This window comes from Dermacentor variabilis, chromosome 11, assembly GCF_050947875.1.
Source record: "Dermacentor variabilis isolate Ectoservices chromosome 11, ASM5094787v1, whole genome shotgun sequence".
Lineage (NCBI taxonomy): Eukaryota > Metazoa > Arthropoda > Arachnida > Ixodida > Ixodidae > Dermacentor > Dermacentor variabilis.
This window is the reverse complement of record NC_134578.1, coordinates 119,922,954-119,995,042: the sequence shown is the minus strand read 5'-3', so window position 1 is coordinate 119,995,042 and position 72,089 is coordinate 119,922,954. Positions and strand designations below refer to the sequence as shown.

At 47.2% G+C, this 72,089-nt stretch overlaps 1 long non-coding RNA gene across 1 annotated transcript; it reads right to left on the bottom strand.

Annotated features, from left to right (window-relative positions):
• Window positions 1-27,516: 27,516 nt before the first annotated feature.
• On the bottom strand, window positions 27,517-43,169 carry LOC142563577 (uncharacterized). Its single transcript, XR_012824340.1, has 3 exons — window positions 43,067-43,169; window positions 30,104-30,184; window positions 27,517-27,731 (listed from the first exon to the last, which is right to left on the bottom strand). It is a non-coding gene; the product is annotated as an uncharacterized LOC142563577 (long non-coding RNA).
• Between the last annotated feature and the right edge of the window lie 28,920 nt (window positions 43,170-72,089).

Here is a 72,089-nt window from a genome sequence, read left to right as displayed (position 1 = left end):
TCACCAGTTTGTTAAAAAGGATTGCCCGAACCGACACGGCCTCAAGGGGCGTCTAGACAATCTGTTGACAAGCCACAGATTTATCCGCAAATATTGCAACACCGCCGGAGGCGTTAGCTTCGTTGCGGTCTTTGCGATAGATTATTTACTGACGTAAAAAGTTTTTCTGTCTGTGTTTCAGATGCATCTCTTGAACACACAGCAACCTTGGATTATGTTTGCGTAGCAGTTCTTTAATATCGTCGAGGTTACGTAAACATCCTCGTACATTCCACTGTAGTATTTGTGTTTCCATTATGATAATGTGTTGGGTGCTGTGTGTTTAAGAGACAACGATTGGCTCACGGGCCTTTTTCAGGCACCGTGACGGGAGTTTTGTCTCTTTTGGAGCGATAGAGAGCGCCTCGCCGCTCCTTAGGCGCTGGTGGCGCCGTCTTGCTGGTGGTTGTGTCCATCGCCTCTTGCGAGGCGCTGAATTCCGAGAGCTTTGTTTGGCGCGAAGGCCTCGGCACGCTGGACGAGGCCTTTGAGGCCACCTGCCCGGAGGTAGATGGCCCCTTCTGCTGGGTTGGCGTAGCAGCGCTAGCTGCAGGCGCCGGGGGGCCGGGTGGCGTCACTGCTGCCTAACTGGGTGCGAGTCGGACAGTCGCCAGAGAGCGTTGTGGCGCTGCCCTCTGACGCGCCACTTCGGCAAATCTGTTCTTGGGCAGGTAGGATACCCGCCTGCGTGCCTCCTTGAAACTAATATTTCCTTTTACTTTTATCTTCACAATTTATTTTTCTTTTTTCCAGGATGGCCACGACCGCGAGTATGCGGCGTGCTCCCCTTCACAATTTACACAATGAAGGGTGTTCTCGCAAGCTTCAGAAGTATGTTCACGGGCACTGCACTTCGCACAGGTTTGACGGCCTCGGCAGCTCTGCGAACTGTGGCCGAAACGTTGGCATTCAAAACATCTGAGCAGATTGGGCACATACACTCTAAGAAAAAATGGACTAAAATAGGTAGGGAGGTTATTCTTTTTGGGTACTAACTGATCTTCCAGGACCATTAGTGCTTTTGGGTACTAAATGAAATGGGATGCACTGTTACTCCCCATGCGCTTACTCCTTCGAGGACTAACAGTTACCCTTGTCTGATGCTCCTCAAGGGAGTAACGGTAATTCGTCCCGATGTTCCGGAAAGGTGGAATTAATGAAAGTAGGCATTCAACCCCTAAAAAAAATAATGAGCTGAAAAAAAAAACGTGCCCGGGAGCAGGATTCGAACTCGCGCCCTCTCGCTCACTAGTCAGGCACTCTCACCACTTCACCACCCCGCTAATTTTTTTTTCTTTCTTTCATGGTATTTATCATAGTTGCATTCAACCATTCAACCAGACGTTCACCAGTTCTGCATAGTCAGAGAATGGAGGGCACAATGAAAGTCACACACAGAAAAGGTAGCGTTCATACTGTGAGTAGAAACGTTCGTGTCACTTTAGAAGGGTGGCAAGGATAAGCACCTCAACAAAATAGGGTACCAGTCCGGTTGTACACCGAGTCCATCATAAACCTGCTTTAGGTGTAGTGTCATTTGGATGAAATTTGCCCTTGTAGGTACAACCGTTTCGGCTTTGCGGTCCATCATTCGCGTTTTCCACAAACTGTGCATTCCCATTACAAAAAACATATCGAAAGGCGCACTATTATCAGAGGTTGGTAGCTGGTATCGCACAGTATGAGCGTTAATCTCAAAGTATTTCTTCAAAGTCCGTTGGAGGACATCCCAAAATAGGATGGCGTCGGTGCAGCTAATAAAACAGTGTTCAATTGTCTCTGGTACATGACAAAGGCCACAGTTAACAGGAGAGACAAAGATACCCTTTTTTGTAGCCATGTTTTAACCGGTATGGTTTCACTATGAACTTTATAAAAGAATGTTTTGCAGCAAGGGGATAAATACATTTTGCGAACTCGCTTTAGCACATCGTGGCCTGGCAATTTAATGTATATTGATCGGTAAAGTGGAGGCGGAAATAGCATGGATAGTAAGTCTTTGTACAACGTTCTGCGCGACACAGAATACAAGTATTCAGTGGAAAACCGAACTCTCAGGAAACGAACCGCCAAGTAAACTTCTTGCATGAACCCCCACAAGCATAAGCGCGAAGAAAAACTTGAAGAAACAACTAAATCAGGTAACGCATTAACAAGTGCGACTTGCATGTATGAACGAATTACAGGATGGGAAGTATCGCGAAAATAGAAGAAACGAGACACTATTTGCCGCACATAAAGATGTACTAAGCCCAGCCCACCTTCACTAACAGGCCTAAAAATATTGTCGCGCCTCATGGGCTCAAAAGTTGAAGACCATACGAAGGTTGCAAAGATACGGTGAAAGCGTTGGATGTATAGCCTAGCACAATCGATAACTTGCAATACATAGAAAATTTTTGTTGCCAAGAGCTTATTGCAGGCTTCGGCTTTCCCAAAAATAGAAAGTCGTTGTGGAACGAATGTCTGGGCGTAACTTTGCAGTACCGAAACCCGTTCTTTCCAATAGTGTGCGCTTAATTTATATGCGTCTAGCGGCACGCCAAGATACTTTGGCGGGACATCAGTCCACTTAACGCCTGCAAACTGTTCTGTTGTATAGCACCATGAGCCAAACCATAAGCTTAAACTTTTTGAGGAGTTCATTCGCGCTCCTGATACGCTGCCAAATTCTTCTATTTTCGATACTACTTTTTCAACACTGGACTTATCCGTGCAGAAGAACGCTAGATCGTCTGCGTAAGCTAAGACTTTAACTTCATTACCCAGTATATTGAAGCCATGGATGTTACTCGACTGAATTACGCTTAAGCATAGCGGTTCCAGGTAAAGGGGGAATAGTAGTGGGGACATCGGGCAGCCTTGTTTTACTGATGAGCAAATAGAAATGGGCTCGGAGTGTTGGCCATTAATAACTAAACGAGTAGTACAACAGGTGTAGCAAAGCCTAACGCCTTTAAGCACAATGGAGCCAACATTGACATGCTCCAGAAGGGAAAATAAATAGGAGTGACTGACACGATCAAAAGCTTTAGCAAGGTCTACCTGGAGCATTGCAAGCTGCTCAGTGGAACCATAACAGTATTGAAGAAGGGTACGGGCGATATGTATGTTGGTTTGACTTGATCGGCCCCTGATTCCACATGTCTGATGGGAACCAATTAGAATTGACATCGCAAATTGCAATCTATTAGATAGAACTTTCGCAAAAATTTTGTAATCCACGTTTGACAATGTGATTGGTCGATAGCCTTCAACGGAACGCAGTTTCTCTTTATCTGAATTTTTGGGAATTAAAACTGTGTGGGTTTTGCAAAAAGACTGCGGAAGGGCGTCAATCTCTAAACTTGAAATAAAAATATTCAATAATATGGGGCTGATAATTGATTTGAAAGCTTTGTAAAATTCACTTGAAAGTCCATCGGGGCCGGGTGTTTTCGACAAAGGCAGCTGATCAATAGCGAGCTCAATTTCTTGAATCGTAAGGCTACCACTGATGACTGCACAGTCATCATCCTGTAATGGTTTGACAAGAGATACAAAACTCTCTAAAACTTTTGCATCGTGTTCGTCCGGAGGGGCACTAAACAACATAGTGTAGAAAGTTTCGAACTGAGAAATTATGTCATTAGTATTTGTTACAAGACTACCTTCGGAGTATATTTCCGGAATAACTTTGGAAATACCGTGACGTCGCTCGTCAAGTAAAGCTTGACGTGTTGGTTGCTCAGATTGCAGAGCACGCCTGTTTCGCGATCGAATTCGCGCACCTCTGTAACGTAGCGCGTCATACTTTTGTAACTCACATTTAATGTTTTCTATGTGAACAATGTAAGTGCCTGGCATTTCGCATTCAATCTCATAAAGGCTACATAGGCTCTTAAGATGCGTTTTTTCTTCATTTTTTCTATAGAATGATTTCACCGATCCGATTTCTATAGCCACTGTACGAACCTCTTGTTCAAAGAGTTCCCAAGCAGCAAATAATGGCAAGTCACTAGAAAGAGTATTGGTTAGAGCCATGCGCACGCGATTAATAAATTCCTGATCCTTTAGGAGCTCAGAGCTAAGCTTCCAGAGTGCCCACTGGGGTCGGAAATTAGTTACAAAATTTTCACCAATGTTTTTCACCCCGCTAAGATAACAGAATAGGATATTTAGACATGGTTAAGCATGGCAACGCAAGTGCGGCAATATAAAAGTGACGCCGCACCTTGTGCAAGCTATGCAATGAGAGTCTAACGTTGATGGTTGGTTAGTTGTGGTTTAATGGCACAAAGGCAACTAAGGCCATGCTGCGCCAGTCACAAGACGAAAGGAAAACGCAGGGTTAAAGCAGGCAAACCTGCATTGCATTATAGTTCCTGTAAATAACCAGTGGCACCGCTGCATAATTGCAGCGGTGGCGTAGAGGTAGAACACCCGCCTCGCGTGCAAGAGGTCCGTGGTTCGAATCCCGGTGCCGCCAATTTTCCACCGGATTTTAAAAAAAAATCCACGTGTTGATAAAATTGCACAAACAGGCCTGGAGTGTGGCCTGATCCCGGTGACCAGAACCGGTAACGCACTCCCTCACCAGAGCAGGATTGGCCACCCTGGTGCAGTACTTGGCCACAACCTCCTATAAAAGTATTTACTAAGGTAATTGCAAATAGAATCAGGAACACCTTAGACTTCTGTCAACCAAAGGACCAGGCAGGATTCCGTAAAGGCTACTCAACAATAGACCATATTCACACTATCAATCAAGTGCTAGAGAAATGTGCAGAATATAACCAACCCTTATATATAGCTTTCATTGATTACGAGAAAGCGTTTGATTCAGTCGAAACCTCAGCAGTCATGGAGGCATTACGGAATCAGGGTGTAGATGAGCCATATGTAAAAATACTGGAAGATATCTATAGCGGCTCCACAGCCACCGTAGTCCTCCATAAAGCAAGCAACAAAATCTCAATAAAGAAAGGCGTCAGGCAGGGAGATACGATATCTCCAATGCTATTCACAGCGTGTTTACAGGAGGTATTCAGAGACCTGGATTGGGAAGAATTGGGGATAAAAGTTAATGGAGAATACCTTAGTAACTTGCGATTCGCTGATGATATTGCCTTGCTTAGTAACTCAGGGGACCAATTGCAATGCATGCTCACTGACCTGGAGAGGCAAAGCAGAAGAGTGGGTCTAAAAATTAATATGCAGAAAACTAAAGTCATGCTTAACAGTCTCGGGAGAGAACAGCAATTTACAATAGGCAGCGAGGCACTGGAAGTCGTAAGGGAATACATCTACTTAGGGCAGGTAGTGACGGCGGATCCGGATCATGAGACGGAAATAATCAGAAGAATAAGAATGGGCTGGAGTGCGTTTGGCAGGCATTCCCAAATCATGAACAGCAGGTTGCCGTTATCCCTCAAGAGAAAAGTATATAATAGCTGTGTGTTACCAGTACTCACATATGGGGCAGAAACCTGCAGGCTTACGAAAAGGGTTCTACTCAAATTGAGGACGACACAACGAGCTATGGAAAGAAGAATGATAGGTGTAACGTTAAGGGATAAGAAAAGAGCAGATTGGGTGAGGGCACAAACGCGAGTTAATGACATCTTAGTTGAAATCAAGAAAAAGAAATGGGCATGGGCAGGACATGTAATGAGGAGGGAAGATAACCGATGGTCATTAAGGGTTACGGACTGGATCCCAAGGGAAGGGAAGCGTAGCAGGGGGCGGCAGAAAGTTAGGTGGGCGGATGAGATTACGAAGTTTGCAGGGACGGCATGGCCACAATTAGTACATGACCGGGGTTGTTGGAGAAGTATGAGAGAGGCCTTTGCCCTGCAGTGGGCGTAACCAGGCTGATGATGATGATGATGATGAAATAACCAGTTGTCCCTAAAGAGTGGAATGGTTTAGTAAGTGGCACTAGTGGGTCATCTGCCATTAATAGGGCAGGGTGTAAAGGTATATTTAAATTATATAGGTGTGTAAAAGCTTCCGTCGCTGCGTTTGAAACCGTGAACATGTTATAAGGATATGTATTACTGTAAGAGGTTGATTGCATTTTTCGCAAGTCGGCGGGTTTTCTTTACAGAGGAGAAAGTTGTGTGTTATATGTGTGTGTCCAATCCGAAGTCGACACAGGATAAGCTCATAGAACCGTTGCTGGTGAGTGCACGACTTCCACTCACCAATTACGGGTTTAGTGATGATGATGTGTGGTGTTTTGTGGCGCAAGGGCCAGGCTTGGCCAAAGAGCGCCATGACAAGTGGTGACGTTGACGATGTATTGTGGAAGATGCGATTTGGCCGTAAAGTGGCCTAAAAATAGTCACTGTAGAGTGCGTAAAATCTACTTGCTATAAAATTATGGCGATGACAAATGACGAATACTATGAACATTAAAATCCATCGTAAAAGAATGATGCAGAATAGAAAATATATGAGATAGTAAAAATGCCTGGAGCACTGTTGCCTCGCCAGAGCCCTTGAGGCACATGCTATACGAAAGAACTATCACAGTGCCATCCTCTGAAGAGAGGAGACGCTACGAACATGTGGGGCTAACAACATGCAACACAACATCTTTCAGATAACTTAGGACTGCGTTAGTGTCGGAAGAGCGGTTCTGGGCCGAGTAACATTACAGGATGAAGGGGAATATGCTGCCGGTATGCTAACGGAAAATGTTTCTTTCTATCAGATTCGGCTTTCCGACACTCCAGGAGGACGTGGAGGACGGTCAGCCTCTCCCCGCATCTACCACAGGTTGGAGGATCATTTTCAGTGAGTAAGAAGTTGTGTGTGCCAAATGTGTGTCCTATTCTGAGGCGACAGAATAGGACATCTGTTCGCCGTGATTTTGTTACGGAGGGCCAAGAACCTAACTGTGGCTTTATCACGTGTAGTTTGTTATTTACTTCTGCGTCCCACTTACGTTGCCAGTGGTTTCGCAGTTTCCTTCTTAAAAAAGGCTTCAGATCCGTGACAGGGACCGAAGCAGTAGGACTGACTGTATGCAATGAAATTGATGTGGCCATCTGGTCTGCTAGAACGTTACCCTCGATGCCCCTATGTCCAGGCACCCAGCATATAATGACATGCTGGTTAGACATATACGCTCTACAGAGGACGGAATAGAGCTCAGTAATTACGGGGTTTCTGTGTTTACAGTGTGACTTCAAGGCTTTTACGACGCTTAAGGAGTCTGTAAATAAAATTGTTTTTTGAATATTTGATTTTCTGATATGTTTCACAGCCGACAATAGTGCATGGGCCTCAGCCGTAAATATGCTTGTTTCAGGGTGCAGTACACCGGATTCCGAGAAGGATGGCCCAATGGCTGCGTAGGACACCCCGGCATGCGACTTAGAAGCGTCTGTATAAAACTCTGTGCACGAGTACTTGTACTGGAGCTCCAAGAAGTGCATTTTGATATGTGTCTCTGACGCATGTTTAGTGACCTGTAGAAAGGATGTGTCACACTCTATCAGCTGCCACTCCCAGGGTGGTACTATCTTAGCTGGAGGCATTAGGCGTTGGTCGAGAACTGGGACATCCATTCCCGTGCTAAGTTCTCTTGCACGCAGTGAGAAAGGAAGTCTCATAGAGGGTCTGTTATGAAAAAGTGTTTCACATGTCAAGTCGTTAACGGTTGTGAAACACGGATGTTCCTTATTAGAGCGCACTTTGAGAAAATAGTTGAAGCTGATGTAAGTTCTCCGAAAATGGAGTGACCACTCATCGGACTCAACATACAAACTTTCAACAGGGCTTGTTCTAAATGCGCCAGTGGCCAGACGGATTCCCAGATGGTGAACGGGGTCTAACATCGTAAGTGCGCTCGGTGCGGCAGAGTGATAAACTGCGGCTCCATAGTCTATTCGCGACCGAAATAGGCTCCTGTAAAGATTTAACAGGCACTTCCTGTCGCTACCCCATGTTGTGTGGGATTGGATTTTAAGTAGGTTCATTGTTTTTAGACATTTTTCTTTAAGATGTTTTATGTGAGGAATGAATGTGAGCCTAGAGTCAAGAATAACACCAAGGAATTTGTGTTCTTTGCTGACAGGAATTTGGTGTCCGCCCAGTTCTACACAAGGATCTGGGACCAGGCCTCTCTTTCTTGTGAAGAGAACACAAGAACTTTTGTGGGGGTTGACCTTAAATCCGTTTTCGTCTGCCCACTTGGAAACCTTGTTCAAGCCCTGCTGTACCTGTCTTTCGCATACTGTGAGGTTGCAGGATTTGAAGCCTATTTGTATATCATCTACGTATACGGAATAAAAAATGGCAGGTGGTAGTGAAGCACGTAGCGTGTTCATCTTGACGATAAAGAGAGTGCAGCTGAGCACGCCTCCCTGGGGTACACCAGTTTCCTGCATAAAGGGACGTGAGAGTTCATTGCCGACTTTTACTCGGAAGGTACGATTTGACAAATAGCTTTCAATTGTGTTCAGCATATTTCCACGGATGCCAATTTCCGACAGGTCTCGCAAGATCCCGTAACGCCATGCCGTGTCGTATGCCTTCTCCATATCGAGGAATATCGATAGAAAAAACTGTTTATGTATAAAGGCGTCGCGGATATTTCCTTCCATGCGCACAAGGTGATCGGTTGTGGACCGCCCGTCTCGGAATCCACACTGATAAGGATCGAGTATATTGTTGAGCTCAAGGAAATGTATAAGTCTGCGATTTATCATTTTTTCAAAAAGCTTACACAGACAATTAGTTAGAGCTATCGGACGGTAACTAGCCGCCAAGGAAGGGTCTTTTCCCTGCTTTAGGACAGGAACCACAATCGCTTCTTTCCATGTGGATGGGAGGTATCCCGAAGCCCAAATAGTATTGTATAGTGTAAGAAGTGTAACTTGTGCGTCAGTATGTAGGTGTCTGATCATGTCATACATGACTCTGTCTGGTCCCGGTGCAGTGCTTTTACATGTGTTCAAGGCAGCTCTCAACTCGGCAATCCCGAAAGGCCGGTTATACGGTTCATTCTGCCTGGATTTTCGTATGATTGGCTTACGTTCTATTATTTCTTTACGTTTAAGAAAGGACTGGGAATAATTGATTGAGCTTGACACACGCTCAAAGTGCTCCCCAAGTGAATCTGCCTGGTCTTGCAGGGTTTCGCCTTGTGTGTTTACTAAAGGGAGGGAGTATGTTTGTCGCCCTCTTATTCTACTAACCCTGTTCCAGACCTTGGCCTCATCTGTATACGAGTTGATACCTGTTAAAAAGTTCTGCCAGCTCTCTCTTCTGGCCTGTCGGCGGGTTCGCCTGCCTTGGGATTTTGCTTTTTTAAAATTGATAAGATTCTCCGCAGTGGGGGAGGCGCGTAGCAACCCCCACGCTTTATTTTGTTTCTTACGAGCGATCCTACAATCGTCGTTCCACCAGGGGACACGCCGTTTGCCTGCCAATCCATTTACTTGTGATATACATTTAGTTGCGGCATCTATGATGAAGGCTGTAAAGTACGCCACAGCTGCATCGATTTCTAAAGAAGACATATCAGCCAGCGAGATGTTAGTAAGAGTTCGAAATTTCTCCCAGTCGGCTGTATGTATCTTCCACCTAGGAGCTTGTGGAGGAAATTCATTTTCTTTAGATGTTCTTAGCAGTACGGGGAAGTGATCGCTCCCGTAAGGATTGCTCGTAACTTCCCATTCGAGTTCGGGCAGTATAGACGCGGAGACTATACTAAGATCTATTGACGAAAAGGTTCTGTTTGCAAGAGAGTAATATGTGGGTTCTTTCTTATTGAGAAGGCACGCTCCAGAAGAAAAAAGGAACTGCTCAACGAGACGACCTCGCGCATCAATACGAGAGTCTCCCCACAAGCTGCTGTGTGCATTGAAATCGCCAAGAACAAGATAAGGTTCTGGCAATTGATCTATCAAGGACTGAAATTCATGTTTGTTTAGTTGGTAATGCGGGGGTACGTAAATCGAACAAATAGTGATGAGTTTGTTCAGTAGGACAACTCGAACCGCTACTGCTTCGAGGGCCGTTCGTAGCTGTAAACATTGACACGCTATGCTTTTTTGAATTACAATGGCAACACCGCCAGATGATGCCATAGCATCATCGCGATCTTTGCGGAAAGTTATGTGCTGTCGAAGAAAATTTGTGTGTTTTGGTTTTAAGTGTGTTTCCTGTAGACACAGCACTTTTGGATTGTGTTTTTGAATGAGCTCTTGCACGTCATCAAGGTTCCTAAGCAGACCTCTGACGTTCCATTGAATAATTTGTGTATCCATATTGAAAGTAAATATGTGCTGTGTGTATGGAAATGGAGGTGATGCTTTAGGTTACAGGGCTCTTTCGAGGCCCTGTAACGGGAGTTCTGCCCTTTCTGGAGCGTTCGAGGGAGCCTCGCCGCTCCTTAGGCGCTTGGCGCGCCGTGAGGACAGGTGTAGTGTCCATTGCCTCTTGTGAGGCGCCGGACACGTGCTCTTGTGAGCGAGAAGTTACCAGGGAAGGTCCCGCCTTGGGGGGCAAGACCCTTGTGCCCACCAGCCCGGAGGTCGATGGGGCTCCCTGAGAGATTTGGCTGCGCCGGCTGTTGCTAGCGCTGGAAGAGGCCGGGGAGGTTGGGGCAGCCTCGGCTGCGCCCACCTTCGGGGTTGATGGTCCCTTCTGCTCGGGTGGTGGGGCAGCGCTAGCTGCGACCACCATGGGGGCAGATGGCGTAACTGCCGACTCACTGCTTGTGGGTCGGACAGCCGCCGGAGGCCGTTGTGGCGCTGCCCCCTGAGGCGCCACATCGGCAAAGCTTTTCCTTGGCGGGTTTGCTACCCGCCTTCGTGCCTCTTTGAACGATATATTCTCTTTTACTTTTATGGTTACAATTTCTTTTTCCTTCTTCCAGGAGGGGCACGACCGCGAGTACACGGCGTGATCCCCGTCACAGTTCACACAGTGGAGAGAGTTCTTACAAGCTTCAGTGACGTGTTCAAGGGCACTGCATTTCGCACATGTTTGGCGGCCCCGGCAGCTCTGCGAGCTGTGGCCGAAACGCTGGCATTTGAAACATCTTAGGGGATTCGGTACATACGGTCTGACACGGAGCTTGATGTACCCGGCCTCGATTGATTCGGGCAGGACACTTGAATTGAAGGTGAGGATTAGGTGCTTGGTCGCAATTTCTTTACCCTCGCGCCTTATCTTGATTCTTTTGACATTTATTACATTTTGTTCGCTGAAGCCCTCCAAGAGTTCAGCCTCAGTGAGCTCCAGCAAATCATCGTCCGAGACAACGCCGCGGGTGGTATTCATCGTGCGGTGCGGAGTTACTACTACTTGGGTCTCTCCAAATGATACTAGTTTAGGCAGTTTCTCAAATTGTTTCTGATCACGGAGCTCCAAGAGGAGGTCACCGCTGGCCATCCTCGACGCCTTATAACCTGGGCCAAAAACTTCGGTAAGGGTCTTAGATACAAGGAACGGGGTGATTGTTCGGACTTGTTGAGCTGGTTTTTCTGTGTGGATCACATGAAAACGAGGAAAATTGTGGACTTGGCGTCCGAAAAACTGAAATACTTCTTCGGTGCGCCCTCGTTTCTGAGGGCGATCAGGTAGTTTAGGAAACGCGTTTTCCATAGGTACAGTTGGGTTTTCGGCCGCGATGCCGACCACCCACCAGGGAGCCCAACAGGGGGACGTGACAGGAGTTCCTGCTAGAGAAACCCTGCCAACGCCAGCCGTACATCGCTGCTATAACCAAATACAGCATAACCAAGGCTGGCTAGCTACACAAGGTTAACCCTTGCCGCCGGGAAACTAGGAAGTGAGTAGAAGAGATGAGAAGACAGGAAAGATGAAAAAGGCGAGACAGAAGGACGAAGATTGGAGAGGAGGACAGGAAAAGGCGACTGCCGATTTCCCCCGGGTGGGTCAGTCCGGGGGTGCCGTCTACGTGAAGCAGAGGCCAAAGAGGCGTGTTGCCTCCGCCGGGGGGCCTTGAAGGTCCGAACACCCGGCATCGGCTCAACCCCCAGGATCCCCCTTTCCCCGGACACGGCTAGGCCGCGCACGGCTACACGCGGGAGGGTCCAACCCCCGTGTGCTCGGGTACGTGGTGTCGCAACACACCAAACGCCTGCTGACGCAGACGCCCCTGCGGGGAATTACGGATTTAGTAAGATGCAGCTTTTTGCTTAAGCAATGGTCCCATTTCTGTTGCCATTTGGACATCAAGGCCTTCCTAATAGCCGTGATACTATCCCGATATGGAAGCTCCGTGTTTGTTATGTATTTGTGCGCTGCCATTGATGCACACCTATCCGCTGCTTCATTACCCGGTATACCGACATTGCTTGGTACCCAGGAAAACCTAATTGACCGGCCGTATTTGTTTAACGTTACCATGTTTAAGATGTCGCCATCGGCGTCCCAGAAGGGTCGCAGACGGGGGCGGCATGGCTAGGAGGCGTGAGAATATGAGTTTCCAGGTTGGTCACGCGTTGGACAATACCAATGAAGGCTTGCTGGATGTAGTCCAGCGCATGTTAGAAAGTGCTAATAGTTGTTTGAAGGGAGATGAGCATGTCTTTAACTTCAGAGCGGACCTGGCCCGTGGCTCTATCTTGCAGGGCTCTCTTCTTGGGGGCGGGAGTCGAGGGGGCCTCCTGACTAGGGGCAGGGACGTTCTGTGCGATAGGTGTAGGGGCTGGTGTTTGGGATTGTTTGAGGTCTCTAACCTCCTGCGAGAGTTTAGTTAGGAGATCGCATAGGATGGCGTTCTCGCGCTTAAGCTGAGCTATTTCTGGGTTATCTGGTGAAAGAGGAGGGTAGGTGACTTGTGTGTTGGCGATCTTACGACCCTCTCGTGAGGTGCCCATGAGATCCTCTGCGAAGCTCACCTTGTTGTTGTTGGTAGATGTGATGCGTGAAGCCGATGCAGACCGGGATCTTGAGCGTTGTTGCCTGGATCGAGGGAGTTCTGGAGCGGGAACGGCTCCCCCTCGACGGTGTGCGGGAGCGTGGCGTGGTTCTGGTGTTGAGGGTGGAGGGGCCGGCTTGTTTAAAGGTGGCTTGGCTGGTTGTTCGTCGTTCCCCGATACCCTTGCGGATGACGTACGGGGTTTTATATCGAGTGGCACAGCTTTTGTCCGCGGTGAGATGGGGACCTCCACAGAGCGAGCACTTAGGGTTACAGTTATGGTCGGCGAGGGGGGTTGCGGACACCGCAGCCCCGGCATATCTTGTTATTTGGGTAGGGACAAACGTCCATACGGTGTCCGAGGCGACCAGACTGGTAACAAATGTCAATTTGCTTCCGATATAGCGAACATGGGAGTAATGTGGAGCCGTAGCGGACCTGATAAGGCACATCCAGTCCGTCAAAAGCGATGATCACTGTTGTAGTGGAAGCGATGCGCTTGTCTGCCAAGGCTGTCGGGTTTCGGGCAGTGACAATTTTGTTGTGGATCTGCTGGGGAGTCTGGAGACTGGAGTGGGATACCACGGATGACCCCCTTCGTCGTTTGCTCAGCTGCGGTTTCGTATGCATTGACCTCGTGGTTGACGCGGTTCACATGGATAGAGTGGATGCGAGCGTACCGGTCTGCATGGTCCGGGTGAGGTGTGCTGACGACACCGACGTTTTGTTGGGTATTCGGGCAGACAGTGTCTTCTGAGCTTTCTTCGTCCGTGAGGTTGGCTGCTTGGAGAATGGCTGCGGTTACCACGGGACTGCCGATCTTGGCTATATGAAGGGCACCCTTGGGGCGGATGACAATCTTCATATCCTCCGTCGGAAGCTGCGGCATGCGGCCCGCCTTTTAAATTAGATATATCAATTATATCGGCAAGTTCTGCTGCCCGCCGTGACGTATGCGTCGCCCGTGTGGTGGACGGAGCGGCCCGATTGTCGCCTAAAGGCCCGGGTGAATTCCGTGCAGCGCACGTTGCGCCTTGCACTGAGCGGGGCGTACCGCACGACACGCACAAAGGCGCTTCAGGTCTTGCTCGACCAGCCACCGATTGACTTAGAGTTCAATAGACTAAACGCCGAAATCGCTCTATTTCAAATGCGCCGCGCAGTAACGTTTGGAAAATTCTCGTTCTCGCCCGACGAAGTGCTGTATGCACACGACAGTTGGAATGAGCACCCATCGAGGGCGAGAAAACGAATTTTTTCGATTGAACGCGGCCGCCGCGTGTGAAGCGTCGGGACATCCGGGCACGCATATTAGACAGTTTTAGTTGCACGCACGTAAAGCTTTTGCGTACGTAGAGCTTCTATGTGTCAGCAGTGCGCATGCGTAGAACGTAGCGGCCGCGCGCTGGTCTCACGGACGTACGTGAGATTCAATTCTTTGCGTGCGCCTCTTGCGCACGTAGACAGCTTCGCGCGGGAGTTTCGCGAGATCACGAACAAGCGATAGCGGGCCGTGCCCGCGCAGACCGCTTGCATCGAAACACGGCGACAGGATTGAATTGGCTACCGCCGTGTTCACATTTCCCGATAGATGGAGCTACGTGGTCCCTCTTGGCGCACGTCGCGTACGTGTAGCTAAAAGCGTTTCAAATGGGGTGCACGTAAGGTACGTAGGCTTTTCACGTTTGCGTACGTGAAGTCTCTACGTACGTGTAACTAAAACTCTATTTATACCGACGGTTCATTTACATCCACGCCGGCAGGGCCGTGTTGCGCCCTAATGACGGCATGACTGCGGTTCTTAGATACCGATTGCAAGCTGCCTCTAGTGCCTACTCCACCGAATTATTTGCATTTACCGAAGCGCTGCGCTTCGTCGAAACGCACAGATGCGTACCCCTGTCCACCTATACTCGGACAGTTTGTCGCTCCTCACGACGCGCGCGGGTCCCACAACGAAAGACCAACGAATACAAGACGTCAAAGAAATGGTGGCGCAAATAGCTGAGCAATCTGTAATTCGCCTTCATCACGTGCCCGCGCACAGCGGCGTGTATGGTAATGAGTTCGCCGATTTGGCGGCGGGGGCGGCGACGACGCGGGGGACGTGTCGGGTGCTTAAGTAACCGTTCAGAGCGGTTCGCAGCGCGTTCCACGCGACTGTGACCGCCCAGTGGAACACCCTATGGTCGCGATAACACAATGACACGTAACTTTTCAAATGGGTCCCAGTGGCTTCGCGTATTCCGCGTTTCTTTCCGCCGCCCAGGCCACTCGTCAAGCTGGTCACGGCGCATGGGCGTTTCCCGTATTATTTCGCCCGTTCCCACCTGCCGCGAGAGTCGCGGTGTCCGTGCGGCATGACATGCGAGGACAGCAACCATTTCTTTAACGCGTGCCCGTTAACGGTGGAGGTAGCGGCGAAACTTACAACACCAGGGGAACCAGTAATAACATACACAAAATACCCCAGTCTCCTACGCTGAGCGCGCTCTCGGGCGTATCTGAGGCGCATAGTGGCGATTGTGAGCGATCACATCCCAGACATTGCCGCCTTGCGCGATTGATTGCACGCCGGTGGGCGGCGAGTCGGGGGCACGCCCTCTCGCAGGGGCGGGGACGGGACATCGCAGATCTATGGCGAGCTGTCCGCCGGCCCGACATCTGTCTGATTTACCAGTTGGATCGTCGACACACCGCTGGGCGGCAGGGAAAGGGGGCCCGCGGGAGCATGCAGCCCGAAATCAAAAGTCCGTGGTTCGATTCCCACCGTGAAGAAAGTTTTTTCTTTCGTTTTCTTCTGGGTGTTACATGGAACAATTGCATATGATTATTTGAACGTCAAGCCCTTGCCCCTACTGCCTGCTGGCCTTTTGACTAGACATGGAGAGGCTTCGCCTCGCTTGTATGCCGGGGGCAAGTGCACTGTAAACGAAAATAAACCCACCTGGGAGTTTTTTACATGTGATATGCCCTAAAACTTCCCATCCTCGAATATTTACCAAGGCCGATTCAAATAGGTCGCGAAGCTTCGGGCGAAAAGCGGTTCAGTACAAATTGTCACCGACAGCAGCAAGGGGGGTTATGGGAGCAGCGATTGAAGCGCGACTAGGTTTGGAGGGAAAAAACAGTGGGAAAGAAAAAAAGCGTTTTTTTTTTAATTCAAGCGAGACCCCCCCCCCCCATAGTTAGATTCAGTCAACCAAAATAAAATTCCTGGTCAATTTTGTATATTCGTTAAGAGTTCAGAAAATACAGGTTTATTTAATTTTATTATTATTAATAAATGCACTTCTTTTCAGCGCCCATCGTTACAGGGGGCGTTGACGCCACTATCACTCGCAATGCAATGCACGTCTTGAAATGAGCAAGAAGATGCGCTCGTAAAGTTGAGCTGTTGAAATACGCCCCCCTCACGCGTTGTGCTTTTTTGCTTGTCGAAGTTTTCCTGAACTTGGTGACGCGGGTAGCTTCATCGCTTCTTAATCTGTTCAGTCGAAAGTAGTGAGTTACGACCGCCAGAGAATTGTGTATTGTTTTCGTGCGACTGCGCCGGCCGACGGGCTTGGCGTCCGACGATAGGATCAGCACTCTACACCTAAAGCTTTCGTCGGCCTGCAAAGAACGTATGTTCTGTGCAGGGTGCGATTTCGACAACCGTACGGCTGGCCTTTTCCTGCATCGCTTTCCGCGATGAAAGCTCGAAACGCCCATCAAGTCGAATGGCGGGGCATTTGAATATATAGCTCCAAAGGCATGCCAACAAAACAAATTTCGCGCCTTCAAAAACAAAATGACGTCACTTCTGCTTTTAACGGATATGGCGTCACATTATTTTTTTTTCCGCCGGAAGTGTTCCCATCACATACAGATGGCACTAAGCCCCATGAACCCCCGATGGACCGCCATGTTTTGAACGTATGGGTTCCTATGGAAGCTTCGCTACCAGGTGTATTTACCTTTTATATACTCCCATGTATGGGAGCAATACAGCGCCATTCCCTCGTTTAACTCCGTTGACTAGCTGTGGCAGGATTTACGGCGAGGTGACGCGAACTTACTCCGCTTAAAAATCTTTTTCTCCTGGGAAACTCCGACAGGGATTTTTAAAAATTCCCCTCCGGTGAGACAGGTTGGTCACGTGGTACTTCCCATGAGCCTGTGCGCCGCCCCAGCGACCGGGCGCGTTCGGCGGAGTCGGCAATGCTCATGGGTGACGGTTTGTTTACATCTGTGAAGTGTCGTTCCGTGACAGCTTTTCGTCAATTTCTTTCCGTATTTCCTTCCAGAAAGTGTTATACGCGTGTCTGAAGCTCACTGTATCTCACCTTGAACTGTATTAGCTGTGTTCACTTTGCAGGCAACGATGAATGCAAGTGCAACGTTCTGAAGAACGGAAAAAGGCTTATGTATACCTCGGAGCTGCTCACTGACTCGTGATGTTGGCTAAGGTTCTGACTGTGTTTTCGTGCTGCGTGACCATGGCTTGTGTTCTTCAGTACGTGAAATGCGAATTGTATGTCCTTGTGAGTACATGCTGACTACGTCCGGTGTAATGTATGAAAGGACCGCGTAGCAATGGCAACAGCAGTAACTGTTCGAGCGACGACGTCCGTGCTCGTCGCACAGGAATGGCATGCTCCATGTACGTTGCGGTGCTGTGTTGCCAGTGAGAAAGACCGGAATGCAAGCAACTGTTATTGTATATCTGTGTACGGATATCCTCGCCCAAGAAAAACGGTAAGACATAAGTAACTGTACTGTAAATAAAGCTTCTTACTGAGCCTTGGAATCGAATTGTTATCGTGAATTTCGGTTTTGGTCACGTCGTTGCTTCCGATATTGCGCTAAGATATTGCGCTAAGCTCTATCCTAGACACTGATTTAGAAGCATGCCTGCTGGCTCCGCGTTGGGGGATTCGCTCGACAGCTCATGGATGTAGCTCCTTTTTACAACCGAGAGAAATTGCTTGGACGCTGAGCAAGTAGTCTGGTCTAGAAAATGTATAACTGCGCACTTTTCGGTGTTACGTCAGCTCGGGTCCATGCTCTCAATTCATAAATTCTTGCTACGCTACCACTATCTTGCACAAAGTTAATTTTGCCATGAAGCGCACGCACTTACATTTTTCTTGCTTACTGTAACTAACGCATTACTTTTTGGCCGCGAACGCCGGCGGTGTGCGAAGTCGCCCCAGCAGTCACAGAATGGCATGCTATATAATTGTGAAAAATTACGCCGTTAACTTATTTCTCGCTATTTTGAATTAAGAGTTTTGTGTTGATTAAGGTCTTCTGTTAATTTCAGAGAGGCAGATCTTGTATGACCGAGCGTGTGAGTCGTAATTATGAAAACAGCACAGCTGCTCACTAGGCCGGTTTGAGGCACACCGAATCGTGGCTATACATACCGGCAGCGTTGCTACATGTATGTCGCGTGTATGTTGGATGTCTTTCAGAGTTCTGCATTGGCGTTTCTCAAATGTTTATGTATGTCATCATTTATGTGCTTTCATTGACTTGTTTCGTTGAATGTGATGCGGCCTTGTGGGTATTTCGAAATTTGAACAGTAGCCTCAGCATATAGAAGTCTTCACGCGAACTAACACGTATACGTATCCTTTCTTATGCTCCCGTTGCACCTCGGGAAAGCTCCGTCCAGTCCAAAGTAAAAAAAAATGATAGAAAAGCAACTCCCATGGTTCCACGCGAAAATTCCGCTCGCACGGAGTAAAAATTCTACTATGACCATACGGAGCATAATAAACTGCCAACCGGGGGGTCGCTAGAGGACAAGCAATATACTCCTACATGGGAGTTATTTCCGTTTACAGTGTGGCGTAGGTCAGTGATGGTAAACACTTGACCGTCGAACCGTGCCTGCGTGTGCGTGTACGAAGAAGACGGTCACTTTGACGGCCGCACAAGAATAAATCATCTGCAGACTTCTAAAACAAGGACATCACGGGACCTGCAGCAGCGTTTGCACCGAGCGCGATGGTGTGTGTGCTGGCCGCCGTTGTAACTTCTTGTGGCAACTTAGACGGCCGCACAAGATCAAGCCACCTGCACACTTCAAGAGCAAGAACATCACGGGACCTGCAGAAATGTCGGCACTGAGTGCGACGGTGCGTGTGCCGGCCATCGGTGTAACGTCTGGTGGCGACTTAGACCGGCTGCACCAAGAACAAGCCATGTGTAGACCTACCGAGCAGAAACATTAAGGGACCTGCAGCAGTGTCGGCACCGAGTGCGACGGTGTGTCCCAGCCAGCGTTTTAGAGCGCAGCTCTTTGGCGTCCGTTCCTGGGTTTGATGATGATGATGATATGTGGTGTTTAATGGCGCAAGGGCCAGGTGTGGCCAAAGAGCGCCATGACAAGTGGTGATGTTGACGATGTATTATGGAGATGTGGCTTGGCTGTAAAGTGGCCTAAAAATAGTTGCTGTAAAGTGCATAAAATCTACGTGATATAAAATTATGGCGATGACTAATGACGAATACTGTGAACATTAAAATCCATCGTAAAAGAATGATATATCATTGAAAATATATGAGATGGTAAAATTGGCTGGAGCACTGTTGCCTCGCCGGAGCCCTTGAAACACAAGGGCCTAGAGGCACGTGCTACACGAAAGAGCTATCACAGCGGTATCCTCTGAAGAGAGGACCCGCTATGAACATGTGGGGCTAATAACATGCAGTACAACATCTTTCAGGAAGTCTAGGACTGCGTTAGTGTCAAAGAGTGGTTCTGGGCCGAGTAACATTACAGGATGAAGGGGAATGTGCTGCCGATATGCTAATGGAAAATGTTTCTTTCTCTCAGATTCGGCTTTCCGACACTCCAGGAGGACATGGAGGACGGTCAGCCTCTCCCCGCATCTCCCACAGGTTGGGGGCTCATTTCCAGTAAGCAAGAAGTTATGCGTGCCAAAAGTGTGTCTTATTCTTAGACGACAGAATAGGACATCTGTCCGGCGTGATTTTGTTACAGGAGGCCAGAAACCTAGTTGTGGCTTTATTACATGCAGCTTATTATTTGTTTCCAGGTCCCACAAGCGCTGCCAGTAGTTTCGCAGTTTCCTTCTTAAGAAAGGCTTCAGGTCTGCGACAGGGACTGTAGCGGCAGAATTAACAGTGTGTGATGCAATTGATGTGGCCATTTGGTCCACTAACACATTACCCTGGATGCCCCTATGTCCAGGCACCCAGCATATTATCACATGCTGGTTAGATACATATGCTTTACTTAGGGCGGAATAGAGTTCAATGATTATAGGATTTTTGTGCTTACAGAACGATATCAAGGACTTCACAACACTTAGGGAGTCCGTATATATAATTGATTTTTTGAGTTTTGATTTCCTTATATGCTTCACGGTCGACAGTATTGCGTAGGCCTCAGCCGTGAAGATACTAGTTTCCGGATGCAGTAAATCGGATTCCGAGAAGGATGGACCGACGGCTGCATAGGACACCCCGTCGCGTGGCTTCGATGCATCTGTGTAGAACTCAGTGCAGGAGTATTTGTACTGGAGTTCCCGGAAATGCATTTGGATTTCAATCTCTGGAGCATGCTTTGTGACTTCCACGAAAGATATATCACATTGTATGAGCTGCCACTCCCACGGAGGCAGCAGCTTGGCTGGTTGCATTAGGGGAAGCTCCAGGAGTGGAACGTGCATTTCTTCACTAAGCTCCCTCACACGCAGCGAGAAAGGCTGTCTTACGGAGGGACGATTGCGAAAGAGTGTAGCATATGTCATGTCATTAATGGTATTAAAACAGGGATGTTGTGGATTTGAGTGGGCATTCAGAAAATATGTTTGGCTGATGTATGTTCTCTGCAGATGAAGTGACCACTCATTCGATTCTACATATAAACTTTGTATGGGACTCGTTCTGAAAGCGCCAGTGGCCAGTCGGATTCCTTGATGGTGGACCGGATCTAGCATCTTTAGCGCGCTCGGGGCTGCAGAATGATAGATCACGGCACCATAGTCTAGTCGTGATCGAATGAGGCTCTTATAGATATTCATTAAACACTTTCTGTCACTACCCCATGTAGTCTGGGATAGAAGTTTGATTATGTTCATTGTTTTCAGACATTTTTCTTTAATATATTTAATGTGGGGGACGAAAGTGAGTCTGTAGTCAAGTATGACACCTAGGAATTTGTGCTCTTTGCTGATAGGTATTCGTTGTCCACACAGTTCTAAGGAAGGATCCGGAACCAGGCCTCTCTTTCTTGTAAAAAGAACGCAAGAGCTTTTGTTAGGATTGATCTTAAATCCAATCTTGTCTGCCCACACTGAGACTTTGTTCAGGCAATGCTGTACCTGTCTCTCGCAGACTGCGAGGTTACACGATTTGAAAGCTATTTGAATGTCGTCCACGTAGACAGAGTAAAAGATGGCGGGTGGTAATGAAACACGAAGCGTGTTCATCTTCACGATAAAGAGCGTGCAGCTCAGCACGCCTCCTTGGGGTACACCCGTTTCTTGCGTAAAAGGGCGTGAGAATGCATTGCCGACTTTTACCCGGAAGGTACGATTTGACAGATAGCTTTCTATTATATTATGCATATTACCGTGGATGCCCATTTCTGACAAGTCTCTTAAGATTCCGTAACGCCACGTCGTATCGTACGCCTTCTCCATATCGAGGAATATGGATAAGAAGAATTGTTTGTGTACAAATGCGTCCCGGATATTTGCTTCGACACGTACAAGATGGTCAGTTGTGGAGCGCCCTTCTCGGAAGCCGCACTGATAGGGATCAAGGATTTTGCTCAGTTCAAGGAAATGAATGAGTCGCCGATTAATCATTTTTTCAAACACCTTACAGATGCAACTTGTGAGGGCTATCGGGCGGTAACTTGCCACTGAGGAAGGGTCCTTGCCTTGTTTCAAAACAGGGACCACAATGGCTTCCTTCCATGCAGTTGGAAGGTACCCTGCATCCCAAATGGTGTTGAAAAGTGTGAGTAGTGTATCCTGCGTGTCATTGTGTAAGTGTTTGAGCATTTCATACATGATTCTATCAGATCCTGGTGCGGAGCTGTTGCATGCGCTCAAGGCAGCTCTCAATTCCGCAATACAAAAAGGACGGTTGTACGGCTCATTCTCTCGACCTTTTCTTGTTAATGGCTTACGTTCTTCTGTTTGTTTGTATTTGAGAAAGGATTGTGTATAATTTGTTTGACTTGACACGCTCTCAAAATATTCTCCAAGTGAGTCTGCCTGGTCTTGCAGTGTATCGCCCTGTGTGTTTACCAGGGGGAGCGAATGTGTTTCCCGCCCTCTAATCCTATTAACTCTGTTCCAGGCTTTGGCCTCATCCCTAAACGAGTTAATACTCGATAAAAACTTGTGCCAGCTTTCTCTTTTGGCCTGTCGGCGGGTTCGCCTGCCTTGGGATTTTACTTGCTTAAAGTTGACTAGATTCTCTGCAGTAGGAGAAGCGCGTAGCAACCCCCACGCTTTGTTTTGTTTCTTACGAGCGATCCTGCAGTCTTCGTTCCACCACGGGACCCGCCGTTTACATGCCAAGCCATTTACTTCTGATACGCATTTAGATGCAATATCTATAATGAAGGCTGTAAGATACTGCACAGCAGCATCAATTCCTAAACAAGACATGTCATTCCATGAGATATTAGTTAATTTTCGGAACTTCTCCCTATGGGCTGTATCGATCTTCCACCTAGGAGCCTGTGGTAGACATTCTTTTTCTTTATGTGTTTTTAGCAGTATGGGGAAGTGGTCGCTTCCGTAAGGATTCTTGGTGACTTCCCATTCGAGTTCAGACAGTATACAAGGGGAAACTAGGCTGAGGTCAATTGAAGAAAATGTTCTGTTTGCGAGAGAATAATATGTGGGTGTCTTCTTATTCAGCAGACACGCACCGGACGAAAAAAGAAATTGTTCAACGAGGCGACCTCGCGCATCGATACGAGAGTCTCCCCACAGGCTGCTGTGCGCATTGAGATCGCCAAGAACAACATAGGGTTCTGGCAATTGATCGATCAAGGACTGAAATTCATGTTTGTTTAGTTGGTAATGCGGGGGTATGTAAAGCGAGCAAATGGTGATGAGTTTGTTTAGTAGGACAGCTCGAACCGCCACTGCTTCAAGGGGCGTTTGTAGCTGTAAAGGTTGGCACGCTATATTTCTATGAGTGACTATGGCAACACCGCCCGATGATGCGACGGCATCATCGCGATCTTTGCGAAAAGTTAGATACTGTCGAAGAAAGTTTGTGTGTTTGTTTTTTAAATGTGTTTCCTGTAAACACAGCACTTTTGGATTGTGTTTTTGTATAAGTTCCTGCACATCATCAAGGTTTCTGAGAAGACCTCTGACGTTCCATTGAATTATTTGTGTATCCATATTGGGAGTCAATATGTGCTGTGTGTACAGAAACAGAAGTAGTGATTATGGAAATTACAGTGATTAAATTACAGAGCCCTTTCGAGGCCCTGTAACGGGAGTTTTGCTCTTTCTGGAGCGTTCGAGGGAGCCTCGCCGCTCCTTAGGCGCTTGGCGCGCCGTGGGGATAGGTGTTGTGTCCATTGCCTCTTGTGAGGCGCCGGACACGTGCTCCTGCGAGCGAGAAGTTATCAGAGAGAGTCCCGCCTTGGAGGGCAAGACCGCTGCGCCCACCAGCCCGGAGGTCGTTGGGGCTCCCTGGGGGATTTGGCTGCGCCGGCCGTTGCCAGCGCTGGAAGGGACCTGGGAGGTTGAGGCAGCCTCGGCTGCGCCCACCTTCGGGATCGATGGTCCCTTCTCCACGGTTGACGGAGCAGCGCTAGCTGCAACCGCCGCAGGGGCAGACGGCGTAACTGCCGACTCACTGCTTGTGGGTCGGACAGCCGCCGGAGGCCGTTGTGACGCTGCCCCCTGACGCGCCACTTCGGCAAAGCTTTTCTTGGGCAGGTATGAAACCCGCCTGCGTGCCTCTTTGAAAGTGATATTTTCCTTGACTTTAATTGTAACAATTTCCTTTTCTTTCTTCCAGGATGGGCACGACCGCGAGTACGCGGCGTGCTCCCCATCGCAGTTTACACAGCGGAGAGGGTTCTCACAGGTTTCAGTGGTGTGTTCTTTGGCACTGCATTTAGCACAAGTTTGGCGGCCTCGGCAGCTCTGCGAGCTGTGGCCGAAGCGCTGGCATTTGAAACATCGGAGTGGATTAGGCACGTAAGGCCTGACACGGAGCTTTATGTACCCGGCCTCGATTGATTCGGGCAGGACACTTGAATTGAAAGTGAGAATTAGGTGTTTGGTTGGAATTTCTTTACCATCGCGCCTTATCTTTATTCTTTTCACATTAACAACATTTTGCTCATTGAAGCCCTCTAGGGGCTCTGCCTCTGTCAGCTGAAGCAGGTCATCATCTGAGACAACGCCGCGTGTAGTGTTCATAGTGCGGTGTGGGGTCACTGTCACGTGAAAGTCACCAAAAGACACTAGATTAGGTAGCTTTTCGTATTGTTTCAGGTCACGGAGCTCCAAAAGGAGATCTCCACTTGCCATCCTTGATGCCTTGTAACCTGGACCAAGAGCCTCAGTTAAAGACTTAGAAACTAGAAATGGGAAGATTGTGCGTACTTGTTTATCTGGCATTTCTGAATCAACTACGTGAAATCGTGGGAAGTTGGGTCTTTGTCGTCCAAAAAACTGAAATACATCTTCGGTGCGCCCTCTTTTCTGAGGGCGATCAGGAAGCGGAGGGAAAGAGGTTGCCATAAAGGGATTGAATTTTCGGCAATAACGCCAACCACCCACCGTGGAGCCCTACAAGGGGACGCTACAGGGACTGTAAAAAGCAGGTCCTGTATGCGCCAGCTGTACGTTATCACTATAACCAAATATGAGATAACCTAGGTTGGCTATTCACACAAGGTTAACCCTTGCTGCCTGGAAAATTGGAAGTGAGCGGAAGCTAGGAGAAGACAGGAAAGATGGAAAGTGAGGGAAATACGAAGGTTGGAGGGAGAGTGAGAGACAGGAAAAGGCAACTACCGATTTCCCCCGGGTGGGTCAGTCCGGGGGTGCCGTCTACGTGAAGCGGAGGCCAAAGAGGCGTGTTGCCTCCGCCGGGGGGCCTTAAAGGTCCGAACACCCGGCATCGGCTCAACCTCCAGGATCCCCCTTTCCCCGGACACGGCTAAGCCGCGCACGGCTACACGCGGGAGGGTCCAACCCTCGTGTGCTCGGGTACGTGGTGTCGCAACACACCAAACGCCTGCTTACGCAGACGCCCCTGCGGGGGTTCCTGGGTTTCGCGTCGTCGTCGGCCTCGTAACCAGCTCCGCCCCCGTTTCATCCCCCCAGCGCTAGCAGCGACCGACTGATACCGCTGGATGCCGCTGACGCCGCTAGAGAGTCAAGATAACGTGACTGCATAGAACACCGTCGCCGCCATGCAGAAAGAGGAGGAAAGGGTCCCCCCCCCTGTTCTTGTGTGGCGGATAGGGTGCTCTTCAGTTGCCGACGCGCCGGTTATTCGTTGTCCCTGAAACCAACTCCGCAGCTGGGGTTGACTCACTATCGGCGTCAGCGGCATCATTCAGTCGCTGCTATCTCTTCCCTCCTCCCTTTATCGTGTTGTCCGCTTGCTGCGCGCGCTTCTGCCCCCATCGTTTCCCGCTGGGTGTACACGCCGCCCCCCTCCCCCCTCTTCCTGCGAGTCTCCGGTTGTCAAAGCGCCGGCTCGAACTTAATTCCTTTCTTCGCTCCTCCTCCAATGCAACCCCTGTGCGGTGGCAATCAGAGAGCCAGATCGGTGGCGGCGGATCTGTATATGTGCACCGCCCGAGCCGAAATTGCCGCTGCCGTTCGCCCTGTGCGGTGGCAATCAGAGAGCCAGATCGGTGGCGGCTTGACATAAAGACAAACAGCAATTTCCTAACACTTATGCGGGAGAACATCCCGTTCCTCTCGCTCGTAACGCGTCCCACGGCTGTGACAACCTCGCGAGGCACTTGTATAGATCTCGTCTTTGAGAATCAAGCATTGGTGTACCAAGTCGAACATATATCAGTCTATTTCTCCGACCACAAAGCTTCCTTCATGACTGTCAAGAACTGTTAGTGGAGTCTTTGTTAAAGGAATACGTGTGAAAAATTAAAAAAAAATTCTGTGATAGCGCATACATGTGTTGCTCGATTTCTTTGCCTCAATCTATCGAAAAGGTGAAACAGCTTATTTGCTGCGCTCAAATTTCGCATTATGAAGTAACGTAATCGTCGGTAATTTTTTTTTTCCTGTTCTCAATTCTTCTTTATTCGTTTCTTTTCCTTTTTCGTTTCCTTTCTTTTTCTTCGCTTGACAGACTTGTCTTGTGCACCCACCATCGTGTCACTTATCCATGACTTTCATTTCGTGCACTTTCTCTTCGGTCGATCGACACAAATGGTAAACACCGCTTTGAAGACACATGTGACTGTGGCAAAGCGCAGTGCTGTGCCGGTTGAAACTGCCATCCACAAAAGTATTGAGAAATGCTTAAACCACAGGCAATAAAGTGCTGAAAGAATGCGTCTCTAACGTACCTATTTTAATTCAAATTTCTTGAATATAGGGCTCTCTTGCAGATAAGGCATCTGATCCAACTGACCTGATTTTACACCTGCTAAATGCATAGAATGCACTTAGATATATCTGGTAATAATAATTATAAAGGGCATTTAAAAACTTGATAGTATGATGAAGATGCATGACTAGAAAAGTTGTCTTCCTCGTACTTGTTAAGAAGGCGTAAGTACAACACATGTTCTTTTTTTCCTCAATTTTTGCATTAATGGACACCCGGGAACCTCGAACGAACACACAAAAAAGATACTGCTATGTTAATAGTGTTACGAATAATTTGTTTGAAAGCTTTTTTACAGACAAGTTGCAGTCTCGTTTCTGGAGGTTGAGCTGTGTCATGCAAAATAACATGGAAAGTGGTCACATGGGAGCATGACACTATGTCATAACGTTCGTTTCAGTTGACTCTCTTGCCCCACAAGTCGCTGCTCACTGTGGCCAGTGATGCAACAGGAGTGTCTGTGATTTTCATCACACTTCTGTCCTATGCCATCCTTACCAGAGTTGGCGACACATAGATACCCAAATGTCGATAGTGTTGCTTTCTCAGGTGGTTGCTTTTGATTTGCTCAATATCAGTTGGCACTTCAGCTGCATCAAACTTCTTTTTTACCTCTTCAACAACATCAACAACAATCTTATGAAACCTGTGTCGTCCTTCTAGTTGCCTACAAAGACCAGTCAATCTAGCAACAACACTGACAGTGTCTACTATCTTCTAATGGGGGAGAGGTGTGTCCCACCATGTGTTCCACCTTGTTGTCGCTATGTGGCCTGGCTGGGGAGGCAACAACTGTAATATGTTTGCATTTGCATATATTAAAGTGATGCTCGTACTGTGTTATAACACCTAACCTAGTCTTGCACTTGCTGCACTAGAACACTGGCTCACACTCATGGTGAAAAGCTTTTGTATGTTGAGCAAATGAGTTGTATGCCATACAAAAAATGTCAGTGATAGCACACATGTTGCTCTACCAGGCCTGGTGCGGTTCCTTCTGACACTGCTGCTGATGCTGACGCGCTGCTGCTTGCCTCGTACACTGTTTCAGCTGCAGTAGACATGGCCGTCTCTGTATCTATTGCTGCCGTGTCATCTGTCATGGTAACTTCAGGTGGTATCGGGCTCACTTCTGCAACAGAGATGTCGTTTGCCTCTTGAGGGCTCTCGTCATCAGGGCCAATAATTTCGTAGGCATTGTCTCCTGCATCGAATAACCAATAAGAACAGCCTGAATTAATAAAGATAGCTCTAAAAATTACGGACATCAAGACTTAACCACAAACTTTGCACATCAGTGACCAGACTTAATGAATAATACTTGCAGGAGGAGTTACACAATTGTGCGTGTACATTACAGTAAAGCCGCATTAGAAGAGATACTCAAGAGGCACGAGAAACATGTCTCTCGAAACCAAAAATTTTAAAACACTGAGAAGCCAGACTAGATCACTTTATTATGCATCATCACTAAAGTCTGTTTAGATATATCTGAAGGAATAATTGCTCAGGGTGGCTAAAAGGGCCCCTAAACCACTTCTCGACATTTTTTTAACATTTCAAGTAAACACGCGTATCGAAATCGGACTGCCGTCACAATCGACGATGCCAAACGCCAAAGTGCGTAGCACTGCGGGAGCACCACAATATGAAGAAAACGACCCCGTGCGCCTTTCTGGACCTATCCTGCACCCCCCCATTTGTCCTGACGTCACCAAGCTGTCTCTGATGATGTCACCAGTTTCCGGTGCTGTCGATTGGTCGAGCGAAAGTGTACGACTGCCGGCAAGGCCTGCAAGCAAATGCACACAGTCCTTCTTCCTCGTCGCGTTGCTCGCGATGCCATTCTGGGCAGCCAATGGGGTCAAAGAACAGAAACGCCAACAGAAGGGTCTCCCTATGAGGCTCTTCAACACAAGTCACCATACAGTTCCATTGTATTGGCGAGATCATTAGCGCCACCCATCGCAGGACCACGGGCCAGCGAGGCAGCAACAGAGCTCGTTGGTGATGGCCTGTCCCGTAGCATTTGGAGGTGTACTAGGCGAGGAAAAGACGATACTGTCCAGATGGCGCGTACCAGACGAAAGAGTAAAATGAGCGGGGAATATTTTTCGATAATCAAACACACGTAGCTCCACTATTACTGCACCGTTTCGAAAAATTCTCGTGGCTACGTGTTCATTGCCTTATCGTGTACTACTGCAACACCGCAACTAAATTTCAACCGCGGTGGTTTAGGGGCCCTTTAAAGAAGACATTCACAGCTTTTTAGTGACTGTAGATTGTGCACATTAGCTTCCTTCCCAACTTCTGGAATTTAAACGCTTCACTTTGCAAGCCTTGTTGCTCGCAGCACCTTTGAGGTGCTCTTAGACGCTCGTCAGCTTCAACTGCCGACACTTCCTGCCCTGCACTGTCCTCGTTGCCCTCCTTTTCTAGTTCATGCTTAAAGAGACGTGCGCAATTGACTTGTGTGAGGATTGCGTGATCTTTACGCCCTTCGGAGCACACAAGGTGCACGAAGTGAACTTGTCTGGGTAGTGTCCCTTCGAAGTAGTGAATACTTAAAAAGTCATCCTTAGTAACAAAGTGTCTCTTGTATACATTGTTGTTAACGTGGCAAACATTGGTAAACCAACCAAACCATTTTCAGATGTCTTTTACAACCAAGTGTATGTTGTATTGAGATTCTACTGTACTGAACATTTTTCATCTATGGATCGTCTGCATGTACATATAGTCACAAAGACATGTTGTGTGGAATGGCGAATCAGGAAACAGCTCGTACTATCACTTTTTGTCCCTAACATAATCAGCTGATAACAATATGATAAAAAGCAGGCAATGAGGCTACCATGGAACATACTCATTCAGCTCTAAACAGTTTTTTGGGCCCACATCATTCCCTCATATGACATAAGGAAACAACTTGATTGCAGTAAGGCTACATGTGATCTGAGTTGATTGAAACAAACAATGTGTAATGTTGTGTTGTATGTAATTTTATCAGAGTGCTTTTTAGATGTCCTGCTGGCGATCCTGGCTGCACGATGCTTCTCTTGTTTTTGGCACGATTCGTTTCTTTTCCACTCCACTCTTTCTTCTGGCTTTCTCCCCTTTCCCTATTCCCTTGTGTAAAATAGCACACCTGGAGTATCAAATCTGCTGAATTAACGTGTGTCTGAAACCTGTTAACATGTGTGCTTCTCTGTGGTCTGTGTTGTATTTTTGCGCTGTACAAGTCAATTCAAGATGAAAGATGGAACGTCCCTGCCTTTAGTTTAATTGTATATATATATACATATATATATATATATATATATATATATATATATATATATATGTCTCTCTCATGTCTTGCAATATAAGTACATTCAGGACTGCTTGCATGCTCTTCTCTCTTCTCCCCTGCTCCAGTGACACAAATGATAGCCTTTTTATTTACCATAGTAAAACATTGACAGCTTTTCGCTGTGCCCATTACATCACCTATCATATGGATCTGTCACAATACAGAGTAGCAGTGGTCCATAATACTAGCCCATCCCAACATAACTATAAATCAGCGCATACCGACATGCTGTGAAACAGCTGTTGCAAAGCCGCTGGTGCTGGCAATTTCCGCAGCACTGCAGTGGTACAGCCGAGTGCCACCTGTATAATGAAGAATGCTATGCATGTTAGAAACTCAGTAGCTGATGGTTTCATAAGCTTTACACTACACAATAAAGTAATCTAGACAACTTTGTTTGAACAAATGCACATAATTAGGACACCATTTAAACACTAACACGATTAAGTGCCCCCAATCTCTCACTCACTAAGGGATAATGCTACTTATACATCGGTCGAGAGCTCAGATTAACGCAGCCCATAAAGGACAAGCTTTCTTTGAGGAAAACAGCTATAACAGCGGTTAGTTTTCTTGATCATTTTATGTGCTAGCTTTGATTTAAATGTCATGCAGTACCATAAAATATGAAGTGCCACATTTAGAGCAGCAGAAGGCATCGTCAGCCTCATGGTATAACTGATTTTTGCACTGTTTGTGTCAGTGATGATGATGATGTGTGGTGTTTTGTGGCGCAAGGGCCACGTTTGGCCAAAGAGCGCCATAACAAGTGGTAATGTTGATGCATTATGGAAAATGTGACTTTGCTGTAAAGTGGCCTAAAAATAGTCGCTGTAAAGTGCGTAAAATCTACGTGCTATAAAATTATGGCGATGACTAATGACGAATACTATGAACATTAAAATCCATCGTAGAAGAATGATGCAAAATATAAAATATATAAGATGGCAAAATTACTTGGAGCACTGCTGCCTCGCCAGAGCCCTTGAAACACAAGGGCCTAGAGGCGCGTGCTATACGAAAGAGTTATCACAGCCGCATCCTCTGAAGAGAGGACCCGCTACCAACATGTGGGGCTAAAAACATGGAGGACAACATCTTTCATGAAACTTAGGACTGCGTTGGTGGCAATTAAAGGTTCTAGGCCGAGTAGCATTGCAGGATGAAGGGGGATCTGCTGCCGGTATGCTAGGGGAAAATATTTGTTTCTCTGAGATTCGGCTGCCCGACACTCCAGGAGGACGTGGAGGAGGGTCAGCCTCTCCCCGCATCTACCGCAGGTTGGAGGCTCGTTTCCGGTGAGTAAAAAGTTATGTGTGCCAAATGTGTGTCCTATTCTCAGACGACAGAATAGGACATCTGTTCGCCGTGATTTTGTTACGGAGGGCGAAGAACCTAATTGTGGCTTTATCACGTGCAGTTTGTTGTGTACTTCTGCGTCCCACTTACGTTGCCAATGGTTTCGCAGTTTCCTTCTTAAAAAAGGCTTCAGGTCTGTGACAGGGACCGAAGCAGTAGGATTAACTGTATGCAATGAAATTGATGTGGCCATCTGGTCTGCTAGAACGTTACCCTCGACGCCCCTATGTCCGGGCACCCAGCATATGATGACATGCTGGTTAGACATATACGCATAACAGAGAATGGAATAGAGCTCAGTAATTACGGGGTTTCTGTGTTTACAGTGTGACTTCAAGGCTTTCACGACGCTTAGGGAGTCTGTAAATAAAATTGTTTTTTGAATTTTAGATTTTCTGTTATGTTTCACAGCCGACAATAGTGCATGGGCCTCAGCCGTAAATATACTTGTTTCATGGTGCAGCACACCGGATTCCGAGAAGGATTGGCCAATGGCTGCGTAGGACACCCCAGCATGCGACTTAGAAGCGTCTGTGTAAAACTCTGTGCACGAGTACTTGTACTGGAGCTCCAAGAAATGCATTTTGATATGTGTCTCTGGCGCATGTTTAGTGACCTCTACAAAGGATGTGTCACACTCTATCTGCTGCCACTCCCAGGGCGGTACTAGCTTAGCTGGAGGCATTAGGCGTTGTTCGAGAACTCGGACATCCATTTCCGTGCTAAGTTCTCTTGCACGCAGTGAGAAAGGAAGTCTCATAGAGGGTCTGTTATGAAAAAGTGTTTCACACGTCAAGTCGTTAAAGGTTGTGAAACACGGATGTTCCTTATTAGAGCGAACCTTGAGAAAATACTTTAAGCTGATGTTTGTTCTCTGAAGATGGAGTGGCCACTCATCTGACTCTACACATAGGCTTTCAACAGGGCTTGTCGTAAATGCGCCAGTGGCCAGACGGATACCCAGATGGTGAACGGGGTCTAACATCTTAAGCGCGCTCGGTGCGGCAGAGTGATATACTACGGCAGCATAATCTAACCGTGATCGAACTAGGCTCTTGTAAATATTCAATAAACACTGTCTGTCGCTACACCACATTGTGTGGGATAGGATTTTAAGTAAGTTCATTGTTCTAAGACATTTTCCGTTAAGATGCTTTATGATGATGATATGTGGTTTTTAATGGCGCAAGGGCCAGTTATGGCCAAAGAGCGCCATGCCCGTGTTAATGAGTTTGCAATGAAATCATGAGTCCGATGAAGTTGGTGTGACGTGGCTGTAGAGAGGCCTAAAACTGAGAGCTATAAGTTGCATAAAATACACAAGGAATAAAAATATGAGAATGGCTGAAGTAGGGTATGCTGTAAGTATAGGATGTTCAACAATGGTGTAATAGCGTTACATGAATAAAAATGGACAAGTGATTGTTGTTGACAAATAGCACAACAGCCTCAGCTGGTCCCTTGAGTACAAGGGCCTGGAGGCATGTGCTATAACAAAGGTTCACATCGCAACCGTGGCCTCTCGCAAGAGGCCGTGTTACGAATTTCTTGCACAGAAAACGTGGAGCGTGTCAACGTCGTTTAAAAAGGCTAAGGTAGATTGCATGTGAAATAGCGGTTCTCTGCCTAGAAACAGTGCCAGGTGAAGTGGTATACACTGACTGTATGCTAAAGGGAAGTGCTTTTTCCTTTCCGCTTGTGTTTCGCGGCATTCTAGGAAGACATGCTGAACACTGAGTGTCTCCCCACATCTACTACACATTGGACGCTCACCGCCACTTAACAAAAAGCTATGTGTACCGTAAGTGTGCCCTATTCTGAGACGACAGAATAGGACATCACTTCGTCTGGACTTGGTCAGTGATGGCCAGTATCCTAAATGTGGCTTAACTATGTGGAGTTTATTAAGGGTTTCCGAGTCCCATTTATGCTGCCAGTAGGTTCTGAGTTGTTTCCGTAAGTATGGCTTTAGGTCTGAGAAGGGAACGGCTGCGGACATGTTGCAAGCTTTTGTGTCTAAGGAGGTAGCAATTCGGTCTGCCAGGACGTTACCTTCAATACCTCTGTGTCCAGGCACCCAGCATATCGTTACATGTTGGCCAGAGGCATAAATAGTACACAGGAGAGAGAAAAGATCTGCAATTATTGGATTTCTGTGGTTGAAGCATGACATCAATGTTTTCACAACACTTAATGAGTCTGTGTATATGACCGCCTTACGTAGTTTTAACTGTTTGATGTGTTTTGCAGCCGACCATACTGCATACGCCTCTGCTGTGAAGATGCTTGTTTGAGGGTGCAGAACATCGGACTCGGAAAAGGATGGGCCGACGGCTGCATATGACACGCCAGCATGTGATTTAGACGCATCTGTGTAATACTCTGGACAAGGGTATTTAAATTGTAATTCCAGAAAATGCATATGAATGTGCGCCTCTGGAGCGTGCTTCGTTACCTCCACAAATGACGTGTCACAGTCAATGGTTCGCCACAACCACGGTGGAAACGGCTTGGCAGAAGCCATTAGTCTATTTTCACGAATATGAACATCCATCTCCTCGCTCAGCTTTGTCACACGGATCGAGAATGGCTCTCTGGCTGTAGGTTTGTTGTGAAAGTGTTGCAGAGGTCATATCGTTTATGGTGGGATAACAAGGATGGTGTTCGTTAGCATGTACTTTCAGAAAATAATTAAATGTAGAATATGACCGCTGCAGATCGAGCGACCATTCATTCGATTCGACATAGAGGCTTTGAATCGGACTCGTCCTAAAGGCACCGGTGGCGAGGCGGATACCAAGATGATGCACAGGGTCCAGCATCTTGAGAGCACTGGGTGTAGCTGAGTGATACACAACGGCACCGTAGTCTAAGCGCGATCGTACAAGGCTCCTGTAGAGGTTCATGAGGCATTTCCTGTCGCTTCCCCATGTTGTATGTGACAGTATTTTCAGGATGTTCATTGTTTTAAGGCATTTAGCTTTCAAATACTTGATATGAGAAATGAAGGTTAGTTTTGAGTCGAGTATTATGCCTAAAAATTTATGTTCAGTGTTGAGTGGTATGTGTTGTCCATGCAGCATAATATCAGGATCTTGTATCAAGCCTCTCTTTCCAGAAAAAAGTACACAGGAGCTTTTGGAGGGGTTTAGCTTGAAGCCATTTTCGTTTGCCCATTTTGAAACCTTGTTCAGTCCGAGCTGGACTTGGCGCTCGCAGACAGCAAGGTTACAAGACCTAAATCCTAGTTGTACATCGTCTACATATATTGAATAAAAAATTGAGGATGGAATGACTTCGCGGATGGAGTTCATTTTCACAATGAAGAGGGTGCAACTAAGCACGCCCCCTTGTGGCACACCAGTCTTTTGAGTGAATAGCCTGGACAGGGCATTGCCCACTCTAACACGGAATGTGCGGTTAGTCAAGTAGTTTTCTATCATATTTAGCATATTGCCGCGTACGCCCATCGCAGATAGGTCTCGGAGGATTCCGAATCGCCATGTTGTGTCATAGGCTTTCTCCAAGTCCAGAAATACAGAAAGAAAAAATTGTTTGTGTATATAAGCCTCTCTAATATTTGCCTCAATGCGAACAAGGTGGTCTATTGTTGACCTACCCTCCCTGAAACCACATTGAAGGGGATCAAGTAGACGGTTGCTTTCCAGGAAATAGATTAGACGCCGATTAACCATTTTTTCATATAATTTACACATGCAGCTCGTTAGTGCTATTGGTCTGTAACTGCTGACTAATGCGGGGTCTTTGCCTTGCTTATGAATTGGGATGACAATCGCTTCTTTCCATGAGGATGGAATATGCCCAGATAGCCACATGGTGTTGTAAAGAGACAGAAGTGTGTTCAATGTTTCTGGATGCATATTCTTTATCATTGCATACATTATGCGGTCACCACCTGGTGCTGAGTTGCCGCAGGAACTGAGAGCAGCCTTCAGTTCAGCGAGACTAAACGGACGGTTATAAGGTTCATCTGCTGCGCATTTTCGTTCAAGGCGCTCTCGCTCTATGCGTTCCTTGAACTTTAGGAAAGTTGGCGCATAGTGTGATGCACTAGAAATATTTTCAAAATGCTTACCCAGGAGGTCTGCCTGATCTTTCATGGTGTCGCCTTGAGCGTTTACTAAAGGAAGCGGTTGTGTTTCCCTGCCCTTTAATCTGTTCACCCTGTTCCATACCTTACCCTCATCCTTGTACGAATTGATACTACAGATGTACCTTTCCCAGCTTTCTCGCTTAGCACGTCGTCGTGTTCTCCTGCCCTGTGATTTTGCCTTCTTGAATTCAATTAGATTCCCCGCATTTGGTGATCGACGAAGCCTGCCCCATGCCCTATTCTGCCTCTTTCGCGCTTCTTTGCAATCTTCGTTCCACCACGGGACACGTCTTTTGGATGAAAGACCATTTGTTTGTGGTATACACTTTTGCGCTGCGTCGATAATAAAATGAGTAAAATATGATACGGCATCATCTATAGTATAGTATTCTAAAAAGTCCCACGGTAAATAAGTACATTCTTGAAAACTTTTCCAATCGGCTGAGGCTAATTTCCATCGAGGGACATGCGGTGGAGAATCATACTGTGTTGTTAAGTTTAGAGTGACTGGGAAGTGATCACTTCCAAAAGGATTCTTGATGACATTCCATTTCAGGTCAGACAGAAGACTAGCAGTGCCAATTGCTAAGTCTATAGATGAGTATGTGTTGTGATGCACACTGTAATAAGTCGGCTCCTTCTTATTAAATAGGGATGCCCCGGATGTCAAAAGAAAATGTTCTATCAGCCGACCTCTCGCGTCACAACGGGAATCTCCCCACAGGGTGTTGTGGGCATTAAAATCACCAACGAGTATGTAGGGTTCCGGAAGCTGATTTATAAGGTTGTAGAAGTCTGTTTTGTGAAGGTGATAGTTTGGGGGTATGTAAATGGAGCAAACAGTAACCAACTTATTAAAAAGAACTCCTCGCACTGATACTGCTTCGAGGGGTGTCTGTAGGGCTACATGATGACAAGCTATAGACTTGTCTACGACAATTGCTACGCCACCGCACGACGCGTTAGCCTCGTCACGGTCTTTTCTGAAGATGGCGTAGTTACCAAGAAAGTTTGTTTGTGTGCTTTTCAGATGAGTCTCTTGAACACACAGCACCTTTGGGTTATGTTTATGTAGGAGTTCCTTGACATCATCTAGATTGTGAAGAAGACCCCTGACATTCCAATATAATATTTGTGTATCCATAGTGAAAGTGTATGGTGATGTGTGTTCAAGAGAGGAAAACTATGTTATCCCACAGGAACCTTGCCAGGCCCTGTGATGCGGGATTTGCCTTTTTTGGGCAGCTCCTGAGAGCTTCGCCGATCCTTCGGCGTCCGAGACGCCGATACACTTGATGTATCCATCGCCTCCATAGAGGCGCTGGATGCCCGCTCGCGGTGTACGTTCGCGGGTGTTTCGGGCTTCTCTGTGCGAACAGAGGCCCTAGAAGTCGTGGAGCCCGCAGGTCCGGTGGACTGCTGGCTCTTGCTGGGTTGCGGAACAGCACTAGCTGATCCCGCAGTGGGGGCGAGTGGCGCTACCGTCGGTCCACTTTGCGTGGTCCTAACGGCCGCCGAGAACCGTTGTGGCACTGCCCCCTGCCGTGCCACGTCGGAGAAAGAAGGCCCCACAAACGAGAGGCGTTTTCTAGCTTCTTTGAAGGAAATATTTTCTTTTACTTTGAGCGTGATAATTTCTTTTTCTTTCTTCCATAAGGGACAAGAGCGAGAGTATGCCGGGTGTTCACCGTCACAATTTGCACAGTGGGGTGGATCATTGCAGTTATCTGCAGGGTGCTCATGTGATGCGCACTTTGCACAGGTGGTACGGCCCCTGCAGCTCTGAGAGCCGTGACCGAATCTTTGGCACTTAAAACAGCGTCGGGGGTTTGGAATGTATGGTCTTACATTTATTTTCATGTAGCCGGTTTCGATTTGTTCAGGGAGTGTGCTCGTACAAAAGGTAAGTATGAGGTGTTTTGTCGGAATTTCTTTGTCGTCACGCCGGATCTTAATTCGCTGTACATTCGTAACGTGTTGGTCTTTCCAGCCTTCTAGGAGCTCTGTCTCAGTCAGTTCCAGCAGGTCCTGATCTGATACTACCCCTCGTGTACTATTCAATGAACGATGAGGACTTAGAGAGATTTGGGTGTCGCCAAGCGAGGTGAGCTTTTGCAGATTTTCATGCTGAGCTTTATCACGGACTTCAAGGAGAATGTCACCACTGGCCATTTTCGTGACTTTGTATCCTGCACCTAGGGTCTCAGTTAGGCATTTCGCGACAACGAAAGGTGATACAGTTCTTACGGTCTTGTCGGGGGTTTCGCTGTGAATCACGTGGAAACGTGGAAAAATTTCAGTGGGCTTATTAAAGAAGTTGAAACATTCTTCGGTGCGCCCTCTTTTTGTGAGAGGGCGATCAGGAAGCCTGGGGAAAGAAGAAGCCATAAAAATTGGAGTAATTTCGGCAGTGGTGTCAGCCACCCACCATGGAGCCCAACAAGGGGACGTGACAGGCCTTGTAAATAAACGAGGCCTGCCATCGCCAGCTGTACACAACCACTATAACCAAATATGATACAACCAAGCTTGGTTATTTCACACAAGGTTAACCCTAGCTGCCAGAAGGATCAGAAATTCAGAAGTGAGAAGAAGACAGGAAAGCTGGAAAGTGAGAGAAAGACGAAGGGTCGAAGGAGAGAGAGACAGGAAACGGCAACTACCGATTTCCCCCGGGTGGGTCAGTCCGGGGGTGCCGTCTACGTGAAGCAGAGGCCAAAGGGGTGTGTTGCCGCCGCCGAGGGGCCGTAAAGGTCCAAACACCCGGCATTGGCTCAACCCCCAGGATCCCCTTTTCCCCGGACACGGCTAAGCCGCGCACGGCTACACGCGGGAGGGTCCAACCCTCGTGTGCTCGGGTACGTGGTGTCGCAACACACCAAACGCCTGCTGACGCAGACGCCCCTGCGGGGTAAGATGCTTTATGTGAGGAATGAAAGTGAGCCTGGAGTCAAGAATAACACCAAGGAATTTGTGTTCTTTGCTGACAGGAATTTGTTGTCCGCCCAGTTCTACACACGGATCTGGGACCAGGCCTCTCTTTCTTGTGAAGAGAACACAAGAACGTTTGTGGGGGTTGACCTTAAATCCGTTTTCGTCTGCCCACTTGGAAACCTTGTTGAAACCCTGCTGTACCTGTCTTTCGGATACTGTTAGGCTTCAAATCCTGCAACCTATTTGTATATCGTCTACGTATACGGAATAAAAAATGGCAGGTGGTAGTGAAGCACGTAGCGTGTTCATCTTAACGATAAAGAGAGTGCAGCTGAGCACGCCTCCCTGGGGTACACTAGTTTCCTGCGTATAGAGACGTGACAGTTCATTGCCGACTTTTACTCGGAAGGTACGATTTGACAAATAGCTTTCAATTGTGTTCAGCATATTTCCACGGATGCCAATTTCCGACAGGTCTCGCAAGATCCCGTAACACCATGCCGTGTCATATGCCTTCTCCATATCGAGGAATATCGATAGGAAAGACTGTTTATGTATAAAGGCATCGCGGATATTTCCTTCCATGCGCACAAGATGATCGGTTGTCGACCGCCCTTCTCGGAATCCACACTGATAGGGATCGAGCATATTGTTGAGCTCGAGGAAATGTATAAGTCTGCGATTTATCATTTTTTCGAAAAGCTTACACAGGCAATTAGTTAGAGCTATCGGACGCTGACTTGCCGCCAAGGAGGGGTCTTTTCCGTGCTTCAGAACAGGAACCACAATCGCTTCTTACCATGTGGATGGGAGGTATCCCGAAGCCCAAATAGTGTCGATTAGTGAAAGTAGTATAACTTGTGTGTCAGTATGTAGGTTTCTGATCATGTCATACATGACTCTGTCAGGTCCCGGTGCAGTGCTTTTGTATGTGTTCAAGGCAGCTCTCAACTCGGCAATACTGAAAGGCCGGTTATACGGTTCATTCTGCCTGGACTTTCGTATGATTGGCTTACATTCTATTATTTCTTTATGTTTAAGAAAGGACTGGGAATAATTGATTGAGCTCGGCATACGCTCAAAGTGCTCCCCAAGTGAATCTGCCTGGTCTTGCAGGGTTTCGCCTTGTGTGTTTACCAAAGGGAGGGAGTATGTTTGTCGGCCTCTTATCCTACTAACCCTGTTCCAGACTTTGGCCTCATCTGTATACGAGTTGATACCTGATAAAAAGTTCTGCCAGCTCTCTCTTCTGGCCTGTCGGCGGATTCGCCTGCCCTGGGATTTTACTTTTTTAAAGTTTATAACATTCTCCGCAGTGGGGGAGGCGCGTAGCAACCCCCGCGCTTTGTTTTGTTTCTTACGAGCGATCCTACATTCGTCGTTCCACCACGGGACGCGCCGTTTACATGCCAAGCCATTTACTTGTGATATGCATTTAGATGCGGCATCTATTATCAAGGCTGTAAAATACTCCACAGCAGCATCAATTTCTAACGAGGGGATGTCATGCCATGAGATAGGAGTAAGAGTTCCAAATTTCTCCCAATCAGCTGTCTCAATTTTCCACCGAGGTGCCTGTGGTGGATATTCGTTTTCTTTATGTGTTCGTAGTATTATGGGGAAGTGACCGCTTCCGTAAGGGTTCTTTGTAACTTCCCATTCGAGTTCAGGCAGAATAGAAGGAGAAACTATGCTGAGATCAATTGAAGAAAAGGTATTGTTTGCAAGACAGTAATATGTGGGTTTCTTCTTATTAAGAAGGCACGCACCAGAAGAGAAAAGGAACTGTTCAACAAGACGACCTCGCGCATCTATACGAGAGTCGCCCCACAGGCATTTGTGCGCATTGAAATCCCCAAGTACAACATAAGGTTCTGGCAATTCATCTATGAAGGACTGAAATTCATGTTTGCTTAGTTTGTAGTGTGGGGGTATATAAATCGAGCAAATAGTGATAAGCTTGTTTAGCAAGACAGCTCGAACCGCCACTGCTTGAACAGCCGTTCGTAGCTGTGAATGTTGACATGCTATGTTCTTTTGGATTACAATTGCAACACCTCCCGATGATGCGATTGCATCATCGCGATCTTTGCGAAAAGTAACATACTGTCGAAGAAAGTTTGTGTATTTTGATTTTAAGTGTGTTTCCTGTAAACACAGCACTTTTGGATTGTGGTTATGGATAAGTGCTTGCACATCATCGAGATTCCTAAGGAGACCTCTGCCATACCATTGAATGACTTGTGTATCCATATTTAAAGAAAAATTGGTGCTGTGTTTACGGAAACGGAGGTGATGCCTTAGGTTACAGAGCTCTTTCGGGGCCCTGTAACGGGAGTTCTGCCCTTTCTGGAGCCTTCGAGGGAGCCTCGCCGCTCCTTAGGCGCTTGGTGCGCCTTGGGGATAGGTGTAGTGTCCATTGCCTCTTGTGAGGCGCCGGACACGTGCTCTTGAAAGCGAGAATTTACAAGCGAGGGTCCTGCCTTGGGGGGCAAGACCCCTGCACCGACCAGCCCGGAGGTCGATGGGGCTCCCTGGGGGATTTGGCTGCGCCGGCTGTTGCCAGCGCTGGAAGGGGTCGGGGAGGTTGGGGCAGCCTCGGCTGCGCCCACCTTCGTTGTGGGTGGCCCTCTCTGGTGGGTTGACGGAGCAGGGCTACCTGCAACCGCCGCGGGGGCAGATGGCGTAACTGCCGACTCACTGCCTGTGGGTCGGACAGCCGCCGGAGGCCGTTCTGACGCTGCCCCCTGACGCGCCACATCGGCAAAGCTTTTCTTAGGCAGGTACGATACCCGCCTGCGTGCCTCCTTGAATGAGATATTCTCTTTTACTTTGATCGTTACGATTTCTTTTTCTTTCTTCCAGGAGGGGCACGACCGCGAGTATGCGGCGTGCTCCCCGTCACAGTTTACACAGTGGAGAGCGTTCTCACAAGCTTCAGAGGTGTGTTCTTGAGCACTGCATTTTGCACAAGTTTGGCGGCCTCGGCAGCTCTGCGAGCTGTGACCGAAGCGCTGGCATTTGAAACATCGGAGTGGGTTTGGCACGTACGGCCTAACACGGAGCTTGATGTACCCGGCCTCGATTGATTCGGGCAAGATACTTGATCCAAAAGTAATTATTAGGTGCTTCGTCTGAATCTCTTTACCATCCCGCCTCATTTTAATTCTTCTGACATTGATTACATTTTGTTCGCTGAAGCCCTCCAGGAGTTCCGCTTCAGTCAGCTCAAGCAAATCATCATCTGACACAACTCCACGGGTGGTGTTCATTTTACGGTGCGCGGTTACTGTTATGGGGGTCTCTCCAAATGACACTAGTTGCGGTAGTTTCTCATATTGTTTTACATCGCGGAGCTGCAAGAGGAGGTCGCTGCTTACCATCCTCGACACCTTGTATCCTGGACCAAAAACATCAGTCAGGGACTTTGAAACAAGGAATGGTGAAATGTTTCGCACTGCTTTGTTTGGCTTTTCGGAATGAATAACGTGGAAGCGGGGAAAATTCTGGGTTTGGCGTCCGAAAAACTTGAAGGCATCTTCGGTGCGCCCTCGTTTCTGAGGGCGATCAGCAAGGGAGGGGAAACAAGTTTCCATGAAAAAATGTATAGATTCGGCAACAGCGCCGACCGCCCACCACGGAGCCCAACGAGGGGACGCGGCAGAGCTTGCATAGAAGTCTGCACTACGCCAGTCGTACGCCGTCACTATAACCAAATATGGTGTACCCAAGGTTGGATAGCCACACAGGGTTAACCCTTGCCGCCAGGAGAAAGGAAGTAAAAAGAAGAGAGAAAGAGACAGGAAAGGTCAAAAGGTGGGAGATAAAGACGAAGATTCGAGGAGGGAGAGACAGGAAAAGGCGACTGCCGATGTCCTCCAGGTGGGTCAGTCTGGAGGTGCCGTCTATGTGAAGCCGAGGCCGAAGAGGTGTGTTGCCTCCGCCGGGGGGCCTTAAAGGTCCAAACACCCAGCATCGGCTCAACCCCCAGGATCCCCTTTTCCCCAGACACGGCTAAGCCGCGCACGGCTACACGCGGGTGGGTCCAACCCTCGTGTGCTCGGGTACGTGGTGTCGCAACACACCAAACGCCTGCTGACGCAGACGCCCCTGCGGGGACATGTGTCAGTGAGCCGACACATACAAAGAAAACCGACTTCACACATACATATACAGTGCCAAGTGCACTTCTTCTGAAAACGCAGCCACCTGTTCCAATGCTGCTGAAAGGAAAGGTTATATAGAGTGCGAGACTGCATGGAACTACCACTTATGACTGTAAGTGTATGATCTGCTGATTGGAGAGGTAGTCACATGCCATCTTTAGTCTCTTTTAGAAGCATTACTAAAGGATGAATTAAAATCCATTCATATGTTACGAATTTCACACATCCATAGTTTGGTTATACAACTTGTGAGAAAAAGACATGTTTACCTGGACTAGCAACCTTTTTTCCTGCTGCAAAACTTTCCTTCGAATTAATGAAATAACTTTACAGCGTCATAATGCGTTTCTCGCAATTACTTGCCGGCAGTGGCGAGTTACAATGTTTATATCTGACTCATTGGGCGACAATACCGCCAAACACAAATGCTGCACGAACACGAGAACATGTCTCTCGCAGAGAATAGCAACCATATATGCCTCTGTGAGATGATCGCACCTTTGTGGTCAAAATGTACATTAGAACGACATCACCATCTCATTAAAAAAAAAGCCTCAGTACAAGGCAGCAGCCAACTGCATAATGTGAAATTGCAACTGATGTCTACTTACTGGTGGCCTGTGTTTGAGTCACTTCTGGCAGTTGACTGGGTGCTGAGAAATGCACGTCCTGGGTTGTCCCTACAAAACATACAGGGTTATGTCAAATGTTGAAAATATATAAACGCCGGCATTTCATAAGTCGCAAAACGAGCGAGTACACTAATAAACAACTAATGTTAACAGAGTACATATCATAAGATAGGCTGTCAACTGGTAATGGATTACGCGAAAAACCTAGTGCATAGAAAAGACTATATGTATACACACGAAGCTGACACACAATTTGATGATGATGATATGTCGTGTTTAATGGCGCAAGGGCCAGGTTTGGCCAAAGAGCGCCATGACAAGTGGTGATGTTGACGATGTATTATAGAGATGTGACTTGGCTGTAAACTGGCCTAAAAATTGTCGCTGTAAAGTGCGTAAAATCTACGTGCTATAAAATTATTGCGATGACTAATGACGAATACTATGAACATTAAAATCCATCGTAGAAGAATGATGCAAAATATAAAAGATATAAGATGGTAAAATTACTTGGAGCACTGCTGCCTCGCCAGAGCCCTTGAAACACAAGGGCCTAGAGGCGCGCGCTACACGAAAGACCTATCACAGCGGCATCCTCTGAGGAGAGGACCCGCTACGAACATGTGGGGCTAAAAACATGCAGGACAACATCTTTCAGGAAATTTAGTACTGTGTTGGTGTCAAATAAAGGTTCTGGGCCGAGTAGCATTACGGGATGTAGGGGGATGTGCTGCCGGTATGCTAGGGAAAAATGTTTCCTTCTTTCAGATTCGGCTGCCCGACACTCCAGGAGGACGTGGAGGACGGTCAGCCTCTCCCCGCATCTACCGCAGGTTGGAGGATCATTGTCAGTGAGTAAAAAGTTATGTGTGCCAAATGTGTGTCCTATTCTGAGGCGACAGAATAGGACATCTGTCCGGCGTGATTTTGTTACAGGAGGCCAGAAACCTAATTGTGGCTTTATTAAATGCAACTTATTATTTGTTTCCAGGTCCCACAATCGTTGCCAGTAGTTTCGCAGTTTCCTTCTTAAGAAGGGTTTCAGGTCTGTGACAGGGACTTCAGCGGTAGAATTAACAGTGTGTGATGCAATTGATGTGGCCATCTGGCCCGCTAGAACGTTACCCTGGATGCCCCTATGGCCAGGCACCCAGCATATAACCACATCCTGGTTAGATACATATGCTTTACATAAGAGGAATAGAGTTCAATTATTATAGGATTTTTGTGCTTACAGAACGACATCAAAGACTTCACAACACTAAGGGAGTCCGTATATATAACTGATTTTTTGAGTTTTGATTTCCTTGTATGCTTCACGGTCGACAATATTGCGTAGGCCTCAGCAGTGAAGATACTAGTTTCCGGATGCAGTAAATCGGATTCCGAGAAGGATGGACCGACGGCTGCATATGACACCCCCTCGCGTGACTTCGATGCGTCTGTGTAACACTCCGTGCAGGAGTGTTTGTATTGCAGTTCCTGGAAATGCATCTGGATTTCAATCTCTGGAGCGTGTTTTGTAACCTGCATGAAAGATATGTCGCATTGTATCATCTGCCACTCCCAAGGAGGTAGCAGCTTAGCTGGAGGCATTAGGCGGAACTCGAGGAGTGGGACGTGCATTTCATCACTAAGCTCCCTCACACGCAGCGAGAAAGGCTGTCTTACGCAGGGACGATTGCGAAAGAGTGTAGCTTATGTCATGTCATTAACGGTTTTAAAACAGGGATGTTCAGGATTTGAGTGGACTTTCAGAAAATATGTTTGGCTGATGTACGTTCTCTGGATATGAAGTGACCATTCATTCGATTCTGCATATAAACTTTGTACGGGACTCGTTCTGAAAGCTCCTGTGGCTAAACGGATACCTAGATGGTGAACAGGGTCTAGCATCTTTAGCGCACTCGGGGCGGCAGAGTGACAGATTACGGCACTATAATCTAATCGTGAACGGATCAGGCTCTTATAGAGATTAATTAAGCACTTTTTGTCACTACCCCACGATGTATGGGATAGAAGTTTCATTAGGTTCATTGTTTTCAGCCATTTTTCAGACGAAAGTGAGTCTGTAGTCTAATATAACACCTAGAAATTTGTGCTCTTTGTTTACGGGTATTTGTTGTCCACATAGTTCTAAGCAAGGATCTGGGATCATTCCTCTCTTTCTTGTAAAAAGAACGCAAGAGCTTTTGTTAGGATTGATCTTAAATCCATTATTGTCTGCCCACATTGAGACTTTGTTCAGGCCATGCTGTACCTGCCTCTCGCAGACTGCGAGGTTACAAGATTTGAAAGCTATTTGTATATCATCCACGTAGACAGAATAAAAGATTGCCGGTGGTAATGAAGCGCGAAGCGTGTTCATCTTCACGATGAAAAGTGTGCAGCTGAGCACGCCTCCTTGGGGTACACCCGTTTCTTGTATAAAAGGTCGTGACAGTACATTGCCGACTTTTACCCGGAAGGTACGACTGGACAGATAGCTTTCTATTAGGTTAAGCATATTTCCATGGATACCCATTTCTAACAAGTCTCTTAGGATTCCGTACCCAGGTAGCACACAAAGTCTTGAAAACGTCGTATTAAGGGATTCAACGTCTGAAACGGATTTTTGACCAAAATCGACGCATCAAAGATGTTCCAAACAAGATAGCTTAAAAACGAGGGGTGAATACGTTTTGATAACGTTGGAAGCCAGACAGCTTAAAAACGAGGGGTGAATACGTTTTGCAAACGACTCAAAACGCCACCGCCACGCCACGGCCCGTCAGCCTCTTTAGCGGCTTCTACAATATTCAACAACCCATCAACGCGATCCAACCTTGCGCAAGGTGGCGATACCGTCGTCAAATCATGTGACCAAAGTGGCCACGTGATTCGTGATGCTGGGCAGCCGGGCGAGGCGGGCATAGTCGCGTCGTCATGGCGTCGTCGCGTCACCGCACTCGCATTGCGATGTGGTGTGTTTGCGGTTGTTCTGAATGTGCTGCCGCTGCCCTTCGCTATGTAAGTGTTGCAGTGTTTTGCTGTCAAGAAAACGATATTCTGTGATCAGTTTGGGTTGTGCGATATGTTTGTGTGGTTTTAATTTGGAAATCAGTAGTGTTTTCCATTGTTATGTGACCAAGGCGGCCACGTTATTCGTGAAGCCGGACATAGTTGCGATATCGCACTTGCATTGCGCTGTGGTATGATAGCGGCTGTTCTGAATGTGCTGCCGCTGCCCTTTGTCATGTAAGTGTTGCAGGGTTTTGCCGTCAAGAAAACGACGTTCTGTGATTAGTTTGGGTTGTGCGATCTGTTTGTGTAGTTTAATTTGGAAATCAGTAGTGTTTTCAATTGGAGGGCGCGGAGTGGAGGGCACTAATCAGCTCTTCAAGTTCATTGTCATGTTATGTGAGGCGCCTTTTCACTGACGCTGTAATTAAGGCGTTAAGGGCAGTATAAGGACGAATGTTAGAGGGACGAAATCGTGCCTGTGTGTCCCTAGCGTCGGTATCGGCCGCTATGCGCGATCCTAACAAGAAATCATTTTGCAGAATGCGAAGAAAGGCGGCAAAATTTCTGTCTGTGCGCACCTTGCCGATCTCCGCAATAGAGCCGTCATCGTGGTATTTTAGTCTCCCGTTTAGCAAGAGTGTTGCAGACAAGGGAACTGGTTCAAACAGGCTTTATTTTTTAATGATTCAGTACTAGTGCGGTATCCAAAAAGGTGAGGTCAAGTGCTCGCCCTATTTTCTTCCCTCGCGCTACAGCGCACTGACAGAATTTTGCGTGCACCATACCGTGCTTTTATCGTTTGCGCTTCAGGTTCTCGATTGTGTTTTCGCCCCCTTTACCCACGTGATGGGTATTTCATGGTCTTACCGGGTACCACATGTGTCCATATATTGTGTCCAATATATGAAACGGCCAAATTCGATTTTATTTGACGCCTCAAATGGTAGTAATGTATTGAGTCCCTTGTAGCTTTGTGCTTGTTATCAATTTTACTATTTGGCGAATGGATACAGCATGTACGCTGCATAACTCGCTTGTGGATACTGCATACGTGAGTCGAGTATGCCCTTGGTATAAAATAACTTGTATGTTTTAGGTAGTACTATTGTTTGCAGTTTGGGACATGTGTCGAAATGTACGCTGTGCGCCCTTCGCGCTTTACGGCGGCCTGCCGAGTTCGTGCGGGTGCCATGTGTGCGCATGGAGTTCGCGAAGCGCTCTGGCATTTATATATATATATATATATATATATATATATATATATATATATATGTGTGTGTGTGTGTGTGTGTGTGTGTGTGTGTGTGTGTGTGTGTGTGTGTGTGTGTGTGTGTGTGTGTGTGTTCTGTTCACGCGCTTCACACAACAGGGCATGTCGCAGTTCTTTGTCCTTGTGCAACACATTTTCCTAGCCTACGTCTGTGCATTATTTGATACCGGTTTCACACGGGGCTCTTTTAGCCGCTATCCAGTCCGTTACAAATCGAATTTCTCGGTCGTGATTGGCTCCTCTGCGCAAGCTACGAGAGTGAGTCAGTCGCATCGATAATTTCGATCCGGATCGGGCTTGATCGCGATCGAGAGTGGTCGTGTGACACCGGTTTTACACATGGCTCCCACATAGGGAACACTTTAAGTTCAATGCTACTGAGTGAAGAGCAAGTGCATATAGATGCCAGTGGTGGTATGTGGACAAGTCTTTCTGGTGAAGCCAATATTTGTGCATTCAAAACATTTCAATTACCAGCGTAGTGCATCAATGTGTCTACTTCGACAAAATGGAGCACCAGTGCAGATGTCTGAGCATACCTGTCCAGGGCAGCAAGTGTGTCTACTTTGAAACTACTACCACTATGTGCGGCAGTTCTATTTCCAGCAGCGGGACTGCACAATAATTAGTAGGGTGCTCTCAAGCTGTTTTGGACGTGAAAGTGGGGGTGAATTGGTAAACATCAGTGGAACTGTACCTGGACTTTGTGGCAAATGTTTTTGGATGTGAAAGTGTGAGTGAACTGGCAAAGAATTTGCTCTGGGCTACATGTGTTAAACGTTTTTCTCATTCAGAGTGCTTTTTTTTTACTTTAGGAGACTGGAGATGTGCGCAAAGTGTGACATGTCAGTATGCTAATTAATGTATTTGCTGGTTTGCAAATTATTCGTTGCAACTTTGTTTTTGCCAGAGAGGTACAACTTTGCCTCTTGTAAAGCGCTTTTTAGATAAAACACTTACTATTTATTATGACCATTGCTTCCTTTGTTACACAAATGCAGCTTCCAGTGCATTCCTGTTTATTTCCATGTTTATGTAAGTTTCTAATCTGAGGCTTGCATATTCATTTCTCACGTTCTGGAGTGGCAAGATGCAGCATTACTGTCTCATCGTTCGCTGTACTACAGTAGTGTTCACTTGTTACACTTGTTACACTTGTTACACGTTTAAGCATTCTGCACTAATTTCACTTTATTGCTTTTTTATTGTATGATTATTTTTTCTCGCCATTACCTTCTTTGATATATCCTAAAGGCATTATTTACAATTTCGAATTGTTCCCATTTTTTTTTTATTTCTGCCACAGGATTGTTTTATGATGGTATGCGGTGGTATATCTTTTTGTGCTCTTTTCACGCTTCTAGCTGATTGGTAACATTCCTTGGAGGCAGTTACCATCCGATTCATACTCTTGCATTTTTCAGTCTACTTCTTCCATTCGCTCCGATGTCACTTCTGCATTACTCTAGTCCACCTAATAGCACGTGCACTTTACTATAATAAATTAGGCACTTTAGTACACTCCAGGTTTTTCTGTTCATTTTTGTATGTGTACTTGGCAGTTTGTTTATGTGCTAGTGAATGTTCACTTTCGAGTTCATTACGAATCCTTTCTGCGACTTTTGTCATTGCTGATGTACTTTTACTTCTATTTGCATTTCTCACACAGTTGTTCGAACCTTGCATAAGCATTACATTTTAATAAAGTGTTTTTGCTTTGTCACAATGTTCTCATTTCATGCACTCTTGGCATGAAGGGCTTGGTCTGGCCACCTGCCAAGACGTGGCCAGTTTTTCTTTGCAGGATGTCATTCCCATTGTGGTTGTAAGCATCGTAGCTTACTAAAGGCGGTATTAAGGATTCATTATTCCTAACAGGCTCATTTTCGTGCGACTTGGTAGAGGATGCGCCGGTCATGCGGGGAACAGTGCTTGGCACTGCGCCATGGCTCTTACAGTCAACACCGACGCTTCTACTCATCGGGGGCGCGATTGGAGATTGTTATTCGAAACGCCCGATCAGTTTCACCTCACGCGATTGGCCTAGGCCGTGCGAACGGCCTAAGCCAATGAGGTTTGTTTCGCGTGAGGCGAAACTAAACGCGTGTTTTGAACAACGATGTCTGATCGCGCCCGTCACCCGCGAAAATTAGCTTCAGATGATCGTAAACCTTTCAAGACCGCTTCTAGACCAGCTTTTTGATAACGTCCTAAAAACGTTTAGAAATTGGTTACGAATAGTTTTGGCAAAGGGATTACTTGTGTCTTTCGCAATCCTATTTCTAGACCAGCTTTTCGAATACGTCTTGCAGACCTGTTCTAGATCGTCTCAAGAAAGTAATTAAGCCAGACATTAGCAGAGATATACGACGTTTTCCCGCCGAAGTTCTCTCATTCGTGTCTTCTTTAACCCGTTTTTATCGTCTTGGATAAACGCTACGAAAACGTTACGTATCTCTTTTGTGCTACCTGGGTAACGCCACGTCGTATCGTACGCCTTCTCCATATCGAGGAATATGGATAAGAATTGTTTGTGTACAAATGCGTTCCGGATATTTGCTTCTACACGTATAAGATGGTCAGTTGTGGAGCGCCCTTCTCGGAAGCCGCACTGATAGGGATCAAGGATTTTGCTCTGTTCAAGGAAATGAATGAGTCGCCGGTTAATCATTTTTTCAAACACCTTACAAATGCAACTTGTGAGGGCTATCGGGCGGTAACTTGCCACTGAGGAAGGGTCCTTGCCTTGTTTCAAAACAGGGACCACAATGGCTTCCTTCCATGCGGTTGGAAGGTACCCTGCATCCCAAATGGTGTTGAAAAGTGTGAGTAGTGTAACCTGCGTGTCATTGTGTAAGTTTTTGAGCATTTCATACATGATTCTATCAGATCCTGGTGCGGAGCTGTTGCATGCGCTCAAGGCAGCTCTCAATTCGGCAATACAAAAAGGACGGTTGTAAGGCTCATTCTTTCGACCTTTTCTTATTAGTGGCTTACGTTCTTCTGTTTGTTTGTATTTGAGAAAGGATTGTGTATAATTTGTTGGACTTGACACGCTCTCAAAATATTCCCCAAGTGAGTCTGCCTGGTCTTGCAGTGTATCGCCCTGTGTGTTTACCAGGGGGACTGAGTATGTTTGCCGCTCTCTAATCCTATTAACTCTGTTCCAGGCTTTGGCCTCATCCCTAAACGAGTTAATACTAGATAGATACTTTTGCCAGCTTTCTCTTCTGGCCTGTCGGCGGGTTCTCCTACCTTGGGATTTTACTTTTTTAAAGTTGACAAGATTTTCTGCAGTGAGCGAAGCGCTTAGCAACCCCCACGCTTTGTTCTGATTCCTACGTGCGATTCCGCATTCATTGTTCCACCACGGGACATGCCGTTTGCATGCCGAGCCGCTTAATTCACGTATGCATTCAGATGCGGCATCTATTACGAAGGCTGTGAAGTACTCCACAGCAGCATCGATTTCTAAAGAAGACATGTCATCCCATGATATACTAGTTAAGTTTCGGAACCTCTCCCAGTCTGCGGTGTCCATCTTCCACCTAGGGGCGTGTGGTGGATATTCGTTTTCTTTAGGTGATCTTAGCAGTATAGGGAAGTGGTCGCTGCCGTAAGGGTTGTCGGTAACTTCCCATTCAAGTTCAGGCAGTGCAGACGGGGAGACTATGCTAAGATCTATGGAAGAATAGGTTCTGTTTGCTAGAGAGTAATATGTGTGTTGCTTCTTATTCAACAGACACGCACCAGAAGAAAAAAGGAATTGTTCGACAAGACGTCCTCGCGGATCCATACGAGGGTCGCCCCACAGGTAGTTATGCGCATTGAAATCGCCAAGAACAACATAGGGTTCTGGCAATTCATCTATAAAGGACTGAAATTCATGTTTGCTTAGTTTATAATGTGGGGGAATATCAAGCGAGGAAATAGTGATAAGTTTGTTTAGCAGAATAGCCCGAACCGCCACTGCCTCAAGGTCCGTTCGTAGCTGTACACGTTGACAGGCTATGCTTTTTTGAATTATAATTGCAACACCGCCCGATGATGCGACAGCATCATCGCGATCTTTGCGAAATGTAACATACTGCCGAAGAAAGTTTTGTATTTTGATTTCAAGTGTGTTTCCTGTAAACACAGCACTTTTGGATTGTGTTTATGGATGAGTTCTTGAACATCATCAAGATTCCTAAGTAGACCTCTGACATTCCATTGAATGATTTGTGAATCCATATTTAAAATTAAATTAGTGCTGTGTTTACGGAAAGGGAAGGAATGTCTTAGATTACAGAACCCTTTCGAGGCCCTGTAATAGGGGTTTTGTTCTTTCTGAAGCGTTCGAGCGAACCTCGGCGCTCCTTAGGCGTTTGGTGCGCCTTGAGGACAGGTGTAGTGTCCATTGCCTCTTGTGAGACGCCGGACAAGCGCTCTTGCGAGCGAGATGTTTTCTGCGAGAGTCCTGCCCCGGAAGGCAAAACCCCTGCGCCCCCCAGCCCGGAGGTCGATGGGGCTCCCTGAGGGATTTGGCTGCGCCGGCCGTTGCCAGCGCTGGAAGGGGCCTCGGAGGCTGGGGCAGCCTCGGCTGCGCCCACCTTCGGGTTCGATGGCCCCGTCTGCTGGGTTGGCGGAGCAGCGCTAGCTGCAACCGCCGCGGGGGCAGACACCTTCGGGGTCGATGGCTCCGTCTGCTCGGTTGGCGGAGCAGCGCTAGCTGCAACCACCGTGGGGGCAGATGGCGTGACTGCCGACTCACTGACTGTGGGTCGGACAGCCGCCGGAGGCCGTCGTGACGCTGCCCCCTGACGCGCCACATCGGCAAAGGTTTTCTTTGGCAGGTATGCTACCCGCCTTCGTGCCTCTTTGAACGATATATTCTCTTTTATTTTTATAGTCACAATTTCTTTTTGCTTCTTCCAGGAGGGGCACGACCGCGAGTACGCGGCGTGGTCCCCGTCACAGTTTGCACAGTGTAGAGAGTTCTTACATGCTTCAGTGGCGTGTTCAAGGGCACTGCATTTGGCGCATGTTTGGCGGCCTCGGCAGCTCTGCGAGCTGTGGCCGAAACGCTGGCATTTGAAGCATTTTAGGGGATTTGGCACATAAGGTCTGACACGGAGCTTGATGTACCCGGCCTCTACAGACTCGGGCAGAATACTTCAACCGAATGTGAGTATCAGGTGCTTTGTTTGAATTTCTTTTCCATCCCTTCTTATCTTAATCCTAGGCAGCACACCAGCATTGGTCCAACCACGGCCCAATGCTGGCAGAAATTGGTACCAATGTTGGACCAATGTTGGCATATTGGTAAAGTGCAACCCAATCCAATGCTGGCCCAGCGTTAAAGCCAAGATTGGACCAATGTTATGCCAATGCAGCAGCCACTGTGCTGCCAGCGTAGGACCAGCGTTAAAGCCAAGATTGGACCAATGTTATGCCAATGCAGCAGCCATCGTAGGACCAGCGTTAAAGCCAAGATTGGATCAATGTTATGCCAATGCAGCAGCCATCGTGCTGCCAGCGTAGGACCAGTGTTGAGCCATATCATTGTCATTATTAATGCCAGCTTTGAGCCAATGCCCTTTGCATGACGAATATTCTAGATATGCTGGCTTTAGAGCACGCACACATTTTTACCGCAAACCTTTTGCTAGCGGCATTTTTTGTAGCAATTGTCCCCTTACCATCTTCCTCAATAGTAGCTAGGAAAGCTCGAAAAAAAGATGTCAAGAAGCAGAAGTCATATATGCTTGCAAATAATAAAAAAAATACTGAAATTGACGTTTATGACAGTTTATTTGCGAATAAATTTTCACAAACAGGCATTTTCCGTGGACCTAGATGAGTGACGCTCGGATATCTTCAAACAGTTTATTTACAGGCACTGCCCTCAGGATAGGAATTGGGCAAGGTGCCGAGGACGGAGGGCTGGCCAGGGGTTTCAGGGCAGGGAGCTGACGTCGGTAGGCAGGTTTGTCAGTGCTTGGATGACAGCGGGCTGATCAGGCCGCCGAGGACCACGATAACGCGGTGGTTTAGTTGATATTGCTACCATATCCCATAGCGACTTCACCATTACTTGGAGGAAATGCTTGCATTGTAAAATAAAAAGAAACATTATCAGAGATGTTGGTATGACAAATGTATGTGGCAGCGTTTTCATTTGAAAAATCGCCATACTGCAACAATATTATAAGTCTGAGCAGAGAGTTCGAAGGGGTGAATCAAGAAACTTTCTTGCAAGAGATTTGTCAGGTAACACTTCTTAATATTTCGACATATATGGCATACCTTGTACAAGGTGTAACGTAATATTTAGAACAGACATAAAATGCGCAGGATCCGTCCGCTTTATTTACAGCCCACACCTAGTCAGCCTAGCACTTTATAATTAAAAAAATTGCAGCAAAACCTGCTACAGCACAGAAAGCCTAGTTTCAGACTGCATAGACACAATGCGGCCTTCGTGCGAAATTTTTTATGTGGAAACCGAGAAGTTCCGTCAGGAAACACTAGTAAGAAGAGAGGCATTTATTACACGAAAAGAAAGAAATACTGTCGGCTGGAAATGATGCTTGACCTATAACAGTGAGAAGAAGCGTGGTTCCTCGGTATCACTAGCAGGATTAGGCCGCGCGCGTGGCTTGATAAAATCATAGTCCTGGAATTTGGGTGAAATTCACAGATTTACACGTGGTTCTACTCCGGGCACTATTCAAAGGCTGCAAACGAAAAGAGCTATGTAATTACAGGCACTCTACATTAGCCAGGCCTGTTTCAGTAATATATATACCGCGTGATATTGCTTGGGTGATATAACTTCGGAGATATTGCTATATTGCTCCTTATAAAACTTATAACGTGCGCAAAACAAATGCACTCACCATTGTAAGATCCATGCTTCTTTGTATCCGAGTTCATCCCACATCGAAGACGGTGGCCACGAGCGCCGACTTTTTCTGTAATTGTTGTTTCGCCTATATTAATTCTAACACTCACAAAAATTCGTGGCCACATTGCTGCGTATTTCAAGATGTAGGCTTCTCAGTAGGAATGACGACCGCAAGCGAGCATTTTTCACGAGAGGAGTGCGCTGGCAAGAACGGACAAGACGGCAAGCACTCAGGCGGTGTTGCACCCAGTCGGCGTGCTAGCGACGCATAGAAGGAAAGAGTGAAAGGAAAGGGTGAACGAAGAATACGGCGTAAACGCCACTTTCCCCCGCTGGACCTAGCCCGACCGCGTTTTGGGGTGACAGCAACGGAGGGCGACAAGGAGGACAATAGTGACCCCGCCGCTTTCCCCCATGCTTCCGAGAGCACCCAATTCGACACAGCAGCTTATGGCTGCCTGAACGCTTGACTGATAGCACTGACCAGGCTCACCTGGGAGCGTGGGCGAGAGGCAAGGGAGGGCTGAAGACGGAAAGCTAGGCCGAAAAAAAAAATCCGGAATGCGCCGTGCCTACTAAAGGCAAAGGCAAGAGGTTGTTGACACGCAAATGCCAAAAAGTGGAATTAATTTTTTCTTTCTGTCAGGGGCATTCATACAAGGAGCTTGCTACACATGCACGAACAAACAAATATATTAGAATAGGAGCATGATGATTATGTCGCCGCAACATGCCATGCATGCTAAACAAACAAGCAAAAGTTTCACTAATACATATCCGCTCCATCTCGATGCAATATAAAACGGTTCCATCTGCTCTGAGGCACTGTAATTCTCGATTCTCCTCAGAATCCTGACCCACCAAAGCCGCGGAGCGTACATGCAAAATATACAATGCGCAGGCAAATTCGCAATACCGTTGCTTCTTATGGAAAGCTCATGTTCTTATTCACGATCAATAAAGCAGCGGCTAAATTTATGCGACTTCCCCTGCTTGCTACGTGGTACACTGGCTTTTCTCTTTAGGGGACGCATTTCGGTAAAGAAGTAGTGCAAAAATGGCGGTGTACCATTCATGGAGTTGACATGGGAGAACATATTTCTGGTTCCTGCGCAATGTGCCTGTGATCAGTGCGTTAGTTTTCAAAACACGTTGTTCGATCTCAGCAATTCGTAGAACACTAAAAGCCGACAAGGCGAAAATTGGCTTATTACGGGCCAATGTCCTCCAAAGAAAGCCAACTAGTAACCCATATAGGCAAATCCATACGAAAGTCGGTCCAATAATTCCCGCCTTGTTGAACGGCAGTGCCAATATTGTTTACTGACTGTGTAAACTGGGCCAACGTTGGATCTCTATCAGAATGGCACAGCCAATATTGTTTACTGACTGTGTAATGTGGGCCAACGTTGGATCTCTATCAGAATGGCACAGCCAATATTGGCGCCACGCTGTTAACCTTAGGCCATCATTGGGCCAGGAATCAGAATGGCACTGCCAATATTGGAACCACGCTGTTAATCTTAGGCCGTCATTGGGTCAAGAAGTGCCAATATGTTTCCAACGTTGGCCCAACCTGACGTGCCGCCTGGGAGTCGTCGGACGACATCGCCGCTGCCACTATTTGAAGGAGTTGAAGGTCGTAGAGAGGAACTCGGTGAACAGAATTTATTTACATTATGTCTAGCGTGACTACCATATGGAGCCCGCAAGGCGAGCACACTCTAGCAGCCGGCAAACGCTGCTTATAAGCACTTGATTCCCAGTGGACGGAAACGTTCGTCCAGTCATCGTTCGACGTCACTGTAGATGGCCCGCCCTTTTGGAGGAGGGCTCACAAACACGTGTTGCACAGGTTTCAGTGCCGCACACACACACAAGTGTAAAAGTCCGGAGCCGACGTCAGAGGGGCTTCGTAGAACTCTGCTTCGTCCCGGGTGGCGCGGCCGAGTACCACATTCCTGAGCTGACCCCGCGCCACGTGGCTGCCGGTTATTTCCAGTTCTCTGAAGTGCGCCCCGTCCGGTTGGATAGGAACACGTGCAGCGGGCTGAAAGCTGGCACGTTGTCACCCCGTCCGCCCATTCCTAACAGCGAACAGTTGTTAGAACACCGTCCCCCTTTCCACTTTGTTTCCGACGGCAGCCGCTGCGCATAGAGTTTCTCACTATAACACCTAGGGGGAAATCTGGCGCCACCGTCTATGGGAGTTTCTGAAGGGGGCACCGTGCCGTCATGGGAAAGAGGGTATATGTGTCTGCGAGGCTCGTGTTTCCTGGTGTTGTAAAATGAATGAATGAATGTGTATTGTTTAGTGGCGCAAGGGCCAAGTATGGCCAAAGAGCGCCATGACTGATAATGTTGTGTTAAGCGCTGATTTGTGAGTTGCGATGGTGGGATGTGACATGGCTGTAAAGTGGCCTAGAATCAATCCGTATCATAAAAGTGTAAAATGATATATAATATAAAATTATGATAGTGATACATATAGTTGTCTATGGATCTAGTACGCGTGATAAGTGATCGTGGAGCTAAAATGCAAGAATATGGAAAAAAAGTGGAGGACGCTTAAGCTTCGCCTTCAAGAGTGGAACGCGACAGCGTTCTCATCGACCCGCCAAGGGGTGTAAGACAATGCGCTACGGCGCAGGGATCACTTACGAGGCGCCCCGCATCGGACTTTGCGGCCACCTATCACACGGAGAGCGTCGAGCAACGCAGCGTTCGGCGCGGCAACAAAACGTGCGCCTGAGCAAACGGAACGAACCAAAGAACTCGGTGTCTCGGAGGGGGAAACGATCTACGCCAGCCAAACGTCGTGATCGGCACGGGCAGAGAGATAGATAGATAGTGATCTAAAGCACGGTGTAAGAATAATTTAGGTGTTGACACTGCGGCCGGCGCACCGTCCTGGTTGTGTTCGCCGCCGGCGCTGTTTCCGTTTCCCGGCGACAGGTGGCGCTAGTAGGTGGAGGCTCTCGGATTTGCGCTGCGTAGGTTATCGATGCTAAGCGTTGCTCGTTTGTCGAGCTCGATATCGGGGTATATAGAAAAGTATGCACAGGCATGAATACACCGGGATTCTGCAGTAACAAGACTGATTATCTAAATGAATGTGCAACTGATTTCTCGACGACGTTTTTATTATAGATCTGGTATCTAGCATACGTTGAAGCCAGTGTATCAATCGTATTTTCACCCGCCGTGGTTGCTCAGTGGCTATGGTGTTAGGCTGCTGAGCACGAGGTCGCGGGATCGAATCCCGGCCACGGCGGCCGCATTTCGATGGGGGCGAAATGCGAAAACACCCGTGTACTTAGATTTAGGTGCACGTTAAAGAACCCCAGGTGGTCAAAATTTCCGGAGTCCCCCACTACGGCGTGCCTCATAATCAGAAAGTGGTTTTGGCACGTAAAGCCCCATATATTATTAATCGTATTTTCTAGTTGCGCCCGCCAATGTTAGCTAATTAAAGCAAAAATAAATAAATTGTAGCCGGATTTTCGGGGAAATAGCGTAAGGACAGCTAGCCAAAATGCCGTTCCGAGCTTCGGTCGTCAACCCAGCAATCTCGCGCTGTGCGCTGGCGGTGCGGCTGCCGCCGCTGCTCATCTTCCTCTTTACAAAATAAACGTCCTCAAAGCACCTTGAACCATTGCACCTCTAGCTTACACATGTACTTGGTTACAAACTTCGCTCGACACGCGACCCCTACGCAGGCTTCTGCTCAGTGTTAAGGCGATGGCGGTTATACTTTGCGCCAGTACTGCAAGCCGTGTGCAGTACAGCTTGATGAAGGGCATGTCACACGGCTAAATCCATCGCAACTCTCAAAGCAGTATATCTTGCGCTAGTTGCCCATGAATGGGCATAATTTTTCTATTCTACTCTGTCATTTCAAGAGAACAATGCGCGCTCTTATATTAGAAAAAAAAATGTCCGACCTGAAGTAGGTCTGGTGGTGTGTACAGTGCTCTTACATTTGTGTAGAATATTAGGAATGGCATGCTGAAAGGGGGGCTGAACATATAATTTATTCTGTTACAAAACTATACATTGCATGGCACAAACTGTTTAATACATACATTCACAAAAAATCTAACAAAATTAGTACATTCTGTAAACTTGGCAACACGATTCAGGATGAACAAAGTTTCGCAAGCTTTTTTTTCTCTTGAGCTTGTTTTTTCAAGTTCATGGTTGCAGCTTTGCAGTGCTGCCTCATTCTCATGGTTAAGAAATAGTGCAGAATTTGTGCAATGACCTCTTCTTTGTGCTGAGCACATGGAAAAGTCAAGGTCTTTGTGTCAAGCACATGCTCCACCGTTTCCCAGTATACAGACTGACTGTCGGCATTTTTTGCAAAGTGCTCCTCAGCTACTCTCAACAGCTCAAAGAGATTCGCGTTGGGGTGCAACAGTCCACCCCTGCTCTTTGTGTTGGTCAGGGATGCTTCAGCAGAGCTGTTTTGCGGAATGGTAAAAGCAGACCGGCAACAATCGCACGTGGTGGCTTTCATCAACTTTCGGCTCAAGAATCCAACCACATAGTAAAGTATGCAGTCAACGACTTGCGCTGTATCCTTTCCGTTTACTGTGATAACATCCTCACATTCCCAGTCCTCAACAAGAATCAGTTTATCAAGCTTTTCTTTTAGCTGATCAATGAAGCCAGGCGAAGAGTTGCTTGCACTGCCTAGTTCGATCAGGGCTCTGAAGTCTGATGCGTCTAGTAATGGCTTCTCATCGACCACGCAGCAATTGCCAAACTTGGGAGGCCTCAGAAGGCTGTAAATGGACATTGTATTGTACAGTTGCATAAATGTTGGCATTGAAGGATGGTCATTCTGGCTTCCAGCAAGTCTTATCTTGCCAAAGAATCTTTCGATCGGATCTTGATTCATTTTATTTGTAAGAACGTATCTGAACTCGTACTGATGCAAAAGAACCTCACAAAGCTCTTTAGTTGATCTCAAGGTAACTCGGAGCCCTTCAGAAGTGCTTTTTGTCAGGAACATATCTTTCGTGATATTTCCACTCTGCAGCTCTTTTTCCCAGTTATCCAACCATTCTACCCCACGTGACAGAATGCCTAGGTCAGAGCCCTGCTTTGTGACACCTTCATGAGGAAACCGCCGGTTCAAGGCATCGAAAAGATTATTAAGAAACAATGTGAATTCTTGCGTGGCTTCAGTGTCTCCCAGACTGCGCACACCACGGTTTCTGTAAAATTCAATACCTGCTGCCATCGAGCGACTGAACACTTGCGTGGCAAGCTTTACCCGCATCTTTTCACAGTTGCTTGGATAAATGTGGGAATGTGTTATTTTTGGACACACCTTCAAAGCTCCAACATTCGCTTGGTCTTCTTTATAAACTGCTGCATAGTCCTCCCACCTAATCCAACGTCCCTCCTTTTTCAGGTACCTTTGTTGCAAAAGACGGTTCCTGATGCATTTAAAGAGGTGTGGAGCATCAGAAAATGCAAAAACTTTTCGTGTGGGGTCGCTTGGATGTGTGAAGGAGTTCCGGCAGGCTTCTAGTGACCCACTTATACCCAGTGTTCGCCACATAGTCCTGTTTGTCGAAGCTCCATCACAAACAAACCCATGAATTTTTGCTCCAGCTTCCTCCATAAGTAAAATTGCCTGAAGGAGCAACTGTGCAAGAATAGTACCCCTCGTGGCACCTTTTGCTGCAAAAACACCTATTGGCTGAGCATAACTTTCACCAAAAGGGCAGAACATAAAAACAAGAGCATGGTCTGCAAGCTCGGTACTGTTTTCCGTCTCTGATGCCAGACCGACGTAGGTCATTGTCTTTGAGTTGACAGCCTTACTTTTACGGACTTGCATCTCATCAAAGATGATAATACCGTGCCGCTTGAAGTCATCTTTGTTTTCAAGTTTCTTTTTTAAGGCTATGAAGAACTTACTATCAAAGCCTGTTTTAAAGCCCACCAATGAGATGTAGCGGTGTATTGTTCGTACTGAAGTCAAGGCGAGAATTTCACTCTCCATCAAGAATCTGTATCCTCCAGGTGACCTAATATGGAGGAGAAGGCAGAGCAAGATCCAGTCATCTGAGTATCTTCTACCGTTTTTTGAGCGAGCTTTTCCTGCAGCTACACACTCTTTCAACACCAGCTTTTGCGCTTCAGGAAGGTTTGCTTCTCTGGAAAGGCGTTCGAGTGTTTCATTACTGATTTCTAGTAGTTTTGATTTGCAGTTAGCCAATTCTTGTTCAAGATTATGTTTTTGTTTTTGAAGTCGCACTTTTGACTTGTAGCAGGCAATCCTGGCGCGCCGCAACATTTCAATGCGTGTTTTTTTCGATGGACTGGCCGGAATGCGAATGTGTTTCAGTTGAGAATTCTTTTTCTTTCGTGCAGCATGAATACGAAGTACATCTTTTAACTTAGCACATGCATTGCAACTTGTACTCTCTGTCACTAGTAGGCAACGGTTGTGCCGCCAGGTTCCACATTTGTCAATATATGCGCACTCGGGGCGTATATTATTGTACATTTCACCACTGGGACCACCTGCACACACATGCATTTCATGAAAGACCCGTACTGCACACTCTATATCAGCTAGGGAATTCATGGGCAAACCAGAACTTATGGTCTGTACGTTAACAAAACGGCCATAAACAAAACATTTCACTGACAAGGAGTCATTATGTGATGTGGTTACTTCTAGTACTTTTCTATGAAAAGGCGCCTGGTTACTCTCTTTCGGCAATTCTAGCTCACTGAAAACAACAGATTTAACCCCAAATCTGTCAGAAACTTGGACTGCCCAGGCTTCACTTGGGAGTTTAAGGCTGGAAGCACAGCCTGACAGAGCGGAAATTGTCATTTGCTGTCCTCCGTCCTGGAGGAACAGGGACTCGGTGGGTCGCTGCTCTTGCGTTGGTCCATGACTTCTCTCTTGCTCCGTAGTTTTTTGAGATGAGGAAGAAACTTGTTGCTGAATGAAAAGAAATGATAGAATTAGGAATGTTTCTGCCGTCCGAACTAAGCCAAAGTTTCGTTTACGTCATCTATATTATGTCATTACTTCTCTTAACAAGTCGGTGTTATATGTTTCTTACTATTTTATTATTTCTTATTAATCTAAAATTTTCCTGTTACCAACCTCTTCTTTAACGCCTGAACGGCGCTGAAATTAAATAAATGAATGTGCACTTTCCGGATGGCACCTAATAGTGAGCAAAGCTTATGCGATTACTAGCACACTGTGCTCTTAAATGTCCAATGAGATCCTGGCTAATTAATTATAATCAAATAAATATACTGAAGGGAAGAAAACACGGCTGCAGCAACCGTATCGTATTTACGATAATTTCCGCTCAGTAGGTATTGTAGAACAATATCATGATTTGTTGCGCCTAGTGAGCTTAGGTGAAGCGGCTGGAGGAATGCCACCTGAATTTAAAACAGGAAATTACCTTTTCAGCTGTGTGACTAGGTGCGTCGGCAGTGCATGTGCCACTCAATGTGTCAGTATCGTGTTGAAAAGGATCCTTTTCTTCACGTGGAGGGGGCGCGACGCTGCTGAAATCCAAGCGTGGCCTCTTACAAGGCGCGTCTGTTGATTCGGCATCAGAATATTTTGAACTCGTTGTGTCAACCAGCAATAAACTTGGTGTATTTTCAACGGCCAGGTGTAGCTCTTCAGAAGCATTCGACGCTTCTGGCTGTCCTTGCTTCTTAGGCTTCTGAGAAGTCGGCGGCAGAGCCTGCCGTTTCCGCGGAGGTTTTCTCGTTTTTTGCTGCACAGTCAAGTATCCTGGGCAATTCGGGAAAATGCTAGGCACAGCGTCGGGTGAGAGCACCGGCTTTTTTTGTGCGTGCAGAAGGACGTTCCCCTTGTATTCCGCGTGATATGTTGCAGAGATCACTTCATTCGGGAAGTGCTTCGCGCACACGTGGTCGGTAGGCTGCAAAACTCTGTCTGCTCTCGGAATCGCCCGTCGCCACTTTTCTAAACGTTCGGGTTCACGCGGAGCCTTGAAAAGCGACACACGCTCCGTGCATGTCCGATACCCCGACTTGCAATTCGGTACAAAGCACTTCTTGCCCATTTTGAAGCGCAGCAAGCCTGAGCGCAACTAATTGCACTCGGCGTCACATGACGCGGCGTGGTATACGTTGAGTGAATCCCAGCAGAATACCAATCAGCCGAACAATGCACTCACAGGACTGACAGGCACAACCAAACACTTTTCGAGAATCCGGAGAAGCCTTCACACACACACACACACACACACGAGTTTCAGCAAGTACACTTCTGCACCTATACCACGTGTATTCACCCCGCGCGTGGCGTGAAAATTTCTGAACGCACCCGAGCGGGCAGCGCGGGCCCCTGGGCTCCCATACTACAGCGCCATCTGTACCCTTGCGGCGAAAACTACCGCCGATTCAAGGTCATCTGCGAACACAATCTGCCCGCGCGTTCTCTCTACGGGGAGCGGCGAGTGTCAGCACCTAAATTATTCCTACACCGTGATCTAAAGAAAGGAACGGCGCTTGATTCTGCAACCCGCGTGAGAGCACGGTGAAGCGTCGTCAGGGGAGAGGGAGTCGGAGCCGCGACGCGCCTGGCACCGGTCCGCGCACAGCCCCAATGCGCGCATGGCGCGCCACCTGTCGGGGCAACCCGTACATTGAGAGGAGGGGGTCTTCTGTGTTTGCCGCAAGATGGCTCTGCGTGTGCGGTAAGCGCAGAAGAAATGTAGCGGAAACTTACTTCGCTACTCATGTAAATGCGACTTCTGTAAGTTACATGCTCATAATTACCGATATACACCGCAGTATAACTTTCTACGGCACGTTTTTAAGGCAACACCGCGTTCACTAGAAGCGCGTTTGTACCGCTTTCAAGCGTCGAACTCGTGGCTGAGTGGTAGCGTCTCCGTCTCACACTCCGGAGACCCTGGTTCGATTCCCACCCAGCCCATCTTGGAAGTTGCTTTTTATTTATGAAGTGCCTGCCGTGATTTATCGCTCACGGCCAACGCCGCGGACGCCGACGCCGACGACACCGGCTTTTCTGCGACACGAGGTCCTTAACGCTATCGCGTTAATACCACCTAAGCCTCCTGGAGGCCTTTGAGCCCAAAGGCTGGGAGGCAGGTGCTTTCTTTTAGTGCAGTTATCGCAGCAGAAACCTCAGTTAAGAGGCCGTGCTACGGATTTCCTGGTGATATGACATGAAAACTATGTACATCTTTTAAAAATGTGAACAAGGATTGATATTTAAAGAGCGGTTCCATACCTATGATCATTAGAGGATGAAAAGGAATTTGTTGACGGTGTGGTAATGGAAAATGCTTTTTCCTATTAGCGTCTAATTCAGTGCATTGCAGCAGCATGTGAAGCACGGTAAGTGGCTCGCCACATTTATCACATATGGGTGGATCACCACCAGACAAGAGGTATGCGTGTGTGCTGTATGTGTGTCCTATCCTGAGTCTGCAAAGTGTTACTTCTGTGTGGCGGTTCTTTGATACCGGCGGCCAGTTGCCAAGATACGGCTTGATAACATGTAGTTTATTTTCTGTTTGTTTGTCCCACAAGCGCTGCCAGAAAGCCCTTAGCTTTTTTCTTATTGAGGGCTTGAGGTCCATTACAGGGACAGTCGTGGAAGTGTTGGAAGCGTTCGCGTGGACGGATGTAGCTAGCTCGTCAGCCAACACGTTTCCCTCTATCTCTCGGTGCCCCGGCACCCAGCATACGACGATATGCTGTTTGGACTCATAGGTTGTGCATAATGCTGAGTAAAGAGATTGAATTACAGGGTTTTTATATTTCCGGACAGTTTTCAAAGCATTTACAACACTCAAAGAGTCTGTGTATATAACTGCCTTTGGGATATTAAATTCATTAATGTGTTTAACGGCAGCCAATATCGCGTAGGCTTCTGCTGTGAAAATACTTGTGTTAGGGTGCAGAACACCGGCATCTGAAAAGGATGGACCGACCGCTGCGTAAGATACACCAGAATTACACTTCGATGCGTCTGTAAAGAATTCAGGAGAGGAGTATTTGTGCTGTAACTCGAGGAAGTACATTCGTATATGCGCGACAGGCGCGTGCTTTGTAACAGCTACGAAAGATATATCACAGTCTATTGGTTGCCACTGCCACGGCGGGGGCCGTATAGCAGGGGACATAAGGTGGTATTCAAGCAGTGGAACCCTTGTTTCTTCAGCCATGTCTCTAACACGCATGGAGAACGGCTGTGCCACTGTGGGCCGGTTGCGGAAAAGTTGGCAACTGGACAAATCGTTTATGGTGTAATACGCGGGATGCTGACTGTTTCCGTTCACTCTAAGAAAATACATGAAAGACGAATATGTTCTCTGCAGATGCAGTGACCACTCATCCGATTCAACGTACAGGCTTTCCACTGGGCTTGTTCTAAAGGCGCCTGTGGACAGGCGAATTCCTAAGTGGTGGACAGGGTCAAGCATCTTTAGAGCAGTTGGAGTAGCCGACTGGTAAACTATGGCTCCATAGTCTAGTCGTGTGCGTATGAGGCTTTTGTACAAGTTCATGAGACATTTTCTATCACTGCCCCAGGTTGTGCGTGAGAGCACCTTTAAGATATTCATTGTTTTCATGCACTTATTTTTAAGATATTTTGTGCTGCACAAAGGTCAGTTTCGCGTCTAAAATTATGCCTAAGAATTTATGTTCCCTGTTTACGGGCAGACGCTCACCTTGCAACACAATTTCAGGATCAGGGTGCAGGCCTCTTTTTCTAGAGAAAATGACACAGGTGCTTTTTTGGCTTTTTTGTGGGTTCAGTCTGAACCCGTTCTCATCAGCCCATTTGGAGACCCTGTTAAGACCAAGCTGGACCCGTCGCTCACAGATTGCAAGAGAACTTGATTGAAAACCTATCTGCACATCGTCAACATACGTTGAATAGAAGATGTTATGTGGTATGTGTAGACGAAGAGAATTCATTTTTACTATAAAGAGCGTGCAGCTGAGCACCCCGCCCTGCGGCACTCCAGTTTCCTGTACAAATTTCTGTGACAGAACATTGCCCACTCGAACTCGGAATGTCCGATTCGACAGATAACTTTCGATAACATTCAACATATTTCCGTGTATACCTAACTGTGAGAGGTCTCTCAAAATCCCAAACCGCCACGTTGTATCATAGGCTTTCTCCATATCTAAGAATACTGATAAGAAAAACTGCTTATGGACAAAAGCTTCACGGATACGTGCCTCGATACGTATGAGATGGTCAGTGGTGGATCGACCCTCCCGAAACCCGCACTGGTATGGGTCCAGCAATTTGTTTGATTCTAGGAAGTGTAGTAGGCGACAGTTAATCATTTTTTCGAATACTTTGCAGAGGCGACTTGTTAATGCTATAGGTCTGTAACTCGATACAGAGGAAGGATCCTTTCCGTGTTTTAGGATTGGAATTACAATAGCCTCCTTCCAAACAGAGGGGATCTCGCCGGAAGACCATATAACGTTGTAAAGGGAAAGGAGGGTTTTTTGTGTTTCGGAGGGTAGTTGTTTCAACATCTCATATATTACGCGGTCTGAACCGGGGGCGGATGTATTACAGCCGTTCAGTGCTGCCTGCAGTTCTGCTATGCAGAATGGTTCATTGTACGGCGCACTTTTTGCACATTTCCTTTCTAGCTTTTGCTTCTCTATTCGTGTTTTGTACTTTAGGAATGTTTCGGTGTAGTGTGAGGAGCTGGATATGTGTTCAAAGTGTGTGCCAAGAAAGTTGGCTTGGTCTTCCAGGCTTTCTCCGTGGCTATTTACTAAAGTCAGGGAATACGTTTGCTGTCCAATAACTTTTTTCACTCTATTCCATACTTTTGTCTCATCTGTGTACGAGTTGATGCTTGATATGAACTTCGCCCAACTCTCTCGTCTTGCTTGTGGGCGCGCTCTCCTTGCCTGGGATTTGACATGTTTAAAGTTTTCCAGGTTTTCAGCAGTTGGAGAATCGCGAAATATCGCCCACGCTTTGTTATGGTTCCTCCGTACTTGCCTGCATGCATCGTTCTACCAGGGAACACGCCGTTTGGAACCCATGCCGCTCGCTTGAGTAATACATTTACATGCGGCATCAAGTATAAAAGCTGTAAAATATCTAACAGCGTCATCTATGGTTATACCGGACATCTCAGTCCAAGTCATATGTGTAAGAGTTCGGTATTGTTCCCAATCGGCTGAGTCAACCTTCCACCGAGGGACCTGCGGGGGAAGTTGATCTTGTTTCGGGGTAGTTAGGATTATTGGGAAGTGGTCACTCCCATACGGGTTCTTAAGCACATTCCATTTAAAATAGGGCAAAAGCGTCGGCGATAAAATGCTAAGATCTATGGCAGAGTATGACTTGTTGGTCAGGTTAAAATATGTGGGCTCCTTCGTGTTCAAGAGACATGTTCCAGAGGAAAAAAGCACCTGTTCAATGACGCGACCTCGCGCATCACAGCGTGAATCGCCCCACAAAGTACTGTGTGCATTAAAATCACCAAGAATAAAATAGGGGTCCGGGAGCTCATCTATTAATGACTCTAAGTCGCGTCTGTGAAGGTGATAATGTGGTGGTATATACAGAGAACAGATTGTAATGAGTTTATTTAAAAGTACGGCTCGAACGGCCACGGCCTCAAGGGCCGTTTGGAGCTTTAGATGCTGACACGCTACACTTCTCTCAGCAATAATGGCTACACCGCCAGATGCTGCGACAGCATCCTCGCGGTCTTTGCGAAACGTAACGTGCTTTCGGAGAAAGTTTGTGTGTGTAGATTTTAAGTGTGTCTCCTGTAAACACAGCACTTTTGGATTGTGTTTGTGGATGAGTTCTTGTACATCATCAAGGTTTCTAAGGAGACCTCTGACGTTCCATTGAATTATCTGTGTATCCATGTTGGTAGTAAATAGGTGCTGTGTGTACAGAAACAGAAGTAGTGATTATGGGAATTACAGATTAAATTACAGAGCCCTTTCGAAGCCCTGTAACGGGGGTTCTGCCCTTTCTGGAGCGTTCGAGGGAGCCTCGCCGCTCCTTAGGCGCTTGGTGCGCCTTGAGGATGGGTGTAGTGTGCATTGCCTCTTGTGAGGCGCCGGACACTTGCTCTTGCGAGCGGGAAGTAACCAGCGAGGGTCCCGCCTTCGAGGGCAAGACCCCTGCGCCCACCAGCCTGGAGGTCGATGGGGCTCCCTGGGGAATTTGGCTGCGCTGGCCGTTGCCAGAGCTGGAAGGGAGCTGAGAGGTTGAGGCAGCCTCGGCTGCGCCCACCTTCGGGGTCGGTGGTCCCCTCTCCTCGGTTGACAGAGCAGCGCTAGCTGCAACCGCCGCGGGGGCAGATGGCTTAGCTGCCGACTCGCTGATTGAGGGTCGGACAGCCGCCGGAGGCCGTTGCGACGCTGCCCCCTGACGCGCCACTTCGGCAAAGGTTTTCTTTGGCAGGTATGCTACCCGCCTTCGTGCCTCTTTGAACGATATATTCTCTTTCACTTTGATCGTTACTATTTCTTTTTCCTTCTTCCAGGCGGGGCACGACCGCGAGTACGCGGCGTGCTCCCCATCACAGTTTACACAGTGGGCAGCGTTCTCACACGTTTCAGTGGTGTGTTCTTGGGCACTACATTTAGCACAAGTTTGGCGGCCTCGGCAACTCTGCGAACTGTGGCCGAAGCGCTGCCACTTGAAACAGCGGAGTGGGTTTGGCACGTACGGCCTGACACGGAGCTTGATGTACCCGGCCTCCACAGACTCGGGCAGAATACTTGAACCGAATGTGAGTATTAGGTGCTTCGTTTGAATTTCTTTGCCATCCCTTCTCATCTTAATTCTTCTGACATTCACTACGTTCTGCTCACTGAAGCCTTCCAAGAGCTCAGCCTCTGTCAGCTGGAGCAAATCGTCATTAGAGACAACGCCGCGGGTGGTGTTCAGAGTGCGGTGTGGAGTTATTGTCAGTGGAACATCCCCAAATGACACTAGACTGGGCAACTTTTCGTATTGTTTCTTATCATGCAGTTCTAACAGGAGATCACCACTTGCCAGCCTTGATACCTTGTAACCTGGACCAAGGGCATCAGTTAAGGACTTGGAAACTAGAAAAGGGGAGATATTTCGGACTTGTTTATCAGATTTTTCAGAGTGGATGACGTGGTACCGTGGGAATTTCGGTCTTTGACGACCAAAGAACTGGAATACATCTTCGGTGCGCCCTCTTTTTTGAGGGCGATCAGGAATTGAAGGGAAGGAACTTGCCATAGAAAAATGTAGTTTTCGGCAATAACGCCAGCCACCCACCATGGAGCCCTACGAGGGGACGCTACAGGGACTGTATGAACAGGTCCTGTAAACGCCAGCTGTACGTCATCACTATAACCAAATATGAAATAACCTAGGTTGGCTATTCACACAAGGTTAACCCTTGCTGCCTGGAAAAATTGGAAGTAAGCGGAAGCTAGGAGAAGACAGGAAAGATGGAAAGTGCGAAAAAGACGAAGGCTGGAGGGAGAGAGAGACAGGAAAAGGCAACTACCGATTTCCCCCGGGTGGGTCAGTCAGGGGGTGCCGTCTACGTGAAGCAGAGACCAAAGGGGTGTGTTGATGATGATGTATGGGGTTTTATGGCGCAAGGGCCAGGAATGGCCAAAGAGCGCCATGTCTGTGGTAGTGGGTGTGAAGTGTAACTATGATTACTATGAAATTGGTGTGATGTGGCTGTAAAGGGGCCTTAAAACATACGCTCTACAGTGCGTAAAATCTATGTAATAAAATTATGGCGATGACATATGACCTGTACTATGAACATTTCGATGCATTTAAAAAGAATGATACAATAGGTAAAATATATCAGATTATAATAAATGCTAGAGCACTACTGCCTCCTTAGAGCCCTTGAAACACAAGGGTCTGGAGGCATGTGCTATACCGTACAACTATCCCAGCGGCATCCTCTAAAGAGAGGAAGCGCTAGGAATGCATGGGGCTAATAACATGTAGGACCATATCTCTCAGAAAACCTAGGACTGTGTCTGTGTTAAAAAGCGGTTCTGGGCCGAGGAACATTACTGGATGAAGAGGGATGTGCTGTCTGTAAGCTAAGGAAAAATGTTTCATTCTTTCAGATTCGGCTTCCCGACACTCCAGAAGGACGTGGAGCACGGTCAGCCTTTCCCCGCATCTACCACAGGTTGGAGGCTCACTTCCGGTTAGTAGAAAATTATGGGTGCCAAACGTGTGTCCTATTCTGAGCCGACAGAATAGGACATCTGTTCGGCGCGATTTTGTAGCAGAGGGCCAGAATCCTAACTGTGGTTTTATCAGGTGGAGCTTATTATTCGTTTCCGCGTCCCACATGCGTTGCCAGTGGTCCCGCCAAGAAAGGTCTCAGATCTGTGACAGGCACCGCAGCGGTAGGGTTAACAGTTTGCGATGCGATTGACGTGGCCATCTCGTCCGCCAGAACGTTACCCTCAATGCTCCTGTGGCCAGGCACCCAGCATATAATGATACGCTGGTTAGATATGTACGCTTTACACAAGACGGTGTAGAGTTCACTAAGTACAGGATTTTTGTGTGTATAGACTGACATCAAGGCCTTCACGACGCTTAGGGAGTCTGTATAGATCGCTGCTTTTGGAAGTTTTGATTTTCTTATATGCTTCACAGCAGAGAGTAATGCGTAGGCCTCAGCCGTAAATATGCTTGTTTCCGGATGCAGTACGTCGGATTCCGAGAAGGATGGGCCGACGGCTGCATAGGATACCCCGGCATTTGACTTCGAAGCGTCTGTGTAGAACTCTGCACAGGAATGCTTGTGCTGGAGTTCTAGGAAATGCATTCTGATTTCGGCCTCAGGAGCGTGCTTTGTAACTTTTATAAAGGATATGTCACATTGTATCACCTGCCACTCCCAAGGAGGTAATGATGATGTATGGGGTTTTTTGGCGCAAGGGCCAGGTATGGCCAAAGAGCGCCATGTCTGTGCTAATGGGTTTGCAATGTACTAATGATTACTATGAGGTTGGTGTGACGTGGCTGTAAAGGGGCCTTAAAATATACGCAATAAAGTGCGTAAAATCTGTATAATAAAATTATGGCGATGACGTATGACTTGTACTATGAACATTTAGATGCATTTAAAAAGAATGATACGATAGGTAAAATATAGCTGATTATAAGAAATGCTAGAGCACTACTGCCTCCATATGGCCCTTGAAAACACAAGGGCCTGGAGGCATGTGCTATTCAGAACAATTATCGCAGCAGCATCCTCTGGAGCGAGGATGCTCTACGAATTTATTGGGCTTATAACGTGTAGAACTACATCCTTTAAGAAGTCGAGGACTGCCTTGGTGTTAAAAAGCGGTTCCTTACCAAGAAACATAGCTGGGTGAAGAGGTATGCAATGACGATATGCAAGAGGAAAATGCTTCTTTCTTTCAGGTTCGGCTTCGCGACACTCCAAGAGGACGTGGAGGACGGTCAGCCTCTCACCACATCGACCACAGGTTGGCGGTTCGTTTCCAGTAAGAAGAAAATGGTGTGTACCAAATGTGTGCCCTATTCTCAGGCGGCAAAATAGGACATCTGTTCGCCGTGATTTTGATGGGAAGGGCCAAAAACCTAGCTGTGGCTTTATAACGTGCAGTTTATTGTTTATTTCTGCGTTCCACATGCGTTGCCAGTGTTGTCGCAGTTTCTTACGCAAGAAAGGCTTCAGATCTGTGACCGGGACAGCAACTGCAGAAGAAGTGTTTAGTGATGTGAGTGATGTGGCCATTTGATCAGCCAGTACATTGCCCTCGATACCTCTGTGGCCAGGTACCCAGCATATTACAATGTTCTGGTTAGATGTGTACGCTTTACACAATACCGAATACAGTTCATTGAATACGGGATTTTTATGTTTGTAGAGTGACATTAGGGCCTTCACGACGCTTAGAGAGTCTGTATAGATCGCTGCTTTTGGAAGTTTTGATCTTCTAATATGCTTCACAGCAGAGAGTAATGCGTAGGCCTCGGCCGTAAAGATGCTTGTTTCCGGATGCAGTACATCGGATTCCGAGAAGGATGGGCCGACGGCTGCATAGGATACCCCGGCATTTGACTTCGAAGCGTCAGTGTAGTACTCTGCGCAGGAGTGTTTGTACTGCAGTTCTAGGAAATGCATTCTGATTTCAGCCTCAGGAGCGTGCTTTGTAATTTTTATAAAGGATATGTCACATTGTATAACCTGCCACTCCCAAGGAGGTAAGAGATTGGTTAGGTGCATTAAGCGATGCTCGAGGAGTGGGACATGGATTTCATAGCTAAGCTCCTTCACACGCAGCGAGAAAGGCTGTCTTATGGAGGGGCGATTGCTAAAAAGTGTAGCGCACCTCATATCGGTAACGGTATCAAAACATGGATGTTCAGGATTAGAGCGTACTTTAAGGAGATATGTAAAGCTGATGTATGACCTCTGTAGGTAGAGAGACCATTCATTGGATTCGGCATATAGGCTTTCAATCGGGCTTGTTCTGAAAGCGCCTGTGGCTAAACGGATACCTAGATGGTGAACAGGGTCTAGCATCTTTAGCGTGCTTGGGGCGGCAGAGTTATATATCACGGCACCATAATCTAATCGTGACCGGATTAGGCTCTTATAGAGATTCATTAGGCACTTCCTGTCACTACCCCACGTAGTCTTGGATAGAAGTTTTATTATGTTCATTGTTTTTAGGCATTTTTCTTTCAGATGTTTAATGTGTGGGACGAAAGTGAGTCTATTGTCAAGTATAACACCTAGAAATTTGTGCTCTTTGTTTACAGGTAT